Genomic DNA, 72,089 nt, shown 5'->3' on the forward strand with positions numbered 1-72,089 from the left:
TAACCCTAAGCATTTTATAAAATTTTAAACACTAAACCTTAAACCCCAAACCCTATACCCTATACCCTATACACTAAACCCTCAAGCCTAAGCATTGCATAACATTTTAAAATGCATTTTGTAACTTTTTTTAAGTATTTATTGAAGGCATTTATTAAAGAGTTATAAATCCTAAACCCTAAACACTAAGCATTTTATAACAATTTAAAAAGCGTTTTGTAGCTTTTTAAAGTGTTTATTAAGAGATTTTACTAAATTCTTACAAACCCTAAACCATTTAATAAAGAGTTAATAAAAGTTGCAAAACACTTTTTAAAATTCTATAAAATGCTTATGGTTTAGGGTTTGGCATTTAGGGTTTAGAGTTTAGCTTTTAGGATTTAGGGTTTATAACACTTTAGTAATTACTTTCGATAAACACTTAAATTAATCTTACATAACACTTTTTCAAATGTTATAAAATACTTAGGGTTTAGGGTTTAGGGTAGAGGTTTTAGGCTTTATGGTTTGCATTTTAGGGTTTAGAGTTTAGTTTTTATAACACTTTATTAAATGCTTTCAATAAACACTTAAATAAGACCTACAATTTTTTTAATATGTTATAAAATAATTACGGTTTAGGGTTTAGAGTTTGTGGTTTAGGATTTAGGATTTAGGATTTAGGATAGCACCTTTTTAAATGATTTTAATAAACATCTAAATAAAATCTAGAAAATGATTTTTAAAAAGTTATAAAATGATTTGGGTTTAGGGTTTATGGTTTAAGGTTGAGGGTTTAGGGTTTGGGGGTTGGTGTTTAAAGTGTTATAAAATGATTAGGTTTTATGGTTTATAACACTTTAGTAAATTCTTTTAATAAGCACTTTAAAAAAGCTACAAAATACTTGTTAAAATGTTATAGAATTCTTAGGGTTTAGCGTTTAGGGTTTGAAATGTTATAAAATGCTTAGGGTTTAGGGTGGAGGTTTTAATGTTTATAGCACTTTAGTAAATGATTTTAATAAAAACTTAAATAAAAATTACAGTACACTTTTTAAAATGTTTACAATTTAGGTTGGGGATTGGGGTTTAGGGTTTAGGGTTTAAGGTTTAGAACTCTTTATTAAATTATTTTAAATAAAAACTTATTTAAAAGTTACAAACATTTTTTAAAATGTTATAAAATTATTAGGGTTTAGGTTTTAGGGTTTATAACACTTTAGTAAATGGTTTTACTAAACACTAAAATAAAATCTACAAAACAGTTTTGTAAATGTTATAGAATTATTAGGGTTTAGGGTTTATAACTTATAGCAATTTAGTAAATGATTTTGATAAACACTTCAATGAAAGTTATAAAACTCTTTTTGAAATGTTATAAAATTCTTATGGTTTAGGGTTTATAGTTTAGGGTTTATTAACACTTTACTAAATTCTTTGAATAAACACTTAAATAAGTTACAAAACAATTTTTAAAATGTTATGAAATTCTGAGGGTTTAGGATTTAAGGATTGGCACTAGTTTTTAGGGTTTAGGATTTATGGCTTATAACACATTAGTATATTATTTTAATAAACACTTAAATAAAGGTTAAAAACACTTTTCAAAATTTTATAAAATGTTTAGGGTTTAGGGTTTACGTTTTGGGGTTTAGGGTTTAGGGTTTAGGGTTAAGGACTTATGGTTTGTGGTTGAGGGTTGAGGGTTTAGGGTTTAAGGTTTAGGGTTTAGGAATTAGGTTTTAGGGTTTGGGGTTTGTGGTTTAGTGTTTAATGTTTACAGTTTAGCGTTTATAAGACTTATGTAAATGCTTTTAATAAACACTTAAATAAAAGTGACAAAACACTTTCTAAAATGTTATAAAATGCTTATGGTTTAGGGTTTAGGGATTAGTGTTGAGGGTTTTGGGTTGAGGGTTTACGGATTAGGGTTGAGGATTTATAACATTAGTAAATTATTTTAATAAAAACTTAAATAAAATTTACAAAAGGTTTTTTAAAATGTTATAAAATGCTTCGTGTTTAGGGTTTATGGTGTAGGGTTTGAGGTTTGGGATTTAGGGTTTATGGTTTATAACACTTTAGTATATTCTTTTAATAAACACTTAAAATAAAATTTACAAAACCATTTTTAAAATGTTGTAAAATTGTTAGTATTTAGGGTTTAGGTTTTAGGGTTTGAGTTTTACGATTTAGGTTTAGGTTTTATTGTTTATGGTTTATAGCACTTTACTAAATTCATTTAATAAACACTTAAAAGGAAAGTTTCAAAATGTTTTTTAAAATGTTATAAGATGCTTATGGTTTAGTGTTTAGTGCTTAGGGCTTAGTGTTTAGTGTTTATGGTTTGGGGTTTAGGGTTTAGGTTTTAGGGTATAGGGTTTAGAGTTTAGGGTTTTGGGTTTAAGGTTTATAACACTTTAGTAAATTCTTTTAATAAACACTTAAATAAAAGTTACAAAACAGTTTTTCTAACGTTGTAAAATGCTTAGCGTTTAGGGTTTAGGGTTTATAACACACTAAATTGTTATAAACTCTAAACCCTTAGCCCTAACCCTAAGCATTTTATAAAATTTTAAACCCTAAAGCCTAAGCATTGCATAACATTTTGAAAAGCATTTTGTAAGTTTTTTTAAGTATTTATTGATGGAATTATTTGAAGTGTTATAAATCCTAAACCCTAAACATTAAGCAATTTATAACAATTTAAAAAGCATTTTGTAACTTTTTTTAAGTGTTTATTAAGAGAATTTACTAAAGTCTTACAAACCCTAAACCCTTTAATAAAGAGTTAATAAAATTTGAAAAACACTTTTTAAAATGGTATAAAATGCCTAGGGTTTAGGGTTTAGAGTTTAGCTTTTAGGATTTAGGTTATATAAAACTTTAGTAATTACTTTCAATAAACACTTAAATTAATCTTACATAACACTTTTAAAAATGCTATAAAATACTTAGGGTTTAGGCTTGATGGCTTGCATTTTAGGGTTTACAGTTTAGTTTTTATAACACTTTATTAAATGATTTCAATAAACACTTAAGTAAGAGTTACATTTTTGTTTAAGATGTTATAAAATACCTAGGGCTTAGGGTTTAGGGTTTGGGGTTTAGGATTTAGGATTTAGGATAACGCTTTTTCAAAACAATTTTAATAAACATTTAAATAAAAGCTAGAAAATAATTTTTAAAATGTTATAAAATTATTTGGGTTTAGGGTTTACGGTTTAGGGTTGAGGGTTTAGGGTTTAGGGGTCGGTGTTTACAATTTTATAAAATGATTAGGGTTTAGGGTTTATAACACTTTAGTAAATTCTTTTGATAAGCACTTTTAAAAAGCTACAAAATGCTTGTTAAAGGGTCATATGTTTAGGGTTAAAATGTTATAAAATTATTAGGGTTTATGGTGTAGGTTTTAATGTTTATAGTGCTTTAGTAAATGCTTTAGTAAATGCTAGGTTGGAAATGAACTTGTCAAGGTAATAGGTTGACATGAAACAGACTGTTGAATCAATTATCAGTAAATCTCATCCATCGAGAGGCACTAATGATTGAGATGGTCTTCCCCACAAATGTTACAAGGAAGATGGATTTTCTTCTTCTTATCTTTTGAGCCAACCCCAACATTATCTATGGTTTACAATGCTCCTTGTTCCTAACTCAAAGGTCTAGATTATTTATCTTTCATCTTACCTCATGATTACTAAGGGTTACTTGTCGATATGGAATGAATAGAGTTGACCTCATTGGTGGGAACAAGAGAATTATGAGTGTGAGTAGGAGGATTTCTAGCTAGTGTATCATAACATATACTCATTGATCCATTTGAAAGGTTCTCTCACCAATTCTTCAATAAGAGATGGACCCCACTACACCATAGGAATGGGTTCTTGCTGTATAATTCTCAGGATCATTTGATGAGGAAGAGAAATAGAAATGACCTCATATAAGTTACCTACCTGAGAATAGACCATCTCAAGCTTATGGGCATGGAATGATGGCTCACACCTCAATTTGGGCTCCTACCATGGAAAAATATTCAATAATCCTAGACATGAAAGACTTTATGAACCACTCATATAAGAATTCATATCCTCCTCCTCCACATCCGCCTCCACATCCTCATCCTCCTCCTCCACCACCTCCAACTCCTCCACATCCACATCCTCCACATTCACATATATCTCCAACACCTCCTACTGCAACTCCACCTCCACCACCGCAACCTCCACTCCCTCATCCACCTCCTCCTCCTCCTCCACCTCCACCTCCTCCACTTCCACAACCTCCTCCTCCACCTCTACTTCCTCCTTTCGTATCTATACCTCCACCTCCTCCTCTAACACCTCCACCTACACCTCAACCTCCTCCACCACCTTTTCCTCCCCCTTTGCTTCCTCGTCCACCTCTACCTCCTCCTCCACCACCACCACCTCCTCCTCCTCCACCTCCTCCACCTCCACAACCAACTCCTCTACTTCCACCTCAACCTCCACCTTCAACTCCTCCGCCTCTTTTTCCACCTACACCTCTACCTCCACTGCCTTCACCTCCCCTCACCTCGCCCTTCTCCTCCACCACCTTCACCTACACCTCCACCTCCTCACTGTACACCCCCTCCTCCTCCACCTCAAGCTTCACCTCCTCCTCCAACACCTCCACCTTCACCTCTCACTTCACCTCATCCCACACCTCCTCCCCATCCTCAACTTCATCCTCCGAGTCCTTCACCTACACCTCCTCTTCAACTTCCACCCCCTCTTCCTCCACCTCATCCTCCGAGCCCTTCACCTACACCTCCTCCTCAACTTCCACCTCCTCTTCCTCCACCTCATCCTCCGAGTCCTTCATCTACAACTCCTCCTCAACTTCCACCTCCTCTTCCTCCACCTCATCCACCTCCACCTCCACTAGCACCACCACCTCCTCCTCCTCCTCCTCCTCCAACTCTAGCTCCTCCACAACTTCCTCCTCCACCTCCACCAACACCTCCTCCACCACCTCCACATCCACCGCTTCCTCCTCCTCCTCCTCCTCCTCCTACACCTCATCCACATCATCTTCCTCGTCCTCCTCATCTTCCTCCTCCACCTCATCTTCCTCCACCTCCACCTCTGCCTCTTCCTCATCCTCCACCAAAACCACCACCACCTCCTTCTAAACCTCCTCCTCCACCTTCACCACCACCTCCACCTCCACCCCATCCTCCACAAGCTCCACCTCACCCCATCCTCCTCCTCCTCCTCCACCTCCTCCACCTCGAGCTCCTCCACCACCTCTACCTCCTCCTCCACCACCTACTCCACCAACACCAACACCACCACCTCCTCCTCTGCATCCACCTCCACCACCTCCCCCACCTCCTCCTCCTACTCCACCTCCACAACCACCACCACCACCTCCTCCATCTCTACCTCCTCCTCCAGCACCTCCTCCTCATACTCCACCACCACCACCACTTCCACCTCCTCCTCCTCCTCCACCTCTTCCTCTTCCTCCACCTCTTCCTCCACCTTCACCTCCTCACAAAACCCAAAAAAAACAAAATTGTATATCATTTCATTCTATTTATTTATAATACTGCATATCATATCATTATGTTGATTTACAATATTTATTGATTCATTCCTTAGAGTGATAATTTAGATATTAATATATACATGATAATATAAAAATAACATGTATAGAAATTTACAATATAAATTAGTAATTATGAGAACAACAATCTAATTAAAAAAATTGTAAAGATTATATAAATAGTATCAAAAACTATTGACAAAAATAACACCCAATTCAATATTTATTTTTATTATCCAAAACTATTCAAAATCAATAGATTAATAATATAAAATATTTTAAAAATAAGATAAACAAAAAGAAGAATTACAATAGACATAAATTCTCGTAAAATACACACACAACACAACAAAACTTCATAAAACCTCCACTGGCCATAAGTGTTATTATTGTCGTGATCCATCGTACTTAGTGGAGGTTACTGTCATGTTATGGTTTCTATTTTCCTCAAGGAAGCCCTTGCAACTTTAGCTAACAGTTTTCAGTTTACATATATAATATATTTTTTTCTTCAAGCACTAGTGTTATTGCATTTATATGCTGAAAATTTTGATCTTCCCGAAACTAATAATTTAGTTTCTTGATAATCACTCCAATTCTTGGAAATAAGAAATTAACCACATCAAGAAATTTTAAAACATATAAGAAGATCAAGTATTTGATGAAAACCTGTATGGATTCATGAAGCAATTTGACAGCTTCCATAGGATCTTCCTCTCCCGCAAACTTCATACACATCTTCAATAATTGCTTCGGAGAAATGGAGTAATGCAGGAATCCAAAATTTTTATTAGAAAAATCGATCCACACGATAACGTCCTCGGCAGATATGTTCAGATGCAGGTGGTCTCTCGCATATTTATTCCTCTTGCGAGCCGTTGTCATGGATCACCATGTGTCGCGCATGGTATTGCGCGAGTCCACAAATTGTACGTCTAGAAGTGAACAGGCTCCGAAGGTACACAACAACATTGTGGATCGAACACACGACCTTCATATATTCAGTCTGACCTTCTCCAACAAAGATACAGAGCAATGTGGATTGAACACACGACCTTCAAATTTTCAGTCTTACGCTCTCCCAACAAAGACACAGAGGCAACGGCATTGTGGATGGAACACACTACCCTCTTCCAACAGAGATACGGAGGCAACAACATTGTGGAGGGAACACAGTACCCTCTCCCAACAAAGATACAGAGGAAACAACATTGTGGATCAAGCACGCTACCTTCATATATTCTGTCTGACTTATTTTCTCTGAGCACATCTTGAAACAATTGGGAGAGATTGCTTCATACAAGAAATTTTAGTGGTAGTATGAGCTCTACACAAGCAATTGTAATGGCTCTGTGACTCTATGGTAGTAAAATATTTTCACAATCATTCTCTTCTTATCTTTGCTTTTCTCTCCACGGTTTTCACTTTGTTATAACGGCAAGCTCATTAGCTTTTGCGCTTTCTTGTCCTTAAATCTTTGCTTTTCTGAGTTTTTTGTTTTTTCTGTGCTTAAATCTTTTGTACTTGCTTTTTTGCTTTTTTTTTGTATTTTAGCTTTATTATAAACAGGGTCATCTGTTTTTGTTTTTTTTCTTATTTTTGCTTTTGTTTTTTTATTTTTTTATTTTATTTTGCTTTCTGATTTATTTTTCTTTTTTCTTAGAATATGTGTGGAGTTCTAAGCTTTTTCACTTCTCTTTGTTTTGTAGATAATTTTTTTTTTTTTTTTTTATTTTTTTAATAGTTGTTTTTGCCTTTATCATCTGTTTTTGCTTTTTTTCTTATTTTTTTATTTATTTTACTTTCTGATTTATTTTTCTTTTTTCTTAGAATATGTCTGGAGTTCTAAGCTTTTTCGCTTCTCTTTTTTTTGTTGATAATTTTTATGTTTTTATTTTTATTTTTTTAATAGTTTTTTTTGCCTTTATTTTTGTATGATAATATACTTTTTATTTATTTAATATATTTTATTTATTTTAAATGTAGATATATCACATAAATTTTACTTATTGATTAAATATTTTATTATTTGGTTTTTATTATGTTTTTTTTAAATTATTTTTAATTTCAATTAGTAAAATATTAAGAAAATAAATAGAATATATTTTTCAAATATATAAAAAAAACTACAACATACCATAGAAGTATTATTATTTTTTAACTAGCATATTAATAGGCGTCTCCTTAATTTTAATTTTTATACCAATGCGGGTCCCCTTATTGGAATTGGTTGTGTTAATCATTTTTTTAATTAACTATTTTGAGATTATGGTTTAAATTGAAATATACCAACATATCCTCATGGTCCCCACTACATCAACAAATGGAATTGTAAATATCTAAATAAGGTGTTTCAACCTTTTTTTTTAAATAGATTTTTACCAAATGATAATTAAGAATTTACCATGCCTATGAAAGTGCATCAAATCATTTATACCTTAATAGATAATTTTAGTTTTTGTATTAAATACAATGTACAATATACATATTGAATTGTGAGACAATATTTTTTTCTTATCACATAGATTGTATTGTGTGACTAGCCATGGTTGGCCATATCTCCAGGAGAATCAATAAAGGTAATGAAGGCATTTTCATTGAAGTAATTAATATCTTGTCAATTTTCTACATTATGAGGGTGGGACATGGACATATGGATGACCCATATGCATTTTCAATAGGAGCTTCTATTCTCTCTTTTTATTTCATTAATTTTTTTACGTGATTGCCCATTCTCTTAAGAATTCGAGAATATTCATGGGCTCGTGAGAATAACACTGTAATTTGGTGAAATACAAAATTTAATAAAAATTAAAGTTTAGACAAATTAAATTAATTAATTTAAACTATCAGAAAAAAATAAACCATATAAATGAAATCAAAACTTTAACCATTGATCAATATTTTAAAAAGTTCTTATAGTTTTCCAAAAAATGAAGAACATTTGTTATATGGCTTGAACTTGTGAATAATTAAGGTTATGTTATGCTTTAATTTAATTATCACACAACATTCACAATTAACCTCGGTTCATTTTTTCAATTGAATATGTAAATATTAATGAATGTTATATTTTTCAAACTCTATACAGATTTTATAAAATTTAGTTTATATTAAAAATATATATTTTATACTATTATTAATATGTATTTTTAATTACAAATAGAAATGCTAAAACCACATGTAACAATGGTCTTATGTTTTTTCCAAATGGTTCTTGTTGAATTTTTCTATGACAATTTAGCTAATGTACACTACAAATCTTTTTGAAAAATTGTAATGCAAAATAATAGCTCTCATAGTGCACGAAAGAGTTTGAAATCTAGGTTTTGAGTTTTAGATTGAGGTGAAGTTTCCTATGACAATTTAGCCAATGTACCCTACAACTCTTCTTGCAAAATTGTAATGTAATAGAATTTCAATGCAATCCACCTATTAAATAATAACTAACATAGTGCATGAATGAGTTTCAAATTGAGGTTTTGAGATTTAAATTAAAATTTAATTAAAAATAGCCAAATGAGTTTCAAATTTAGGTTTTTAGTTTTAAATTAAGATTTAATTAAAAATAACGAGGGTGCATACTTATATTATAAAGGTGGAAGTAAACAACTCTTTTTTGTGAGTGATTGAAGATCCATGCATCTTAAATTTCCTTTCATCATTTCCAATACGAAATATCATGAAAAGTACACACCCTTAGCTTTGATGATTGCCATCAATACAATCTCATTGAGTCTCACAACATGTGAAATTTCAATGAGCTTCAACTTTATTATTTATTTTTATTCTCCATATGTTAGTTTTATTAAAAAATATCTCATGTTCTTCTTAATTTCTACTCACTTAATTATTTTATATATCATCCATGATATAATTTAATGCTTGTGTTCACTAGTTTCTTCACATTTGTCCACAAGATGGATATTTGTTACCTTCAAGAATTTATAATCTTCTTGACTATGGAGCAATGGTTGTCCTACTAAGAGCTCTTATACTATCCTTCACTATTCTCTCTAGCTTCTCTTCACATACTCATGTCCCTTCCCCTTCAAGGGTTATTAAATTCCTAATGAATGAGAACTCCCAACCTTTCTTGTCTTACACATTAGTACTTCAAGCATTAAATAAGATAATTTAGTACCCTACCAAACATATGTGTGCCTCACCATTTTCTTCTTTGTATGTGTCTAAATTGATACATAATTATTTCAAATTATTTCATTGTTGTCCCTTTCCTCCTATTATTGATAGGATAACTAGCTCTAAAGATAAATATTGGAGCATATTTATGTCCCTTAGTGATACCTTTCTTCCGAGTTATCCCACCTATCCTAAGGTAAATCCTTCTTCTTTATTCCAAGTTAGAGATTCTATGAAAAAGATAGATGTGAAGGAAGACCTTACAATTCTCTGTACACACCATCATTGCTTCTACAACATCCACACCTTTCTCGACTAGATCATTCTCTTTTTCCTCATAGCACATGAGTGCTCACGAGGAAATATTCTTCACAGATTCTCAAGTCTTTATTCTGTAAATTCAGTCCTCACTCAAAGCCCTTTTAGAATTCCATGTGTTCATTCATGGGTTAGAGCTACATTCCATGATGTCTAAATTTTGAATCAACACCATGTTAAATCCTTTTTACCAAATTGTTATTTACCCCCTACACATATACATTCCAACCACACAATATCATTTATGCATTAACTCTAATGTTCGATCCCTACTCCTCCCCCTACTCCTCCACCTCCATCCCACTCATTCTTTCTCTCCTCCCCCTCTCGCTCCCTCCCTTCCCCCTCCAATTCCTCCCTCACCACCACCTCCTCCCACCCCTCCTTCACTTCCACATCTTCCCCCTCCTATAACACTACATCCCCTCCTCTTGTCCATCCTCCTCCTTCCCCAACAGTTCCAACTCTTAACACTCCTATTCCTCCCTCTCCTCCTCCTCCTCTGCCTCCCCCTCTTGGTAATCCTCCTCCTCACACCCCTCCCTGTTACCACCTCCTCCGAGCCCCCCAGCCTCCTCCTTCTGCTCCTGTCCCCCCGCCTTTCCCCCAGCCTCTTCCTACCCCGCCACCCCTAGCCTCCTCCTCCTCCTCCACCTTGCCTACCCATTCGTCCCTTCCATCCTCCTCCCTCCTCCCCTGCTGCCACCTCTATTGCCTCCTCTCGCCTCCACTTCTGCATCCCCCCTTTTGCCTCCTCCTCCTCCTCTACCCCCCCATGCCCCCAATCCTCCTCCTCCTCCTCCTGTCCCCCATCCCGCTCCCTATCCTCCTCCTCCTCCTCCTCTTGGCCCCCTCCCCACTCCCCAACCTCCTCCTCCTTCTCCTACCCCTTCCCTAGCCTCCTCCTCCTCATCCTCCTCTCGCCTCGCCCCCCTAGCTTTGTCCTGCCCCACATTCCCCCCCCAAACCTCCTCCTCCTCCTCTTGCCCCCCCTAGCTTCCTCCTGTGTCACATCCCTCCCAACCTCCTCCTCCTCCTCCTGCTCCCCTCCCACTTATCCTCTTCCTTGTCCTCCTCCCTTCCCCCGCACCACCCCCAAGCATCCTCCTCTTCCCTACCCCCAGCCTCCTCCTTCTCCTCCACCTTGCCAACCCATACCTCCATTGCATCCCCCTCCCTCCTCCCTTGCCTCCACCTCTGTTTCCTCCTTCCCCCACCACCGCCTTCTACTCCTGACGCCCTCACCCCCACCCTTGTCCTCCTCCTCCTCCTCCTCCTACCTCGACCCCCTCAGCCCCTTGCTACCCCTCTCCCCCAAGCCTCCTCTTATCCCCTACCCCCTACCCTCCTCTACCTTTCCCACCCACTCCTCCTTTACATCTCCCTCCCTCCTCACCTGCCTCCACCTCTATCCCTTCCTCCTCCTCTACCTTGCCCACGCACTCCTTCCTTACATCTCCCTCCCTCCTCACCCCCCTCCACCTCTATTCCCTCCTCCCCCCTCTCCCGCCTCCACCTTTGGCTCCCCCCTTTTGCCTCCTCCCCATTGCCCCAACTCCACCTTCTCATCTCTCCCCACCTCCTCCCCCTACTCATACCTCTCCCTCCCTCTCTCATCATCCCCATTCACCTCCTCCCCCGCTACCTCCTCCTCCTCATCATGCCACTCAACCTCTTCCAGCTCCTCTCCCACTAACCACCTCCTCCCCTTCTTCCTCCTCCCACCCCTCCTTTTCCTCCCTGTCTACCTATTCCACCTCCTCCCCCTCCGCATCCTCCCCTAACTCCTCGCCCCCTTTCCTCCCCCTTCTCCCCCTCCTCTTGCCTCTCCCCAACCTCCTCCGCTTACTCCTCAACCTCTGCCTATTTCTCCTCCTCCACGTCATCCCCTCCTCTTCCTCCTAAGAAAAACATAAAATGAAAAAATAATTAAATATAATTTCATTCTCTTTATTTATAGTACTAACAATATTATATGTAAATATTTTATATGTTTCGATTTAAGATCATTACATATGCTATTGGAGCTAGATTAAAACACTTAGAACCTATAGAAGCTTCACATTAACTATTGTGTTATTAGTTTTATTTTAATAAGATTATTTTCCTTAATAAATTAATTTGATTAATTGTTATCTCCTAAATGAAAGACCTATAAAATGAATCATGAAAAGAGGAAAAAAATAACAATATTTAATATTAATGATTAACTAAAATCACATGAATAAATTATATAGTCACCATTAATTTCCCTCGTCACAAATAAAATTCATACCCAATTACAAGGATTTTAATTTTACATCACTATAAATAACCTATATTTTTTTACAATAATGATCAATGTGAAATCAGAGATCAAATAATTTTTATTTTAAATCTTAAAAATAAAACAAATTAAATGACCTGGAATAGCTTTCCTATTATATTTTAGAAAAAAAACAAAAACAAAACAACACCATAGATAGCAAGTTGTGTTTTGTGTTTGAAAGATAAAATACAAACCCTAAGTCAACCAATTCCTTTTTTTTATCATAACAAATGGAGTAAAGAAATTTAAATCAAAATTTTAATGGGATGATCTTAATTAAAAAACAATTAGTTCTTCCATAAGTTTATGATCGACCAAAAAGAACGTAAACCTAACGCTGCCATGAGTATGACAAACGATGCCTATGCACTGTATTCTTCAGCCAGACCTGCCCGTTGCCAGCTACCGCGGTAGCAGTAGCAGGAATCTTTTGTATTTTGTCTTGCAAGTGTTTTCTCTGGTGCATGTCAATGTTTTTGTGGATGTGACTCTGTGTTAGTTCTTTTGATTCTTCCATATTTTTATGTAATTTTTTAAAATTAAGAAAATTCAACCACATATCACAAATCAATTAAAGAAAACAAAAATGTCATATGATAATTACTACAATTAAAAGAAAAATGCATGTCAAAAGCATTCTACTCATTTAAAGGCACCCATATATATTCATTTACAGATTCTCTAGCTCATGTATCTAAAAACGAAAGATCGATCGTTAAGAGCGGATCACAGTTTACCACATTCTCTATAACAAAAAAAATATAATTACTAAAATTAATTTTAATTGAAACTGAGTAAATATTTTTAAAAGTTTGAGTTTAAGTTGTTTAGCATGTAAAATTGAAGAATTTAGGGGAAATGAATCTTGCTCGAAATTGGATCCCCAAATTCTATGTAAAAAAATTCATTTCATCAATAATTTTAACTTTTCCCTAATTTAATGTCATATGCAACTCGAAGTAAAGATGAAGTCAAACTTAATATGTAAATTTACAATGTAAATACTTTTATTTTAATTTGTGTATTGCTAATTTATGCATTTGTAAAATCTAATTATATATTTACATTTTACTGTATTTAACTTTTTTGATTATAAGATTTACATATTTTGAAAACAAATTTTATGGAGAGTTAGCAGTTTTCTTCTTTAATCATGTAAGGAGTGAGATAATATATCTTATTTTGTTGTCTCATCTAAAAATATAATATATATATATTTTTGTTAAAATAGTTTGTGTGGTTTTAAAGAAATTTTTAATTTTTTTCTTCTAATTTTAGATATATTTTCTCCAAAATTATTTGGTTTTTTGATACAATATTTAATGAATCAAAGTGTATTAAAAAAATTATCTTAGAATTTGAGAATGAAAATTCATAATTAAAAGAATCCATTCTTTAGAGGAAACTAGTCTCCAAACTTTCATCTTTGTATTTTCCAAACAAATATAATTTTTTCTACACAATTATGCTATTTAGAATATTTTTCCTTTTCACTGGTACCACATATCGTGTCATGGACACATACAAAAAAATATATTTTCATGCTACCCATGTCGATTATAGAGTAGATTCATTGTTAATATGAGAATAACAATGGTCAAATAAACCTCTCAAGGGTTACATTGTCTCTACCCTTGGCTTGATTCATTTCACATCACATCCATATAGAAAGAATTCTTTCCACAATACTATCATACCAAATCATAAGAATTTTTATCATTTTACCAAACCCCTTTTAATAATAAAAAATGGATTGAAAATGCATGGCTTCTCTCTTTTGTGACACCACTCTACATTTTATTTCTCCCTATGTTGAAAACATTTAAACGATATGCTTCTCAACTACTCTAATCTATAGGGAATCTCCACAATACTTTCAATGTAGTTGATAGCTGAAAATTATTGCACTTCTAGTAGGTTATCCCATTATAACTTCTTACATAACATCTATAAATCATTTCATATAATGTAATAGGAAACAATGCAATTTAGTTGGCTTAAGAAAATATAATTGCCATATATGATCATAGTCATTTGTAGACATGATTTAGACAACATCAAGAAATGCTCATTTCTATTTGTTTTGCATCTCTAGCCACAAAATATATGGAAACACCTTAGATTTCATTGTTCGGGAATAGACACAAGGCACACATATGAATAATAAGAGTCTAGTTTATGCTAAAATACACTTCTATATGATTACTTCTTAAAATTTAGCCCAAGAATGATTTTATTGTACCTTAAAACAAATTTTGATTGTTTTGTCCTTTCATGACCACAATCACTTGTAGACATGATAATAATAAGAAGGCATTTGATATTATTTCTAGCTTTCCTATTTGATTTCAATTGTCATGTGCATTAAGGAAAACTTAGATAAGGACTCTGAATCACCTAGTTGTTGCTTGTGGTGATAAAACTGAGTTTTCATGTATTTCATTAAGGACCCTAAATCATCTAGTTGTTTCTTACCATAGTAAAATAAATTCAGTTATGTTTGAGGCTATTATCATGGAACTTTCACCACTTATCAAGTGTGTGCCCATTCAAAATTCAAATTGAACAATGCTTGTTTTTAGGCAAGATGTAATTGGTAACTCAAAGTTAATATGAAGTCAAACTTAATTATATCCATAAACATGTTTATTTTAAAATAGGGATTTCAAAATTTTAATTTAATTATTAATTATTATTATATTTATGGTAGGACCATTAGATTTTCTATGAATTTGTTTAGTAGTATACACAAATCAAGGACTAAGATTTATGTGCAACTTAGTTATGTTTTTTTTGTTATTTTCATTAAATTAATTAATTAACAAAATATGACATGAGAAATTTTCATATGAAATAAGTTATTATTTTTTTGACATGTGATATTGAGAAGCGATGACTCTCGCCCATGGTATTGTAACATAGTCTATTTATAGATTAAGAAACTCCATGATAAAACGAATATAAATATTCATCGTTTAAATCTTCTTCCATGCTTTCTCAAGTCAATATATGTTTAACTTATAATAATAATAATAATAATAATAGTAATAGTAATAATAATGATAATAATAGTAATACTAATGATAATAATAATAATATAGTTAATTTCATAATCTTAGAAATTTTAGCAATGTGAGATGTATTATGAAGTAACCTTTTTCATGTTTATTATGGATTCATAATTATTAATTAATATGAATTAGTCATAAGAAGTTGTTATTGCCACAACCCTAATGAACAAACGTCCCAACTTCTTCAAATTATGTGCACAAGTGCAACAATACAAAATTCCCAAGTTCGATGGGCTATCGTCACAAGTTCAAAAAATACTACATCGTAATTCCAAAGAATAGGGTATATTTTTTCTCTTTAAAAACCAGCATCATGTTGTCATAAATGTGACGATCTGAACATTCGAGGTTCGTTAAACTATGGTCACAAGTTCATTGAATGCTACATTCCAATTAAAATAAGTAGGGCATATCATCTTCAAAAGAACATAATGTTGTCACAAGTGTGACAATCTAGACGTCCCAAGTTCATGGGAGTGAGGTTACAAGCCCAGTGGGCCATACATCACACTTCTAACAAACATGGCATGATTTGTAAAAGAAAATTCCAAATAAAACATGGCCTTCACATTCTTGATAAGTTATATTTTTTTACTCTCTTCTGCCAAATTCACTTTCACTATTATGTAGAAGTGGTGATAAGGGACTTTCTTTATAAATTTACTTTTTTATGAAAACTAAAACTATTTTCATATGGGTATACTATATGTATATCAAATAACCTCTTAACATCATGGCTATTTTTGCTGGAAAAAAGTAGGAATTCCCCTTTTGTCTTACCATGCCTAGCCCTTGAAGCCTTCATCTTATCCCTCTTCTCCTCATCTTCTTCGAATGCTTTCTTCTATCATCTGCATATATTTTTACAGTTCTCTAAGTGATTCCTCGCCTCCTAAGAAAGGATGTCTTCGAATTATTTTTTTGCCATACTTCCATCCTTTCTGGGTAGACTTGGGTTTCTTGTTTCTTAGTCAAGTTCCTTCCTCTAATAGGAAAAAATGCCCTATTTTTTTATATTTAATGGCTTTTGGTTATTTTATGTGAAACGATTAACCATCAAGTTGATTGCATTTAGTTTCACACCAAAATCAATGGAGTTCCACCCTTGATATTATTTGAGTTATAATTTGTTGGGTTTGATATAACTTAATTGTTTTTTTCTATGTCATCCATGGACTCCAAAGATGCATGACCACTACATCCATATAATATTTGTAACATGAATATCCACCTGAAGGGATCCCTCCTGTCGGCTCAGCCATGGAGCTTGACCCGAAGGGTTTTGAGAGAATTGAACTTGTGACCGCTCATTAGAAAATGTCATTTCAATTGTGATATTATTGGTGTGATTATAGCTTGTAGCGTAACCTTGGATGCATCTAAGACAGCTTGGTAGCTTGGAGAGATGCCTTGAAAACCTACAATATTGTTGACTAAAAATTGTAGATGGCAAATGCTCTAGCTAGGATTTAGAATTATCTATATTGCCTTTTCTAAGGCACACTAGAAAGACATGTTGTGTAACATAGAAAGTCTAAGGCATTGTATTTTATCTTCATTTATGTTGTAATAATAACTCTACCTTTATTGTCTAAAATTGTGTGATGTATTTCTAAGGATTTCACGTACATTTTGATTTATAATAGACAAATTAGGTATTTGGGAATTGAGAGTGATGGGGGGATGGTTAAAGCCACCATATGAGCTTCCAAAATACATGGAATCTCAATATTCTTTGTATAAACAATGGTAAATCCACGATTTATAATATACAAATTAGGTATTTTAGAATTGAGACTGATGGGGGGGACGATTAAAGCCACTATATGAGCTTCCAAAATCACATGGAATATCAATATTCCTTGTATCAACCATGGTAAATACATTAGACCACATTCATTCATTTATTACATGGCTTGAACTTTTGAATAATTAATGTTATATTATGTTTTAATTTAATTATCACACAACATTCACAATTAACCTCGGTTGAATTTTTTTTTATTGAATATGTAAATATTAGTGAATGTTGTATTTTTCAAACTTTATACAGATTTTATAAAATTTAATTTAATATTAAAAATATATATTTTATATTATTAATAATATTAATGTATTTTTAATTACAAATACAAATATCAAAACTACATTAAAGTTGAAATAAAGTTTATAAAACTATTATTTATATTACTAATAAAATAAATTTAAAATAGTCTCAATAAAAGAAAGTTTAATATCTAAATATGAGTGAATGTTGTATTATTCAAATTTTATACAGATTTTATAAATTTTAAGTTAATATTAAAAATATATATTTATCCTATTATTAATATTAATGTATTTTTAATTACAAATGCAAATATTAAAACTACAATAAAGTTTATAAAACTATTATTTTTATTATTAATAAAATAAATTTAAAATAGTCTTAATAAAAGAAAGTTTAATATGCTTATGACCACAGGTAATAATGGTCTTATGTTCTTCCAAATGGTTCTTGTTGAAGTTTGTTATGAGAATTTAGCTACTGTACACTACAATTATTTTTGAAATTTTTTAATGTAATAGAATTGCAATGCAGTACAATTGTTAAAGAGTAGCTCACATAGTGCATGAATGAGTTTCAAATCTAGGCTTTGAGTTTTAGATTGAGGTGAAGTTTCCTATGAGAATTTACCCAATGTATGCTACAGATCTTCTTGCAAAATTGTAATCTAATAGAATTGCAATGAAATAAGCTTGATAAAGAATAACTAACATAATGTACTAATCAATTTCAAATTGAGGTTTTGAGATTTAAATTAAGGTTTTATTGAAATAGCCAAATCAGTTTCAAATTTACGTTTTGAGTTTTTTTATTAAGGTTTAATTGAAACTAACCAGGGTACATACTTACATTATAAAGTTGGTAGTAAACAACTCTTTGTTGTGAGTGATTGAAGATTTTTTATAAAGAAAGTTTGGTTTCTTTGAATATTACGATAATAATACAATATTAATAAATTTTATATTAAGAATACAAATATTAAAAACAATTAATTAAAATAATAAGTACTAGAAATCTTTACCTTTAAATAAAAATTAGCATATTTAAACATAACTCCACCCTATAACATTAACAAATATATTAAATAATAATCAATAAATCTATTATTAGTAAGATAAACTTTATAAAATAAGCTTAATATATATGTGCTATAAAATTAGATTTGTTATTAATATATTATTATCTATAAATACAAATATTACACATATATTAATATGTAAAAAAATTATACATTATTAGCAATATTAATAATATTAATAATAACTAAGCTATAATATTAACATTAATAAACTTAATTCATAGTATTATGTATTATAATTAATATTCATATATATTTACATTTTAGACATTAACAACAATAATAAAATATAATATCTACAATACAAACATTAACATTAATGTTATTAATAATAAGGTTAACATATTCTTAATAATTTTGTATAATAATTATTTATGTAATAATATTAGTGAATGTAATAATTTATATTTTGTTAACTAGGTGAGATTGTTAATGTGGCTAACATAATCATTAATGGTTAACTTTAATAAATCAATCTTATTAAACACTGACAAACTTGACAAACTTATTAAACAATAACAATTATAATAGGTCTTAATTAATCATTTATTAATGTATTAAGCCACATGTGTCTTGCAATGGAGTTGAACTTTTGAGGTCATAGTTATACCACACCCTAAAAATTATTTAGGTTTAAATTTTAGTTTTAATATAGTATGAGGTAGTTTTGATGTTTATGTCATCTAATAAAACCTTGTTTATATAACCTTGTATATATATTGTGTACTTTTGCAGCCATAGTTGTAACCCACCCTAAAATGGTTGCTATCTACATGTATTGTAGATATATTCTAGAATGATTGTTGGAGTTTGGGCGCATAACTGTAAGACTTAAATTTTCATTTGATGACATGTTTTAAATGACAATTTTTAACTTTTTAAATATAAAATTATGGTTTTATATAATATAATATGACAGTTTGTATATATTATACATATATATTTATTTTATGACAATATTTATTATATTATACATATATATGTTATTTTTATGACATCTTTAAATATTTATTCAACTATTTCATTATTTCCTTAGAAACCATGCATACTTACACAATTCGTTTTTCATCTGTTGATTCCCATCGATATATATGGTTACACAATGTGAAAATTCCAAGATTTATAAACATGCATTGATATAGGTTGCTTGAACCAATTCACCTTCATTAATTACATCTTCTATTCTATTTGTATATCTACCATCAATTTTTAATAGTGTGGTTGTCCAACTTTCATGATACTATAAAACCTTTATTTTTAAAGTTACACTATCTCCAATTTAACTCATGCACCTTTATCAGTTGTTAATGTGTGAGTTTTAGGATTAATCATTGGAACCTTCTATTTTGTAATCTTTATGCTCTACAAATATGGTGATACTTTGAATATATTTCAATTACATATGTATCCTTATATTTCATTTTGATCTTATTCGATTGTAGTAAATATATGGTTTTAATTGGAGTAATATATTAGTTGCAACCTATCAAGAAACTTAAACCATACTATTAACATTCTCCAAAAATGGTATTATCTAAATAATAATTACTTACCATTGAAATTTATTAATAATATTTTTGACACTATAAAAAATTCACTAAAATGTATTAAAACATCAACTAACCAATACATGTATATTCACTAATTTAACTACTCCTATTAATGTATTATAATACATGTAAAATTATCATTAATATAGTTTTAAGTGCTACAATTAAGATTTAAAAATGCTTAAGGAAATAGGAAGTAGGTTAATGACCCAAGCCCATGAGTCATCTGACACCTTGTAGACCACTAACGGGTCATTCCAGATGGAGTAGTTTTCCTTGAATAACAGTAACAACCAAAAATGAATAGCTTCACTAATAATGATAGACTTTTATAGTGTTGGAAAAAAATCATTATTGTACAAATTATATATTTATTGATTACTAGTTGTTCTTATATTACATTGGATTAAAATTATAATATTTTTAACGCACATATATTTAAATATTATATTAATTATGTGTTTAAGATAATTATTATTTTTACGTGTAGTCTAACTTATAGACGAAATAGCTTTTATCATTACCATTATTTTAATTAATTTCAATTTAAACCAAATTCTAGTAGCTATTTTAAAAACTTGAGTTCTAGTTGTTTAATTTGTAGAATTTCAGTCCCCAAGGTTTCTTCGGGGGCTCAATTAATTTATGAATCCAAAGATGTATTTTAGACAATAAAAAATAATCTTTCTTGAGATTGTATCCCAGAATGAAAAATACTATTTTGTCTATAAATTAGACCTTATTTATATATTAAATATTTTCTAACTCATAGATTTTATCATATTGCTTTGGAACTTTCCTATTCAATATTCTTACATTGCTCAATAATTTTTATTACTAGTTTTATATGGATAACTAATTCAAGTGTTAATGATATTTTATGTTATCACATTAAATACTTACCTCTAACACTTGAAGCTTTCTACTCAATCTTGTCAACAAAATATTTGGTATTATATTTTCTGAAACGATTATGAAGGATAAATATGCACAAAATGAGTTGAATTTGGCTTGTAGCTAGGAATTTTTTCGCTAATATAAGGTTGAACCTCTTTACCTAGCACTCATAATTGTGCACACATATGGTACATAATTGTTAATAGAAATTTGAAAACAATATTTGAAATCAATTTAAATTAGATAAATATTTAGTAAGATATTTTATATTAGTATTTATTAGTTTTAAGCTAATATTTTATGGATAACTATTATAAATGTGAACATTCAAACTAACACATTGAATACTTATCTAAGACAAGTGGAGCTTTTAACTCAACTGAACTCTTATGTGTTAGCCTAAATGTTTTATCATGGCAATCACAATGTTGTAGAAAATTTTTAATGGAAATTTCAAAATAAAATTTGGCGGGCATTTAATGAAGATTTGGGAACATGCTATTCATCCCAACAAATAGTAGATTGTCATCTTCGCTTGACTCACTCCAATTAAAAATTAATGCATAGATTTCAAATTACCTCAATGATTCAGGGAGTAGTCATGTGGACTTGGGAAGATGCATTAACCTCGAGTATTTGGGTTTATCACACAATATTATCCTTGTTTGACTCCTACTCTTAGACATTGTCTCTCAGCTTTCAAGACATAAACATCTAGATCTCTCCACAAATAACTTAAGAGTTTAGTCCCTGCCACTTTCACCCAACTACCATAGTTGCAAGTATTAAAAATTTTCTCCAATTTTCTAATGCTAAAATTCCATCCATTTTAGGGAATCTTCTGAACCTTTTACAATTTAACTTAACCAACAATTTCCTCATGGAGTCATGCCTTTTGAGCTAGGAAATCTGAAGAACCTATAACATCTATGACTCGTGGGTTGCAACCTCATTGGAAAAATTCCTTGGATGTTGTTGTGTCGGGTAATGTTTTTTCTTCCTACAATCGCTTCTATCATTTAATAGATTCTAATGAAATATGTGTCAAAATATGTTTACTCCAAATTTATAGAGCGACACTATAAAATAAATGCTTACCATTTTTATGATACATGGGACATCGATATATGTCTCCATTACCTCCTCATCATGATAAGAATAACATTTATTCTATTATCTCTTTCTTGGTTTATTCTCTTTTGAATGTGGTAATTTCTATTTTTGGCTATTATTCTCAGTTGATTTCTTCCACTACTCTAATTCTCTTTTCATGTAAGACAAAAATACTTTCCACAATTGAAATTTGAGACATACATTTAAAAATTGAATGCTAAACAAATAATATAAGAAAAATCCTCAACACGGGTACTTCAGTGCATCTGACATATCTTTCTATATACATTGAAAGTATTATTGGAATTTAGCCATCCTCCTTGCGAAGATAATTCTAACTTCTACTCAGAAACATGAGAAAACTAATGATAGTCGCAATGGGTACCTTCTGGAAGGAATCGATTTTGGTATTTTCATAAAATCTAATCAACATTGAAATACAGATAATTAAATTAAGAAAAACATATCTATACTTTGCTAATTTAAGTGCATCCAGGGATAAACCTGAAAAAATCATATTGTTTTATAAAATCTGAGAAATATACAATTAAATTTGTGAAAAAATAAGCATAATAGTTGAAATGGGCTTGACACACGAAAATTAAGGCCCCAAGTGATCTACAAAATATATGCCATTATCATATTATCTAAGGGAGAATTATGAGTACTCATCAATAATGTTTTATAAAATCTGAGAAATATACAATTAAGTTTGTGAAGAATAAGCATAATAGCTGAAATGTGCTTGACACACCAACATTAAGGCCCCAAGTGATCTACAAAATATATACCATTATGATATTATCTAATGGGAGAATTATGAGTGTTCATCAATATCATTGCATAGACTAACTTCCATAAAGTGCTCTTTCGGTCAATGTCAATAGTCAAAATATCATCTACATAATACTCAACATTTTTTGTATTCCCTTCTAATGGAATTTAATTTGAAGGAGCTACACTTGATTCACCTCTACCTTGACTATGTTATGCCACTTTAAGTATATATAGGTTATAGTTAATGTGCTAAGTATTATAGTTGATATGTGTTGTGACTTTTTAGGAGTCACAATGTCTTTATCGTGACATTGTACTAGGGGGGAATAATTTCTAGAATTCATTGTGTTAAAGATCAATGTGCACTATGGTTTACCAAATTTTAGGGTTTGTATGTTAAGGATTATAATGTAATCAATGCCATTTTTTGTTAACGACAATAGTTGTTAGAGGTGGCATTGTGGAAGATTTGGTTTACCTAATTTTAGAGATTGTATGTTAAGGATTATAAAGTAATCAATGTCATTTTCTCTTAATGGTAATAGTAGTTAGAGATGGAATTGTGGCAGAGTTTGTAATTCTCTAAGAGTACTAGTGGTGACTATAAAATAGGGGTTATATGGGTTATGGGACATCTCAGTTTTTTGGAATTCATAATGCCTTTTGGTTAAGGGACACATATTGTATTAAACAATTAGTGGATGTTAATATATAGGGCAATAAATATGAATATCTAATAATGAATTTATTATAATTAGAGAATTCAAAGATATATATATATATATATATATATATATATATTTATATAATATATATATATATTTATTTATTTTAAAATCAAAATATTATTTGGAAGCTCATTGGATGCTTCCATATTATTTCCCTCATTGTAATCATACAACTAATGGACCTTACAAAAATAAGCCCTCAAAAATTTAGTAACTAGGGCTAAGGTTTTGCAACACTCTTAAAAATATTGAAAAAAACTAATCTATCCATAAATTTGAGATAAATAATTTATTTGTATAATGTATCATTCAAAATTTTAGAATCTAAGATTATTTAGAAAAAAACTATAAATTAATTGTCTTTTTATTATTAATTAAAAATACTATTAATCCATATGATTTTTATTTCTTAGAGTATAGTATTATTAATTCTTATATGGGATTTTGTTGTTATGGAACCTACCATTTTGAAAATTTTACTATATAGCAAAAAAAACAATAATTATAATTACCCTCATTGCTCGTTCATAATTCTACGAATTCCTTGTCATTATTCAAGACATCATCGAGATGTTGTGTAGATAAAAGTTTTAGAGGGCGTCCACTATAGATTCACCCTTTGAATTGATGCGTTAACTTTGTGCATTTTCATGTAAGCAATTCACATTTTTCTTTTTTAATTTCACCAATAACTTTGTAAGGTTTCTTTAAATTTTTTTGTAAGATTTTTTATTTTTAAATTTAACTGTGTTTGTTTCTTCTATGACATTGGAGAATGGAGTTAGGGATCTTCCCTCTAAATTTTGTATTTCAAAAATTTAATAAATTTAAGTAATATTTTTTAATTCAACCATTGGAGTTTGCTTAAATGTTACACAAATATTAAAGAATGCAAATTATTTTCTTGTTTCTAAATATAGTCGTTATCATTTTGCTTTTCTGAACTTTCAAAACTATAATTAATATTTTCTAAATTTAAGGCTATTATGTTTTTACTTTTAACTTTCACAAATGTGATACAATTGCAGAATAAAAAAGTAATTTCCAAACTAAAATGTCCACAACTATATTTAGAAAGCTTGTACGGTTAGTATGTCATACAAGAGTTTAAAAAACAGTCCGAAGCAAACTCATTATGTGAACATCACATGAGAGAGCCATAAATAATGAAAAGCGATTTGAAACATTATTTAGCCTCCTTTCAAAGCCGTGCGGACTGGTTCTCAATATACCAACGCGATTTTTAAATTTGAAACATACCCAATCTTCTCAACAAAAAAATTTATGCGAAGTAGTGGGCACCCGTAATTTGTTATGATCTCTGACAATAAAGCGGCATATTCGCTGCGTTTGTTTTATTTCAAGTTCGTTATATTCTATGACAAAAGCATCGTTTGTCAGCGTATTATACGCCGGTATTTGCGTTTGTTTTATGTAAAGTTAGTTATATTCTCTGACAAAAGCATCAAGTTCGTTATATTCTCTGACAAAAGCATCGTTTGCCAGCGTATAACACGCCGGTATTTACGGGCGCGTGTTAGAACATAACCAGAAACCAACCTACAACACTCGGCAACGTATAATGCTCGGCGTCGATAAAACCTTCAAAAGGGCGTGGGAACTACATATACCCAGCAGCCCGGAGAATATAGTCGTCAAAGGAAGGAGGGAAATTCTTATCATTTTCCAGTATTTTTCTCCTCATCTATCTATATTCAGATTGGCAAGTCTGTGTGTTTAGATGTGTGGTTGGTTTCAATCTTCTATATTCAGATTGGCAAGTCTGCGTTCAGATTGGCAAGTCTGCGTGGTTAGATGTGTGTTTGGCAAGTCTGCGTTCAGATTGGCAAGTCTGCGTGGTTAGATGTGTGTTTGGTTTCCGTGTGAGTGAGTGAGTAAGTCTGTTGTTTGAGTATGTCGATTTGTGTGTGACAGTCATGCCATGTTTATGTTTATGTATGTGATTTATGCATGGATAGGAATTATATTTATTATAGTATGGTTTTAAGCTTTGATTGGGTATCAAATTTAATTGAAAATGTTACAGGTTTAACAACTTGTTTGTTGCATATTTAATTACGTGTTCATTTATGGGTAATGTTGATTTTTCAATGAATTCACCGGACTTCAATATAATGCAAACGCTTCAACATCCTTCTCCAGAAAAATTCAAGGTAATTGCGTGTGCCTGTGGAATTTCAGCAACCCAATTAAAAAAATCTCTATATCAAGAAAAGGTGCGTTCTCTCGTTATTTTCTGTACTGATTTAAATAATTATTTACCTCACAGTTAGTTCATATTTATGAGTCATATACTGATTTCTTTTCCGCCATAGTAAATCATGATGGTTTATGTTTAGTGGCAGAGATGGCTTCGAATTCGTCGAACTCACCGTGCGCTGCCTTCAAACTCAGAGTGTGTATTTGTGTCGTATTTTCCTCCGGAAAAACCTAAAAAATTTGCCAATATTCACAAGATCTTCGTAGTAAGCAACGTGGCCAAAGTACCCAACGATTTGGAGCCCAATCAACGGGAGGACGCGGTGAATTCTCTGACATATGAAGCCGAAGATCGCTTGAAAGATCCCGTTTATCGGTGCGTTGGAGCGATCTCCACGCTGCAGAGATAGGTGCAACAGCTACAAAAGGAACTGGCGGCTGCCCACGCGGATCTCCTTCAGTACACCTCTGCAGCGGAGCGTGTTCTTAATCCACATAGTCCAGGCTCGACGATGCCACCTTATTCCAGAGTTGACATGATTCATGCGGAAGGTAGGGAACAACAACGGAAAAATTTAATGGAATTCCCTAATTCTAGAGAAGAGTTACAGCTGATCAGCTTCTGGAATTGGCTTTGAGAATCATGCGTATGGACTGTATTCTTCAGCCAGGCCTGCCAGAGACGGCAGTAGCGTACAGCCATGACAGGTATTTATTTTATATTATATTCGTATTTATGATTTATTCTTTGGTTTTGACCAAGAGGATCAGCCAGAAGGGATGCATGGATCATATTTGATACCGCCATGACAGTTATTTATTTTATATTCATATTTATGATTTATGTTTTCATAAATGTTAATGTTTTTAAATTTTAATGTTTTGTTATTGCTCGCTCCATTTCATTAATCTCCTTTTGCTGTTTAATTCTTCTTATTTTTAGTTTATTTTTTTCTTCGTGCTCTGTTCTTGGTGCTAAAGACTTTCGATTTTATTGGCCTGTTCTGTTTGATGGCAATGTTCTTCGTCATAAAACGCAGAAAACATCGTTAGTTCTGTTTGAAAACGGGGTTAGTTTTTTTGTCCTAAAGTCTACATCGTTAGTTCTGTTTGAAAACGGGGTTAGTTTTTTTGTCCTAAAGCCTCATAACATCTAATAGCTTTTCCAAGTCACAGTTTACAAAATATGAACTAATGTCTAAATGTCAGTGTGTGAAATTCTGTGAACCTTCAAATCTATATCATTCCTTATTTTACATTTTAAGTTGTTTTTTAACTCTTTCAACATTGCGTTTTCTTTTGAATTGATGAATCCTGCTACCACTTTTAGAAGCTTTTGGACTCTTCCACATATCTTGACTATATTTTTCAACTTGTTAAGAGGTAGTTTCTTCTCACTATTGTCATCCATAGGGTAGAATTCTCTTTTTACTCCACTTATCAATAGGTAGAATTCTCCTTTTATTCCACTTATCTTCAACCTCAATTTACTTATTTTAAATTATTTTTTATATTTAAGTATTTCAAATTTTTATATAAACAATTTTTTAATTTTTTTTTTAATATTTGATTTTCTTATTTTAAATATTTAATTTATTCAATAAATATTTATATTAAATTATTAAATATATAACAAATAAAACTAATATAATATACTTAAAGTTATTGTTCTATATCCTATGGTATTTGATTTATATCATTTATATCTATATCGTTATTAGTGAATGCGTTTTTCACTTAATTATTGTACTTGAATTGTTTAGTTATATTTATGTTTGTATAATTATTTATTGATTTGAAATTATATAGGAATATTTTTGTAAATTGAATGTTTTGATTTATAATTTATTATTTATAATGTGAAAAGATATCTTTGTACTATTTTATTATATGTAATTATTTATTTTTAGGAAAATGGATGATATAAAAGAATTTATTCATGAGTAGATTTTTATTTTTATTTTTATAAGATATGTGAAATGGATGTGTTTGTTTATTTAAATGTGAAAATAGGCTTAATTTTTTTTTAATGTACCCATAAATTGTATTATTTTATAACATGATATATTTCTTAGATGACATGACATTGATATTTATGTATAGACATTGTTTTTTATTTAAAATGATATGTATATGTTGGTGTATTTTATGTGTTTTTTTAAATGAAAGCAATTTTTGTTTATTTATGTGATATGATGGTTGTTTTTTTGCTACTTAGGTAATATGATTGCATTGAAAGATAATATGATGTTGACAATTTTGTGCACGTTTAATGTGTATATATTTTAGTATTATTTGTTTTATTGTTTGTTAGATGATATAATGATTGTGTCTCTTAGACAATATGCCTATAATTGATTTCTCATTCATAAGTTGTTTTTTTTCTGCTACATGATGTGGATTGTATTTGTTAAATGATATGATTACGATAATGATGATTATGCTTTTGTTTGTTAAATGACATGCTTTAGCTTGTTTGATGATATGATGGTGATATTGAGAGAGAGAGATAATGAGAGCGAGGGGATGGGAAGAGAGGGATGGGGAAGGGTGATAAGAGAGAGTTGGGGGAGGGAGGAGGATGGGGAGTGGGAGAGTGGGAGACATGGAGTGAGAGGGTCAGAGCGAGAGAGATAGATGTGAGGGTAGAGGGGGAGAAGGAGTGGGAGAAGAATGAGAGAGGTAGAGAGGGGAAGAGGGGGAAGGAGAGGAGGAGAGGGCAAGAGAAGGAAGGGGGAGAGAGAGAGAGAGGAAGATAGTGGGAGAGGGAGAGGGAGAAAGTGTGAGAGAGTAGTTGAGGGGGAGGGAGAGGACGAGAGGCAGAGAGAGGCTGTGGGCTAGAGGGAGAGGGAAAGGGAGGTAGATAGTGGAAGAGAAGAGAGAGAGAGAGATAGAAGGAGTGAGAAGAAGAGAAAGAGGGAGATAGAGGGAGAGGGGGAGATAGAGGGAGGGAGAAGATAGAGGGAGGGAGAAGATAGTGGGGGGGGGGGGAGAGAGATATAGGTGTGGGAGAGAGGAGGATAGGGAGAGGAAGTGAGGGAGAGAGAGAGAGAGGGGTCGGAGAGAGGACGATAGGGAGAGGGACAAAGGGAGAGAGAGAGAGAGAGAGAGAGGTTTCAGAGAGAGGAGGATAGGGAGATGGAATGGGGGAGAGAGAGATATATATGTGGGGGAGAGAGTACGATAGGGAGAGGGAGTGGGGTAGAGGGGTAGGGAGAGTGAAAGAGAGAGATAGATAGGTGGGGTGAGAGATGGAGATAGGGAGAGGGGGAGACAATGCGAGAGTGGGAGAGAGCGGGATAACGCAATGGGGAGAGGGAGAGAGTCAAGGAGGAGAGAGGGAGAGGGGGGAGAGATTGGGATAGGAGGATGGGGATGGGGAAGATATTGGGAAAGGGGGAGAGGGAGAGAGAGAGGGACATGGAGGCAGACGGGGAGGAGGAGGGGTTATGAGAGGGGGAGGGGAGAGGGGAAGGAGAAGGGGGGGGGGGGGGGGGGGGGGCGGAGATATTGGGACAGAGGAGGGAGGGGAGGAGAGAGAGAGGGGTAGACAGGGAGAGAGAGACTCTGGCAGAGGGAGAGAGAGAAGGAGGGAGCGAGAGGGAAAGGGAGAGAGGGAGATAAAGGAAAGAAGGGAGAGGGAGAAAGAAGAGAGGAAGATGTAGAGGGGGTGAGATAGGGAGGGAGTGAGAAGTGAGAAAGAGATAGGCGGGAGAATGGTGGGGGGGGATGGGAAGTGGACAGTGAGGGACCAGGGGGATATGGGGAAAAGAGAGAGATAGGTGTGGGGAGAGAGGGGGAGAAGGAGAGGGAGAGCCTGAGAGAGGGGAAAGGGGAGAGGAAGAGAGAGACAAAGATAGGGGGAGAGAGAGAGAGAGAGAGAGAGAGAGAGAGAGAGAGAGAGGGGGGGGGGAGTGGGAGAGAAAGGGGGAGAGAGGAAGGGTGAGAGGAAAGAGAGAAGGAGATGAGTAGAGGGGGACAGAGAGAAAGAGGGGGAAGAGGGAGAGGGAGAAGGAGGGAGAGTGATAGAGAGAGAGGAGGAAAGGGAGGGAGATGAAGAGTGAGCATGCGAAGGGGAGGGGAGAGGGAGAGGAAGAGAGGGTAGGAGGGTTGTGGGGGTGAGAGAGAGAGAGAGAGAGAGTAGGAGGGGGAGGGAGAGACGTAGCGATAGGGAGACAGTGAGAGAGAGAGAGGGAGGGAGGAAGGGAGACAAAGAAAGAAGAGAGGGGAGGAAGTGGGGGTAAGAGAGGGGGGAAGTGGGATGAGAGAGGGAGTTGGGGGGAAGGATATGGGGAGGGAGAGAGAGTGAGAGAGAGATCATAGGGTTAGGGAGAGAGAGATATTAGGGTAGAGAGAGTGGGAGAGGGAGAGGGTGAGGGCATTGGGGAGGGGAAGAGAGCAAGAAAGGGGGGGCAAAGAGGGAGAAAGAGAGGGAGAGGTAGGGAGAGTTAGGGGAGGGGGCATGGAGAACAGGAGAGATAAAGTGATAAAGAGTGTGTGGGAGAGAGGGGGAGTGGGGTGAGAAGGGATGGGCGGAGAGATATGGCGAGCGGGAGTGCCCGGGAGTTGGGGAAGGGGATATGGTGGGAGAGGGGGAGAGGGAGGGGGAGAGGGAGAGGGAGGGAGGGGAGGGAGGGAGAGAAAGGGAGATGAAGGGAAAGAGAGGAGGGGGGAGGGAGGGAGGAAGAGAGAGGAGGGGGGAGGGAGGAAGAGTGGGAGGGGGGAGGGAGGAGAGAGTGAGAGAGAGGGAGTGAGTGAGACGGACAAAGAGAGAGGGAGAGGGGGGAGAAGAGGGGGGGAGAGTGTGAGAGAGGGAGGTAGAGAGGGGTGAGGGAGAGAGAGAGGGAGAGAAAGAGGTGCAGGGAGGGGGAAGAGAGAGAACTAGAGAGAGGTAGGGGAAAGGTGGGATAGATGAGGTGAAAGAGAGAGAGGGAGAGAGATAATGGGGGAGAGAGAGGCAAAGAGGGAGAAGGGGAATGAGAGTGAGAGGGGCAGAGAGAGGGAGAGGGGGAGGTAAGAGGGAGAGGTAGAGAGAGAGAGAGAGGAGGAGGAGAGGGAGAGATAGAGAGAGAGAGAGGGATAGAGAGAGAGGGGAGAGGTAGAAGGGGAGAGAGGGGGAGGAGTAGAGAGATAGAAAAATAGGGGAGATAGTCGGAGAGAGAGGTAGGAGGAGGAGTCAAAGTGGGAGGGTATGAGAGTGGGAGAGGGGAAGGGGGAGAGAGAGAGAGAGAGAGAGAGAGGAGGAGGAGAGGAGGATGAGAGAGAGAGAGAGGGAGGGATAGAGGAGGATAGGGAGAGGGGGATGAAGAGGGGTAAAGAGAGAGATATGTGGGCTAAGAGAAGGGGAAATGGAGAGGGGGATTGGGAGGAGGAGGGGGAGGGAGTAAGAAAGAGGAAGGGAGAGAGAGAGGGGGGAGGGGTAGAGATAGCAAGACAGAGCACTGGAGAGGGGGAGGGCGAATGGAAGAGAATTGGAGGGGGAAGGGAGGGAGATGAGGATAGGGCGAGAGAGGGGGAGGGGGAGAGGGACATGAAGAAGAAGAGAGAGATAGTGGGGGAGAGTGGAGAGAGGGAGTGGTAGGAGAGGGAGAGTGAGCGAGGGAGGAGAGAGGGAGAGGAGGAGAGAGGGAGCAAGAGATAGGGGGAGGGAGGAAGAGAGATATGGAGGGAAGGAGAGGGGAAAGAGAGGGAGGGAGGGAAGGAGGAATAGTGGCTGGGGGGAGATGGAGAGGAGAAGAGATAGGGAGAGAAGCAGGGTGAGAGAGAGAGACTGATAGAGAGAGAGAGAGAGAGAGAGAGAGAGAGAGAGAAGAAGGGAGGAAGGGAGACAAAGAAAGAAGAGAGGGGGAGGAAGTGGGGGTAAGAGAGGGGGAAGTGGGATGAGAGAGGGAGTTGGGGGGAAGGATATGGGGAGGGAGAGAGAGTGAGAGAGAGATCATAGGGTAGAGAGAGAGAGAGATTAGGGTAGAGAGAGTGGGAGAGGGAGAGGGTGAGGGCATTGGGGAGGGGAAGAGAGCAAGAAAGGGGGGGGGGGCAAAGAGGAGAAAGAGAGGGAGAGTTAGGGGAGGGGGCAGGGAGAGCATGAGAGATAAAGTGATAAAGAGTGTGTGGGAGAGATGGGGAGTGGGGTGAGAAGGGATGGGCGGAGAGATATGGCGAGCGGGAGTGCCGGGAGTTGGGGAAGGGGATATGGTGAGAGAGGGGGAGAGGGAGGGGGGAGGGGAGAGAAAGGGAGATGAAGGGAAAGAGAGGGAGGGGGGAGGAAGAGAGGAGGGGGAGGGAGGAAAGAGAGGAGGGGGGAGGGAGGAAAGAGAGGGAGGGGGGGAGGGAGGAAAGAGAGTGAGAGGGAGGGAGTGAGTGAGACGGACAAAGAGAGAGGGAGAGGGGGGAGAAGAGGGGGGGAGGAGAGTGTGAGAGAGAGGAGTGAGAGGGGGAGAGAGAGGGTGAGGGAGAGAGAGAGGGAGAGAAAGAGGTGCAGGGAGGGGGAAGAGAGAGAACTAGAGAGAGGTAGGGGAAAGGTGGGATAGATGAGGTGAAAGAGAGAGAGGGAGAGAGATAATGGGGGAGAGAGAGGCAAAGAGGGAGAAGGGGAATGAGAGTGAGAGGGGCAGAGAGAGGGAGAGGGGGAGGCAGAGAGGGAGAGGTAGAGAGAGAGAGAGAGAGAGAGAGAGAGAGAGGAGAGAGAGAGAGGAGGAGAGGGAGAGAGAGAGAGAGGAGGATAGAGAGAGGGGAGAGGTAGAAGGGGAGAGAGGGGGAGGAGTAGAGAGATAGAAAAACAGGGGAGATAGTCGGAGAGTAGGAGGAGGAGTGAGAGTGGGAGGATATGAGAGTGGGAGAGGGGAAGGGGAGAGAGAGAGGAGAGAGAGAGAGAGAGAGAGAGAGAGAGGAGGATGAGAGAGAGAGAGAGAGGGAGGGATAGAGGAGGATAGGGAGAGGGGGATGAAGAGGGGTAAAGAGAGAGATATGTGGGCTAAGAGAAGGAGAAATGGAGAGGGGGATTGGAGAGGGGAGGGGGAGGAGTAGAAAGAGGAAGGGAGAGAGAGAGAGAGAGGGGGGAGGGTAGAGATAGCAAGACAGAGCACTGGAGAGGGGGAGGGCGAATGGAAGAGAATTGGAGAGGGGAAGGGAGGGAGATGAGGATAGGGCGAGAGAGGGGGAGGGGGGGGGAGAGGGACATGAAGAAGAAGAGGGAGATAGTGGGGGAGAGAGGGCGGTAGGGGAGGGAGAGGTGAGCGAGGGAGAGAGGGAGAGGGAGAGAGGGAGCAAGAGAGAGGGGGAGGGAGGAAGAGAGATATGGAGGGAAGGAGAGGGAGAAAGAGAGGGAGGGAGGGAAGGAGGAATAGTGGCTGAGGGGCATGGAGAGGAGAAGAGATAGGGAGAGAAGCAGGGTGAGAGAGAGAGACTGATAGAGAGAGAGAGAGAGAGAGGAGAGAGAGAGAGAGAGAGAGAGAGAGAGAGAGGATATAGGTATGCGAGAGAGATAATGAGAGCGAGATAGACAAAGAGAGAGAGGTAGAGAAGAGAGAGAGAGAGAGGCAGGGGAGGGAGATGGAAAGTGGGAGAGAGTGCAAGAGGAGGATCGGTCTATGTTGGGAAAGGGGGCCTATGAGAGGGAGAGGGAGAGGGAAATGGAGAGAATGGGAGAGAGGATGAAGGGAGGACAGGGAGAGAGAGGGAGAGATTGAGAGTGAGAGGGAGAGAGAGAGAGAGAGGGAGAGGGAGAGAAAAGAGGGAAAGAAAGAGTGGGAGAGAGAGGGAGGGAAGGGGGAAGAAACTGGGATACTAGGAGAGGGAGAGGGGGAGTAGGAGCAAGAGAGAGAGAGAGGGAGAGAGAGAGAGAGAGAGAGAGGATATAACATCATAATATCATGGAAAATAATCGACATGGCATTATAAGAATACAACATCATTATCCTTACATTTAAAATTTATAGTAATAAATACAAAATAAAATAAAATATCAAGTTTTACATCCAATGCAACACTTTCCCTAAACCATAATACCACCATGGAATGTTGAAGTGCATTGCTTAAGTGCTAATTCTGATATGCATTTTCTTGTATATTTCTAATTTCATGACCAACAAGAGGCTATTCCATACTCAAAAGAAGATCCCTCATCTATTATCTTTCTTTTCTAGTATATGAAACATAAATTAAGCCATAGTAACATATAAACCCTAAACCCTGAACCATAAGCAATTTATAACACTTTGAACCGTGATCCCTAAGCCCTAAATCCTAAATGCCTAATCCTGAACCTTAAACCCTAAACCCTAAGAATTTTATAACATTTTAAAAAGTGTTTTGTAACTTTTATTTAAGTGTTTATTAAAAGCATTTAATAAAGTGTTTAAACCCTAAACCCTAAAACCCAAACCCTAAACCCTAAACCTTACGCATTTTATAACATTTAAAAAAGAGCTTTGTAACTTTTATTTAAACGTTTCTTCAAAGAATTTACCAAAGTGTTATGAACCCTAAAACCTAAGCATATTATAAAATTTTGAAAATAGCTTTTTAAAATTGATTTAAGTGTTTATAAAAATAATTTAGTAAAGTGTTATAAAATTAAAAACCTAAACCCTACACCCTAAACACTCAACCCCAAACCATAAACCATAAACCTAAACCCTAAGTATTTTATAACATTTTAAAAAACATTGTGTAACCTTTATTTTAGTGTTTATTAAAATAATTTACTAAACCATAAACCCTAAACACTAAAGCCCAAACACCAAACAATAAACAGTAAACCCTAAACCCCAAACCCTAAATCCTTATAGAACCTAAACCCTAAATACTAAACCACAAAACCTAAACCCTAAATCATAAACCATAAACCTTCAACCCTAAACCCTAAACCTTAAACCCTAAAATCCAAACCCTAAACCCTAATCCCTAAACCCTAAGAATTTTATAACATTTTAAAAAGTGTTTTGTAATTTTTATTTAAGTGTTTATCAAAAGCATTTAATAAAGTTTTATAAAGCCTAAACCATAAACTCTAAACCACAAACCCTAAACATTAAACTCTAAGCCTCAAACCCTAAACCCTAAAATCTAAACTCTAAACCCTAAACCCTAAACCTTAAGAATTTTATAACATTTTAAAGGTAATTTTGTAACTTTTATTTAAGTGTTTATTAAAATAATTTACTACGGTGTTTTAAACCCTAATCCCTAAACCCTAAACTATAAACCCGAAATCCTAAACTATAAACCATAATACCCAAACCTTAAGCATTTTATAACATTTTAAAAACATTTTTGTAATTTTATTTAAGTGTTTATTAAGATCATTTACTAAAGTGTTATAATCCTGAAACTCTAAACTCTAAACCCTAAAACCTAAACCCTAAACCCTAAGAATTTTGTAGCGTTTCAAAAAGTGTTTTGTAACTTTTAACTAAGTGTTTATTTAAAAAATTTACTAAAGTGTTTTAAACCCTAAATCCTAAGTGCTAAACCCAAAACCATAAACCATAAACCATAAACCCTAAGTATTTTATAACATTTTTAAAAGCGTTTTGCAATTTTTATTTAATTTTTTATTAAAAGAATTTACTAAAGTGTTATAAACACTAAATGCTAAGCATTTCACAACATTTTAAAAATCATTTTCTAACTTTTATTCAAGTGTTTATTAAGAGAATTTACTAAAGAAAAAAAACCCTAAACCCTAAACTCGAAACTGTAAATCCTAAACACTAAACCATAAAAACGAAGCTTTTTATAACATTTTAAAAAGCATTTTGTAAATTTTATTCAAGTGTTTATTAAAAGAATTTACCAAAGTGTTATAAACCCTAAAATCTAAACCCTAAACCCAAAACCCCAAACCCTAAAGCCTAAACCCTAAGCATTTTATAACCTTTTAAAAAGTGTTTCGTAAATTTTATTTTAGTGTTTATTAAAATATTTTACTAAAGTGTTATAAACCCTAAACCAGAAACCCTAAACCTTAAACCCTAAACCCTAAACCCAAAACCCTAACCGCTAAACCCTAAACCCTAATCCGGAAGCATTTTATAACATTTTAAAAAGTGTTTTGTAACTTTCTTTTATATTTTTATTAAAATAAATTACTAAAGTGTTATAAAACCTAAACCCTATACCAAAAACCCTAAATCATAAACCCTAAGCATTTTAAAAACATTTTTAAAAGTGTTTTGTAGCTTTTATTGAAGTGTTTATTAAAAGCATTTACTAAAGTGTTATAGAACATAAACACTAAACCATAAACCCTAAACTCCAAACCCTAAACCTTAAACCATAAACCCTAATCATTTTATAAAATCTTATGAAGTGTTTTCTAAATTTTACTTAAGTGTTTATTAAAAGGAATTACAAAAGTGTTATAAACCCGAAACCCTAAAACGTAAGGATTTTATAACATTTTAAAAAGTGTTTTGTAAATTTTATTTATGTGTTTATTAAAACCATTTATGACAGTGTTATAAACCCTAAACCCTAAATTGTAAACCATAAACCCCAAACCCTAAACACTAAACCATAAACCCTAAACCATAACCATTTTACAACATTTTGAAAACTATCTTGAAACTTTTATTTAAGCGTTTATTAAAAGAATTTCTTAAAGCATTAGAAACCATCGTCCCTAAACCCTAAACTCCACACCCCAAATCCTAAATCGTAAATCCTAAACCCTAAGAATTTTATAACATTTTAAACCCAAAAGCATTTTGTAACTTTTTGTTAAGTGTTTATTAAAAGAATTTACTAATGTGTTATAAACCCTAAACCCTAAAAATTTTATTACATTTTAGCAAGTGTTTTGTAACTTTTTAAGACCCTAAACATTATAGCCTAAGGCTTTTATAACATTTTAGGCCCTAAACGTAAGCATTTTATAACATTTTAATAAGCCTTTTGTAACTCTTTTTAAGTGTTTATTAAAACCATTTACTAAAGGGTTGTAAACCCTAAGCCCTAAGAATTCTATAACATTTTAACAAGTGTTTGGTAGCTTTTTAAAAGTGTTTATTAAAAGTATTTACTAAACTATCCCCAAACACTAAAACCTAAGCATTTATAAAATTTTATCAAGTATTTTGTAACTTTTTTTTTTTTTTTTTATTAAAAGCATTTAATAAATTTTTATAAGCTCTAAACTCTAAATCTGAAACCATAAGTCCCAATCCCTAAACACTATACCCTAAACCCTAAACCATAAGCATTTCATAACATTTTAAAATGCACTTTGTAAAATTTTAAACACTAAGAATTTTTGAACATCTGAAAAAATGTTTTGTAACTTTTTAAAGATTTTACGAAAAGAATTTACTAAATTATTATAAAGCCTAAACAGTAAACCCTATGAAGTTTATAACATTTTAAACCCTAAACCCTAAGAATTTAATAAAATTTTAAACCCCAAATTGTAAACCATAAACCCTAAACTCTAAATCCTAACTATTTTATAAAATTTTAACAAACATTTTGTTACTTTTTTTAAGTGTTTATTAAAAGAATATACTGAACTGTTATAAACCCTAAAGTATAAACCCTAAACCCTGAGTATTTATAACATTTTAAAGCCTAAACCCTCAACCCTAAGCATTTTACAACATTTCAACAAATTTTTTCTAACTTTCTTTTATGTGCCTATTAAAAGGATTTAATAAAGTGGTATAAACCCTAAACCCTAAACCCTAAGCATTTTGCAACATTTCAACAGACATCTTGTAACTTTTATCTATGTGTTTATTAAAGCATTTACTAAAATCTTATAAACCCTAAACCCTAAACAATGAACACTAATCATTTCATAGCCCTTTGAAAAGTGTTTTGTAACTTTTATTTAAGTGTTTATTAAACAAATTTAGTAAAGTGTTATAAAACCTAAACCTTAAAAGCTAAACCCTAATCCCTAAACCCTAAACTCGGAACCCTAAATCATAAACATTATAAAATAAACCCTAGACCCAAATTTAGTAAATTGTTATAAAACCTAAACCTTAAACACTAAACCCTAAACTCAGAACCCTAAACCATAAACACTAAATCCCAAACCCTAAACCGTAAACCCTAAGAATTTTATCACATTTTAAAAACGTGTATTGTAACATTTATTTAAGTGTTTAGTAAAATAATTTACTAAAGTGTTATAAACCTTAAACTAAACCTAAAACCCTAAAACCTGAAACCCCAAACCCTAAAACGTAACCATTTTATAACATCTTAAAGAGTGTTATGTAAATTTTATTTAAGTGTTTATTAAAAGAATTTACTAAAGTGTTATAAACCATAAGTAGTAAACCATAAACCCTATACACTAAACCCTAAACACTAAGCATTTTATATCATTTTAAAAATTGTTTATGAAAAGCATATACTAAAGTGTTATAAACCTTAAACTGTAAACCCTAAACCCTAAATCCCAAACCATAAACCCCAAACCGTAAACCCTAAAAATTAAATTTTTATAACATTTTAAAAATCATTCTCCAACTTTTATTTAAGTTTTATTAAAAGAATTTACTTAATTATTATCAACGCTAAACCCTGATCCCCAAATTTTGAACCGTATAGGCTAATGCTTAAAGCCTAAAGCCTAAACCATAAAAGCAATTACTAATGTCTTATAAACCCTAAACCCTAAAAGCATTTACAAAGGTCTTATAAACCCTAAATCCCAAAACCTAAACCCTAAAACCTATATCCTAAGAGATTTATAGAATTTTACAAAAAAGTTTGTAACTTTTACTTAAGAGTTTCTTAAAATCATTTTCTAAAGCGCTGTAAACCCTAAACCCTAAACCCAAACACTTAAACCTAAGGAATTTATAACATTTTTTTTTATAAATTTGATTTAAGTATATTAAGACCATGTATTAAATTGTTATAAACCGTACACCCTAAACCCTAAACCCCAAACCCTAAACCATAAACCATAAACCACAAACCCTAAGCATTTTATAAAATTTTAAAAACTATTTCTTAACTTCTATTTAAGCGTTTCATAAAAGAATTTATTAAATAATTATAAACCATAAACACTAAACCCTAAACCCCACAGCCCAAACCCTAAACCCTAAGAATTTTATAACATTTTAAACCCCCAACCGTAAACCCTAAACCCTAAACCCTAAGCATTTTGTAGCATTTTAATGAGCATTTTCTAACTTTTTTTAAGTGTTTTCTAAAAGAATTCACTACAGTGTTATAAACCCTAAGCATTTTATTACATTTTAACAAACGATTTGAAACTTTTTAAAACCCTAAACCCTAAACCCTAAGAATTTTGTAAAATTTAAAACCCTTAACCCTAAACCCTAAGAATTCTATAATATTTTAATAAGTGTTTTGTAATATTGTTTTAAGTGTTTATTAAAACCATTTACTCAACTGTTATAAAATCTAAACCCTAAACCCCAAAACCTCAATGCTAAACCTGAAACCCTAATCCTTAAGTATTTTATAACATTTTAAAAAGTGTTTTGTAATTTTTTAACTGTTTATTAAAAGCACTTACTTAAGTGTTATAAACCCTAAACTCTAAATCCTACACCATCAACCCTAAACCCAAAACACCAAACCATAAACCCTAGGAATTTTAAAAACATTTTGAGAAGTGTTTTGTAACATTGATTTAACTATTTATTAAAAGAATGCACTAAAGTGTTATAAAGTGTTATTAAAAGAATTTACTAAAGTTTTATAAAACCTAAACCCTAAACACTAAACACTAAAACCTAAGGATTTTATAACATTTTAAAAATGTTCCGTAACTCTTATTTAAGTGATTATGAAAACCATTTACTAAAGTTTTATAAACCCTAAACCCTAAGTGCTAAACCCTAAACCCTAACTCTAAAACCTAACCATTTTATAAAATTTTAGAAGTATTGCTTAACATTTATTTAAGATTTTATTAAAATAATTTATTAAAGCATTATAAATCATAAAAACTAAACCCTAAGAATTTTATAACATTTTAAACCCACAAGCATTTTGTAACTTTTGTTTTAGTGTTTATTAAAAGAATTTACTAAATTTTTATAAAACCTAAACCCTAAGTATTTTATTACATTTTAACACGCATTTTGTAGCTTTTTAAAACCCTAAACACTAAACCCTAAGCATTTTATAACATTTTAATAAGCCTTTTGTAACATTTTTAAGGGTTTATTAAAACCATTTACTAAGTTTTGTAAACCCTAAAACCTAAGAATTATAAAACATTTTAACAAGCATTTTGTAACTTTTATTAAATTTATATTGAAAGCATCAACTAAATTGTCCCTAAACCCTAAACCCTAAGAATTTTATAACATTTTAACAGGTGTTTTGTGACCTTTTGTTTAAGTTTTTATGAAAAGAATTTACTAAATTGTTATGAACTCTAAACCCTAATCCATAAAACCTAAACAATTTATAAATTCTTAAACCCTAAACCTTAAACCCCAAACCCTATATTCTATACACTAAACCCTAAAGCTTAAGCATTTCATAACAATCTAAAATGTGATTTGTAATTTTTTTTAAGTGTTTATTAAAGGCATTTATTGAGGTGTCACAAATCATAAGCCCTAAACACTAAGCATTTTATAACATTTTAAAGAGCGTTTTGTAACCTTTTTTTAAGTGTTATTAAAAGAATTTACTAAAGTCTTAGAAACCCTAAACCCTATGTATTTTATAGCATTTTATACCCTAAAACCTAAGCATTTAATGACATTTTAACAAGATTTATGTAAAAATAAATTATGTGTTTATTCACATAATTTACTAAAATTTTATCAACCCTAAACCCTACACTCTAATCCGTCAGTATTTTATAACATTTTAACAAGAGTTCCACTACTTTTTTTAAATGTTTATTAAGAGAATTTACAAAGTGTTATAAACCCTGAACCCTAAACCCTAAGTATTTTTTACCATTTTAATGTATAAACCCTAAACCCTAAGTATTCTATAACATTTTAACAAGCGTTTCGTAACTTCTTTTTAAGTTCCTTTTAAAAGAATTAACTAAAGTGGTATAAATCCCAAACCCTAAACTCTAAAACCTAACCCTAAACATTACACATTTTATAACATTTTCAAAAATGTTTTGCAACTTTTTTTAAGTGTTTATCTAAAGCATTTACTAAAGTATTTTAAACCCTAAACCCTGAGTATTTTATAACACTTTAACAAGCGGTTTGTAAATTTTATTTAAGTGTTTATTAAAAGCATTTACTAAAGTGTTATAAACCTCTAAACCCTAAACCCTAAACATCAAACCCACGACACTAAACCCTAAACATTAATCATTTTATAACCTTTTAAAAAGTGTTTTGTAAATTTTATGTAAGTGTTTATTAAAATAATTTAATAAATTCTTATAAAACCTAAACCCTAAACCCTAAACCCTATGTATTTTATAACGTTTTAAAGAGTATTTACTAAAGTGTTATGAACCCTAAAGTGTAAAACCACAAACCCTAAGTATTTTATAAAATGTTTAAATTTGTCTGTAACTTTTATTGAAGTCTTTATTAAAAGAATTTAATAAAGTATTATAAACCCTAAATAATATGCCCTAAATCCTGAACCATAAACGCTAAGAATTTTATAACATTTTTAAAAGCATTTTGTAATCCTTATTTAAGTGTTTATTAAAAGGATTTTCTAATGTTTTATAAACCATAAAGCATAAACCCTAACCATTCTACAACATTTTAAAAAGGGTTTTGTAACTTTTATTTAGGTGTTTATTAAAATCATTTACTAACACATTTTAAACCCTAGACACTAAACCCTAAGAATTTCGTAACATTTTAACAACAATTTTGTAACTTTTTTTAAGTTTTTATTAAAATCATTTAATAAAGTCTTATAAACCTAAACCCTAAACTCTAAACCCTAATGAACAAAAGTCCCAACTTCTTCAAATTATGTGCACAAGTGCAACAATACAAAATTCCCAAGTTCGATGGGCTATCGTCACAGTTTCAAAAAATACTACATCGTAATTCCAAAGAATAGGGTATATTTTTTCTCTTTAAAAACCAACATCATGTTGTCATAAATGTGACGATATGAACATTCGAGGTTCGTTAAACTATGGTCACAAGTTCATTGAATGCTACATTCCAATTAAAATAAGTAGGGCATATCATCTTCAAAAGAACATAATGTTGTCACAAGTGTGACAATCTAGACGTCCCAAGTTCATGGGAGTGAGGTTACAAGCCCAGTGGGCCATACATCACACTTCTAACAAACATGGCATGATTTGTAAAAGAAAATTCCAAATAAAACATGGCCTTCACATTCTTGATAAGTTATATTTTTTTACTCTCTTCTGCCAAATTCACTTTCACTATTATGTAGAAGTGGTGATAAGGGACTTTTTTTTATAAATTTACTTTTTTATGAAAACTAAAACTATTTTCATATGGGTATACTATATGTATATCAAATAACCTCTTAACATCATGGCTATTTTTGCTGGAAAAAAGTAGGAATTCCCCTTTTGTCTTACCATGCCTAGCCCTTGAAGCCTTCATCTTATCCCTCTTCTCCTCATCTTCTTTGAATGCTTTCTTCTATCATCTGCATATATTTTTACAGTTCTCTAAGTGATTCCTCGCCTCCTAAGAAAGGATGTCTTCGAATTATTTTTTTGCCATACTTCCATCCTTTCTGGGTAGACTTGGGTTTCTTGTTTCTTAGTCAAGTTCCTTCCTCTAATAGGAAAAAATGCCCTATTTTTTTTATATTTAATGGCTTTTGGTTATTTTATGTGAAACTATTAACCATCAAGTTGATTGCATTTAGTTTCACACCAAAATCAATGGAGTTCCACCCTTGATATTATTTGAGTTATAATTTGTTGGGTTTGATATAACTTAATTGCTTTTTTTCTATGTCATCCATGGACTCCAAATATGAATGACCACTACATCCATATAATATTTGTAACATGAATATCCACCTGAAGGGATCCCTCCAGTCGGCTCAGCCATGGAGCTTGACCCGAAGGGTTTTGAGAGAATTGAACTTGTGACCGCTCATTAGAAATTGTCGTTTCAATTGTGATATTATTGGTGTGATTATAGCTTGTAGCGTAACCTTGGATGCATCTAAGACAGCTTGGTAGCTTGGAGAGATGCCTTGAAAACCTACAATATTGTTGACTAAAAATTGTAGATGGCAAATGCTCTAGCAAGGATTTAGAATTATCTATATTGCCTTTTCTAAGGCACACTAGAAAGACATGTTGTGTAACATAGAAAGTCTAAGGCATTGTATTTTATCTTCATTTATGTTGTAATAATAACTCTACCTTTATTGTCTAAAATTGTGTGATGTATTTCTAAGGATTTCACGTACATTTTGATTTATAATAGACAAATTAGGTATTTGGGAATTGAGAGTGATGGGGGGATGGTTAAAGCCACCATATGAGCTTCCAAAATACATGGAATCTCAATATTCTTTGTATAACAATGGTAAATCCACGATTTATAATATACAAATTAGGTATTTTAGAATTGAGACTGATGGGGGGGACGATTAAAGCCACAATATGAGCTTCCAAAATCAAATGGAATATCAATATTCCTTGTATCAACCATGGTAAATACATTAGACCACATTCATTCATTTATTACATGGCTTGAACTTTTGAATAATTAATGTTATATTATGTTTTAATTTAATTATCACACAACATTCACAATTAACCTCGGTTGAATTTTTTTTTATTGAATATGTAAATATTATTGAATGTTGTATTTTTCAAACTTTATACAGATTTTATAAAATTTAATTTAATATTAAAAATCTATATTTTATATTATTAATAATATTAATGTATTTTTAATTACAAATACAAATATCAAAACTACATTAAAGTTGAAATAAAGTTTGTAAAACTATTATTTATATTACTAATAAAATAAATTTAAAATAGTCTCAATAAAAGAAAGTTTAATATCTAAATATGAGTGAATGTTGTATTATTCAAATTTTATACAGATTTTATAAATTTTAGGTTAATATTAAAAATATATATTTTATCCTATTATTAATATTAATGTATTTTTACTTACAAATGCAAATATTAAAACTACAATAAAGTTTATAAAACTATTATTTTTATTATTAATAAAATAAATTTGAAATAGTCTTAATAAAAGAAAGTTTAATATGCTTATGACCACAGGTAATAATGGTCTTATGTTCTTCCAAATGGTTCTTGTTGAAGTTTGTTATGAGAATTTAGCTACTGTACACTACAATTATTTTTGAAATTTTTTAATGTAATAGAATTCCAATGCAGTACAATTGTTAAAGAGTAGCTCACATAGTGCATGAATGAGTTTCAAATCTAGGCTTTGAGTTTTAGATTGAGGTGAAGTTTCCTATGAGAATTTACCCAATGTATGCTACAGATCTTCTTGCAAAATTGTAATCTAATAGAATTGCAATGAAATACGCTTGATAAAGAATAACAAACATAATGTACTAATCAATTTCAAATTGAGGTTTTGAGATTTAAATTAAGGTTTTATTAAAATAGCCAAATCAGTTTCAAATTTACGTTTTGAGTTTTTTATTAAGGTTTAATTGAAACTAACCAGGGTACATACTTACATTATAAAGCTCGTAGTAAACAACTCTTTGTTGTGAGTGATTGAAGATTTTTTATAAAGAAAGTTTGGTTTCTTTGAATATTACGATAATAATACAATATTAATAAATTTTATATTAAGAATACTAATATTAAAAACAATTAATTAAAATAATAAGTACTAGAAATCTTTACCTTTAAATAAAAATTAGCATATTTAAACATAACTCCACCCTATAACATTAACAAATATATTAAATAATAATCAATAAATCTATTATTAGTAAGATAAACTTTATAAAATAAGCTTAATAAATATGTGCTATAAAAATAGATTTGTTATTAATATATTATTATCTATAAATACAAATATTACACATATATTAATATGCAAAAAAAATTATACATTATTAGCAATATTAATAATATTAATAATAACTAAGCTATAATATTAACATTAATAAACTTAATTCATAGTATTTATGTATTATAATTAATATTCATAAATAATGTTCATAACAATTGCATTTTAGACATTAACAACAATAATAAAATATAATATCTACAATACAAACATTAACATTAATGTTATTAATAATAAGGTTAACATATTCTTAATAATTTTGTATAATAATTATTTATGTAATAATATTAGTGAATGTAATAATTGATATTTTGTTAACTAGGTGAGATTGTTAATGTGGCTAACATAATCATTAATGGTTAACTTTAATAAATCAATCTTATTAAACACTGACAAACTTATTAAACAATAACAATTATAATAGGTCTTAATTAATCTTTTATTAATGTATTAAGCCACATGTGTCTTGCAATGGAGTTGAACTTTTGAGGCCATAGTTATACCACACCCTAAAAATTATTTAGGTTTAAATTTTAGTTTTAATATAGTATGAGATAGTTTTGATGTTTATGCCATCTAATAAAACCTTGTTTATATAACCTTGTATATATATTGTGTACTTTTGCAGCCATAGTTGTAACCCACCCTAAAATGGTTGCTATCTACATGTATTGTAGATATATTCTAGAACGATTGTTGGAGTTTTGGAGGCATAACTGTAAGACTTAAATTTTCATTTGACGACATGTTTTAAATGACAATTTTTAACTTTTAAATATAAAATTATGTGTTTTAATATAATATAGTATGACAGTTTGTATATATTATACATATATATTTATTTTATGACAATCTTTATATATTATACATATATATTTATTTTATGACAATCTTTATATATTATTCAACTATTTCATTATTTCCTTTGCAACCATGGCATACTTACACAATTCGTTTATCATCTGTTGAATCCCATCGATATATATGGTATACAAAAGTGAAAATCCAAGATTTTATAAACATGCATTGAACTAGGTTGCTTGAACCAATTACCCCTTCATTAATTACATCTTCTATTATTTGTATATCATACCATCAATTTTAATAGTGTGGTTTCAACTTTCATGATACTATAAAACCTTATTTTTAAGTTACACTATCTCCAATTTAAGCTCATGCACCCTATTTCATTTACTCATTTTATTTCACGTTTTTTATCAGTTGTTAATGTTTAGGCATACATATTTTATATATATCTATTAATAGATATGCAATGACTTTATTCTAACAAACACAACATTTTATGAATCCGAATCAATGTTAAATCAATTTAAATGCACCACATAATAAATTTTATGACTTGTTTCCTTCACTATTCAATATCCCATAATATCCTTTCTAGCTTATGTTTAGAAAAATACTAACTGAATTAGGAAACTTATAGTAATAGGATGGCTACTTTTGGTAGTAGGCTTCACCATGTACTCATAATAGGTTTATATAGATCTATAACTTCCTCCTCTTTCAATTGTTTCAACATCTAGTTAAAACATGATATAAAGTACTCACCTTTATCTATTGTGCTAAATATTTCTTTCTTTGGAGAAGTTTGGTTTAGGGTTTTTAGGTTCATACATTAATATATTTTATTAGCTCATTATCAAATTTGATGTATCTACATGCTCCCTTAATAGTTTTTTAATTATATCAATACACATCATAATCAAGTGAAAAGAAATCACTCTCCATTCCTTACTATTATGATGTTTTATGGATGATTTACGTTTTTTATTACATTAGTTCTCTCTTTCTAATGCCAATGATCAAATCTATGGTTGATTCATTAATGGTGAACTAAGAACTTTCGTTAAAATATGTACAAAAATAACCCTTAAGTCCCACAATATGGTGTTCATTTTAATATGGGGACCCAAAATGATATACATCAGGAAAAAAATATAATACAAATAATACTAATAAGAAAATGTGTTTGGGAAAATATCATTATAATATTTTCGGCATGTATTTTTTGATACAAAGTTATGTTATTATAAGGGTGAAACCTTGGTGATGGAAATATTTTATATGTTTCGATTTAAGATCATTACATATTCTATTGGAGCTAGATTAAAACACTTAGAACCTATAGAAGCTTCACATTAACTATTGTGTTATTAGTTTTATTTTAATAAGATTATTTTCCTTAATAAATTAATTTGATTAATTGTTATCTCCTACATGAAAGACCTATAAAATGAATCATGAAAAGAGGGAAAAAATAACAATATTTAATATTAATGATTAACTAAAATCACATGAATAAATTATATAGTCACCATTAATTTCCCTCGTCACAAATAAAATTCATACCCAATTACAAGGATTTTAATTTTACATCACTATAAATAACCTATATTTTTTTACAATAATGATCAATGTGAAATCAGAGATCAAATAATTTTTATTTTAAATCTTAAAAATAAAACAAATTAAATGACCTGGAATAGCTTTCCTATTATATTTTAGAAAAAAAAACAAAAACAAAACAACACCATAGATAGCAAGTTGTGTTTTGTGTTTGAAAGATAAAATACAAACCCTAAGTCAACCAATTCCTTTTTTTTATCATAACAAATGAAGTAAAGAAATTTAAATCAAAATTTTAATGGGATGATCTTAATTAAAAAACAATTAGTTCTTCCATAAGTTTATGATCGACCAAAAAGAACGTAAACCTAACGCTGCCATGAGTATGACAAACGATGCCTATGCACTGTATTCTTCAGCCAAACCTGCCCGTTGCCAGCTACCGTGGTAGCAGTAGCAGGAATCTTTTGTATTTTTTCTTGCAAGTGTTTTCTCTGTTGCATGTCAATGTTTTTGTGGACGTGACTCTGTGTTAGTTCTTTTGATTCTTCCATATTTTTATGTAATTTTTTAAAATTAAGAAAATTGAACCACATATCACAAATCAATTAAAGAAAACAAAAATGTCATATGATAATTACTACAATTAAAAGAAAAATGCATGTCAAAAGCATTCTACTCATTTAAAGGCACCCATATATATTCATTTACAGATTCTCTAGCTCATGTATCTAAAAACGAAAGATCGATCGTTAAGAGCGGATCACAGTTTACCACATTCTCTATAACAAAAAAAATATAATTACTAAAATTAATTTTAATTGAAACTGAGTTAATATTTTTAAAAGTTTGAGTTTAAGTTGTTTAGCATGTAAAATTGAAGAGTTTATGGGAAATGAATCTTGCTCGAAATTGGATCCCCAAATTCTATGTAAAAAATTTCATTTCATCAATAATTTTAACTTTTCCCTAATTTAATGTCATATGCAACTCGAAGTAAAGATGAAGTCAAACTTAATATGTAAATTTACAATGTAAATACATTTATTTTAATTTGTGTATTGCTAATTTATGCATTTGTAAAATCTAATTATATATTTACATTTTACTGTATTTAACTTTTTTGATTATAAGATTTACATATTTTGAAAACAAATTTTATGGAGAGTTAGCAGTTTTCTTCTTTAATCATGTAAGGAGTGAGATAATATATCTTATTTTGTTGTCTCATCTAAAAAATATAATATATATATTTTTTTGTTAAAATAGTTTGTGTGGTTTTAAAGAAATTTTTAATTTTTTTCTTCTAATTTTAGATATATTTTGTCCAAAATTATTTGGTTTTTTGATACAATATTTAATGAATCAAAGTGTATTAAAAAAATTATCTTAGAATTTGAGAATGAAAATTCATAATTAAAAGAATCCATTCTTTAGAGGAAACTAGTCTCCAAACTTTCATCTTTGTATTTTCCAAACAACTATAATTTTTTCTACACAATTATGCTATTTAGAATATTTTTCCTTTTCACTGGTACCACATATCGTGTCATGGACACATACAAAAAAATATATTTTCATGCTACCCATGTCGATTATAGAGTAGATTCATTGTTAATATGAGAATAACAATGGTCAAATAAACCTCTCAAGGGTTACATTGTCTCTACCCTTGGCTTGATTCATTTCACATCACATCCATATAGAAAGAATTCTTTCCACAATACTATCATACCAAATCATAAGAATTTTTATCATTTTACCAAACCCTTTTTAATAATAAAAAATGGATTGAAAATGCATGGCTTCTCTCTTTTGTGACACCACTCTACATTTTATTTCTCCCTATGTTGAAAACATTTAAACGATATGCTTCTCAACTACTCTAATCTATAGGGAATCTCCACAATACTTTCAATGTAGCTGATAGCTGAAAATTATTGCACTTCTAGTAGGTTATCCCATTATAACTTCTTACATAACATCTATAAATCATTTCATATAATGTAATAGGAAACAATGCAATTTAGTTGGCTTAAGAAAATATAATTGCCATATATGATCATAGTCATTTGTAGACATGATTTAGACAACATCAAGAAATGCTCATTTCTATTTGTTTTGCATCTCTAGCCACAAAATATATGGAAACACCTTAGATTTCATTGTTCGGGAATAGACACAAGGCACACATATGAATAATTAGAGTCTAGTTTATGCTAAAATACACTTCTATATGATTACTTCTTAAAATTTAGCCCAAGAATGATTTTATTGTACCTTAAAACAAATTTTGATTGTTTTGTCCTTTCATGACCACAATCACTTGTAGACATGATAATAATAAGAAGGCATTTGATATTATTTCTAGCTTTCCTATTTGATTTCAATTGTCATGTGCATTAAGGAAAACTTAGATAAGGACTCTGAATCACCTAGTTGTTGCTTGTGGTGATAAAACTGAGTTTTCATGTATTTCATTAAGGACCCTAAATCATCTAGTTGTTTCTTACCATAGTAAAATAAATTCAGTTATGTTTGAGGCTATTATCATGGAACTTTCACCACTTATCAAGTGTGTGCCCATTCAAAATTCAAATTGAACAATGCTTGTTTTTAGGCAAGATGTAATTGGTAACTCAAAGTTAATATGAAGTCAAACTTAATTATATCCATAAACATGTTTATTTTAAAATAGGGATTTCAAAATTTTAATTTAATTATTAATTATTATTATATTTATGGTAGGACCATTAGATTTTCTATGAATTTGTTTAGTAGTATACACAAATCAAGGACTAAGATTTATGTGCAACTTAGTTATGTTTTTTTTGTTATTTTCATTAAATTAATTAATTAACAAAATATGACATGAGAAATTTTCATATGAAATAAGTTATTATTTTTTTCACATGTGATATTGAGAAGCGATGACTCTCGCCCATGGTATTGTAACATAGTCTATTTATAGATTAAGAAACTCCATGATAAAACGAATATAAATATTCATCGTTTAAATCTTCTTCCATGCTTTCTCAAGTCAATATATGTTTAACTTATAATAATAATAATAATAATAATAGTAATAGTAATAATAATGATAATAATAGTAATACTAATGATAATAATAATAATATAGTTAATTTCATAATCTTAGAAATTTTAGCAATGTGAGATGTATTATGAAGTAACCTTTTTCATGTTTATTATGGATTCATAATTATTAATTAATATGAATTAGTCATAAGAAGTTGTTATTGCCACAACCCTAATGAACAAACGTCCCAACTTCTTCAAATTATGTGCACAAGTGCAACAATACAAAATTCCCAAGTTCGATGGGCTATCGTCACAAGTTCAAAAAATACTACATCGTAATTCCAAAGAATAGGGTATATTTTTTCTCTTTAAAAACCAGCATCATGTTGTCATAAATGTGACGATCTGAACATTCGAGGTTCGTTAAACTATGGTCACAAGTTCATTGAATGCTACATTCCAATTAAAATAAGTAGGGCATATCATCTTCAAAAGAACATAATGTTGTCACAAGTGTGACAATCTAGACGTCCCAAGTTCATGGGAGTGAGGTTACAAGCCCAGTGGGCCATACATCACACTTCTAACAAACATGGCATGATTTGTAAAAGAAAATTCCAAATAAAACATGGCCTTCACATTCTTGATAAGTTATATTTTTTTACTCTCTTCTGCCAAATTCACTTTCACTATTATGTAGAAGTGGTGATAAGGGACTTTCTTTATAAATTTACTTTTTTATGAAAACTAAAACTATTTTCATATGGGTATACTATATGTATATCAAATAACCTCTTAACATCATGGCTATTTTTGCTGGAAAAAAGTAGGAATTCCCCTTTTGTCTTACCATGCCTAGCCCTTGAAGCCTTCATCTTATCCCTCTTCTCCTCATCTTCTTCTAATGCTTTCTTCTATCATCTGGATATATTTTTACAGTTCTCTAAGTGATTCCTCGCCTCCTAAGAAAGGATGTCTTCGAATTATTTTTTTGCCATACTTCCATCCTTTCTGGGTAGACTTGGGTTTCTTGTTTCTTAGTCAAGTTCCTTCCTCTAATAGGAAAAAATGCCCTATTTTTTTGATATTTAATGGCTTTTTGTTATTTTATGTGAAACGATTAACCATCAAGTTGATTGCATTTAGTTTCACACCAAAATCAATGGAGTTCCACCCTTGATATTATTTGAGTTATAATTTGTTGGGTTTGATATAACTTAATTGTTTTTTTTCTATGTCATCCATGGACTCCAAAGATGCATGACCACTACATCCATATAATATTTGTAACATGAATATCCACCTGAAGGGATCCCTCCTGTCGGCTTAGCCATGGAGCTTGACCCGAAGGGTTTTGAGAGAATTGAACTTGTGACCGCTCATTAGAAAATGTCATTTCAATTGTGATATTATTGGTGTGATTATAGCTTGTAGCGTAACCTTGGATGCATCTAAGACAGCTTGGTAGCTTGGAGAGATGCCTTGAAAACCTACAATATTGTTGACTAAAAATTGTAGATGGAAAATGCTCTAGCTAGGATTTAGAATTATCTATATTGCCTTTTCTAAGGCACACTAGAAAGACATGTTGTGTAACATAGAAAGTCTAAGGCATTGTATTTTATCTTCATTTATGTTATAATAATAACTCTACCTTTATTGTCTAAAATTGTGTGATGTATTTCTAAGGATTTCACGTACATAATAGACAAATTAGGTATTTCGGAATTGAGAGTGATGGGGGGATGGTTAAAGCCACCATATGAGCTTCCAAAATACATGGAATCTCAATATTCTTTGTATAAACAATGGTAAATCCACGATTTATAATATACAAATTAGGTATTTTAGAATTGAGACTGATGGGGGGGACGATTAAAGCCACTATATGAGCTTCCAAAATCACATGGAATATCAATATTCCTTGTATCAACCATGGTAAATATATTAGACCACATTCATTCATTTATTACATGGCTTGAACTTTTGAATAATTAATGTTATATTATGTTTTAATTTAATTATCACACAACATTCACAATTAACCTCGGTTGAATTTTTTTTTATTGAATATGTAAATATTAGTGAATGTTGTATTTTTCAAACTTTATACAGATTTTATAAAATTTAATTTAATATTAAAAATATATATTTTATATTATTAAAAATATTAATGTATTTTTAATTACAAATAAAAATATCAAAACTACATTAAAGTTGAAATAAAGTTTATAAAACTATTATTTATATTACTAATAAAATAAATTTAAAATAGTCTCAATAAAAGAAAGTTTAATATCTAAATATGAGTGAATGTTGTATTATTCAAATTTTATACAGATTTTATAAATTTTAAGTTAATATTAAAAATATATATTTTATCCTATTATTAATATTAATGTATTTTTAATTACAAATGCAAATATTAAAACTACAATAAAGTTTATAAAACTATTATTTTTATTATTAATAAAATAAATTTAAAATAGTCTTAATAAAAGAAAGTTTAATATGCTTATGACCACAGGTAATAATGGTCTTATGTTCTTCCAAATGGTTCTTGTTGAAGTTTTTTATGAGAATTTAGCTACTGTACACTACAATTATTTTTGAAATTTTTTAATGTAATAGAATTGCAATGCAGTACAATTGTTAAAGAGTAGCTCACATAGTGCATGAATGAGTTTCAAATCTAGGCTTTGAGTTTTACATTGAGGTGAAGTTTCCTATGAGAATTTACCCAATGTATGCTACAGATCTTCTTGCAAAATTGTAATCTAATAGAATTGCGATGAAATACGCTTGATAAAGAATAACAAACATAATGTACTAATCAATTTCAAATTGAGGTTTTGAGATTTAAATTAAGGTTTTATTGAAATAGCCAAATCAGTTTCAAGTTTACGTTTTGAGTTTTTTATTAAGGTTTAATTGAAACTAACCAGGGTACATACTTACATTATAAAGTTGGTAGTAAACAACTCTTTGTTGTGAGTGATTGAAGATTTTTTATAAAGAAAGTTTGGTTTCAAGTTTCCCTTTAAATAAAAATTAGCATATTTAAACATAACTCCACCCTATAACATTAACAAATATATTAAATAATAATCAATAAATCTATTATTAGTAAGATAATCTTTATAAAATAAGCTTAATATATATGTGCTATAAAATTAGATTTGTTATTAATATATTATTATCTATAAATACAAATATTACACATATATTAATATGTAAAAAAATTATACATTATTAGCAATATTAATAATATTAATAATAACTAAGCTATAATATTAACATTAATAAACTTAATTCATAGTATTTATGTATTATAATTAATATTCATAAATAATGTTCATAATAATTACATTTTAGACATTAACAACAATAATAAAATATAATATCTACAATACAAACATTAACATTAATGTTATTAATAATAAGGTTAACATATTCTTAATAATTTTGTATAATAATTATTTATGTAATAATATTAGTGAATGTAATAATTTATATTTTGTTAACTAGGTGAGATTGTTAATGTGGCTAACATAATCATTAATGGTTAACTTTAATAAATCAATCTTATTAAACACTGACAAACTTATTAAACAATAACAATTATAATAGGTCTTAATTAATCATTTATTAATGTATTAAGCCACATGTGTCTTGCAATGGAGTTGAACTTTTGAGGCCATAGTTATACCACACCCTAAAAATTATTTAGGTTTAAATTTTAGTTTTAATATAGTATGAGATAGTTTTGATGTCTATGTCATCTAATAAAACCTTGTTTATATAACCTTGTATATATATTGTGTACTTTTGCAGCCATAGTTGTAACCCACCCTAAAATGGTTGCTATCTACATGTATTGTAGATATATTCTAGAATGATTGTTGGAGTTTTGGAGGCATAACTGTAAGACTTAAATTTTCATTTGATGACATGTTTTAAATGACAATTTTTAACTTTTAAATATAAAATTATGTGTTTTAATATAATATAATATGACAGTTTGTATATATTATACATATATATTTATTTTATGACAATCTTTATATATTATACATATATATTTATTTTATGACAATCTTTATATATTATTCAACTATTTCATTATTTCCTTTGCAACCATGGCATACTTACACAATTCGTTTATCATCTGTTGAATCCCATCGATATATATGGTATACAAAAGTGAAAATCCAAGATTTTATAAACATGCATTGAACTAGGTTACTTGAACCAATTACCCCTTCATTAATTACATCTTCTATTATTTGTATATCATACCATCAATTTTAATAGTGTGGTTTCAACTTTCATGATACTATAAAACATTATTTTTAAGTTACACTATCTCCAATTTAAGCTCATGCACCCTATTTCATTTACTCATTTTATTTCACATTTTTTATCAGTTGTTAATGTTTAGGCATACATATTTTATATATATCTTTTAATAGATATGCAATGACTTTATTCTAAGAAACACAACATTTTATAAATCAATGGCACATAGTTTTAGGATTAATCATGGAACCTTCTATTTTGTAATCTTTATGCTCTACAAATACTTGGTGATACTTTGAATATATTCTCAATTACATATGTATCCTTATATTTCATTTTGATCTTATTCGATTGTAGTAAATATATGGTTTTAATTGGAGTAATATATTAGTTGCAAACCTATCAAGAAACTTAAACCATACTATTAACATTCTCCAAAAATGGTATTATCTAAATAATAATTACTTACCATTGAAATTTATTAGATAAATATTTTTGACACTATAAAAAATTCACTAAAATGTATTAAAACATCAACTAACCAATACATGTATATTCACTAATTTAACTACTCCTATTAATGTATTATAATACATGTAAAATTATCATTAATATTCAAAGAAACCAAACTTTCTTTATAAAAAATCTTCAATCACTCACAACAAAGAGTTGTTTACTACGAGCTTTATAATGTAAGTATGTACCCTGGTTAGTTTCAATTAAACCTTAATAAAAAACTCAAAACGTAAATTTGAAACTGATTTGGCTATTTTAATAAAACCTTAATTTAAATCTCAAAACCTCAATTTGAAATTGATTAGTACATTATATATTTTGAAAATGAACACCATATTTTGGGTCCCCTCTCCTCCTAAACCCTAAACCTTACGCATTTTATAACATTTAAAAAAGAGCTTTGTAACTTTTATTTAAACGTTTCTTCAAAGAATTTACCAAAGTGTTATGAACCCTAAAACCTAAGCATATTATAAAATTTTGAAAATAGCTTTTTAAAATTGATTTAAGTGTTTATAAAAATAATTTAGTAAAGTGTTATAAAATTAAAAACCTAAACCCTACACCCTAAACACTCAACCCCAAACCATAAACCATAAACCTAAACCCTAAGTGTTTTATAACATTTTAAAAAACATTGTGTAACCTTTATTTTAGTGTTTATTAAAATAATTTACTAAACCATAAACCCTAAACACTAAAGCCCAAACACCAAACAATAAACAGTAAACCCTAAACCCCAAACCCTAAATCCTTATAGAACCTAAACCCTAAATACTAAACCACAAAACCTAAACCCTAAATCATAAACCATAAACCTTCAACCCTAAACCCTAAACCTTAAACCCTAAAATCCAAACCCTAAACCCTAATCCCTAAACCCTAAGAATTTTATAACATTTTAAAAAGTGTTCTGTAATTTTTATTTAAGTGTTTATCAAAAGCATTAAATAAAGTTTTATAAAGCCTAAACCATAAACTCTAAACCACAAACCCTAAACATTAAACTCTAAGCCTCAAACCCTAAACCCTAAAATCTAAACTCTAAACCCTAAACCCTAAACCTTAAGAATTTTATAACATTTTAAAGGTAATTTTGTAACTTTTATTTAAGTGTTTATTAAAATAATTTACTACGGTGTTTTAAAGCCTAATCCCTAAACCCTAAACTATAAACCCGAAATCCTAAACTATAAACCATAATACCCAAACCTTAAGCATTTTATAACATTTTAAAAACATTTTTGTAATTTTATTTAAGTGTTTATTAAGATCATTTACTAAAGTGTTATAATCCTGAAACTCTAAACTCTAAACCCTAAAACCTAAACCCTAAACCCTAAGAATTTTGTAGCGTTTCAAAAAGTGTTTTGTAACTTTTAACTAAGTGTTTATTTAAAAAATTTACTAAAGTGTTTTAAACCCTAAATCCTAAGTGCTAAACCCAAAACCATAAACCATAAACCATAAACCCTAAGTATTTTATAACATTTTTAAAAGCGTTTTGCAATTTTTATTTAATTTTTTATTAAAAGAATTTACTAAAGTGTTATAAACACTAAATGCTAAGCATTTCACAACATTTTAAAAATCATTTTCTAACTTTTATTCAAGTGTTTATTAAGAGAATTTACTAAAGAAAAAAAACCCTAAACCCTAAACTCGAAACTGTAAATCCTAAACACTAAACCATAAAAACGAAGCTTTTTATAACATTTTAAAAAGCATTTTGTAAATTTTATTCAAGTGTTTATTAAAAGAATTTACCAAAGTGTTATAAACCCTAAAATCTAAACCCTAAACCCAAAACCCCAAACCCTAAAGCCTAAACCCTAAGCATTTTATAACCTTTTAAAAAGTGTTTCGTAAATTTTATTTTAGTGTTTATTAAAATATTTTACTAAAGTGTTATAAACCCTAAACCAGAAACCCTAAACCTTAAACCCTAAACCCTAAACCCAAAACCCTAACCGCTAAACCCTAAACCCTAATCCGGAAGCATTTTATAACATTTTAAAAAGTGTTTTGTAACTTTCTTTTATATTTTTATTAAAATAAATTACTAAAGTGTTATAAAACCTAAACCCTATACCAAAAACCCTAAATCATAAACCCTAAGCATTTTAAAAACATTTTTAAAGGTGTTTTGTAGCTTTTATTGAAGTGTTTATTAAAAGCATTTACTAAAGTGTTATAGAACATAAACACTAAACCATAAACCCTAAACTCCAAACCCTAAACCTTAAACCATAAACCCTAATCATTTTATAAAATTTTATGAAGTGTTTTGTAACTTTTACTTAAGTGTTTATTAAAATAAATTACTAAAGTGTTATAAGCCCGAAACCCTAAAACGTAATGATTTTATAACATTTTAAAAAGTGTTTTGTGAATTTTATTTATGTGTTTATTAAAACCATTTATGAAAGTGTTATAAAACCTAAACCCTAAACGGTAAACCGTAAACCCCAATCCCTAAACACTAAACCATAAAACCTAAACCCTAACCATTTTACAACAGTTTAAAAACTATTTTGTAACATTTATTTAAGCATTTATTAAAAGAATTTGTTAATGCATTACAAACCATCGACCCTAAACCCTAAACTCCACACCCCAAATCCTAAATCGTAAATCCTAGACCCTAAGAATTTTATAACATTTTAAAAGCAAAAGCATTTTGTAACTTTTTGTTAAGTGTTTATTAAAAGAATTTACTAATGTGTTATAAACCCTAAACCCTAAAAATTTTATTACATTTTAGCAAGTGTTTTGTAACTTTTTAAGACCCTAAACATTATAGCCTAAGGCTTTTATAACATTTTAGGCCCTAAACGTAAGCATTTTATAACATTTTAATAAGCCTTTTGTAACTCTTTTTAAGTGTTTATTAAAACCATTTACTAAAGGGTTGTAAACCCTAAGCCCTAAGAATTCTATAACATTTTAACAAGTGTTTGGTAGCTTTTTAAAAGTGTTTATTAAAAGTATTTACTAAACTATCCCCAAACACTAAAACCTAAGCATTTATAAAATTTTATCAAGTATTTTGTAACTTTTTTTTTAATTTTTTATTAAAAGCATTTAATAAATTTTTATAAGCTCTAAACTCTAAATCTGAAACCATAAGTCCCAATCCCTAAACACTATACCCTAAACCCTAAACCATAAGCATTTCATAACATTTTAAAATGCACTTTGTAAAATTTTAAACACTAAGAATTTTTGAACATCTGAAAAAATGTTTTGTAACTTTTTAAAGATTTTACGAAAAGAATTTACTAAATTATTATAAAGCCTAAACAGTAAACCATATGAAGTTTATAACATTTTAAAGCCTAAACCCTAAGAATTTAATAAAATTTTAAACCCCAAATTGTAAACCATAAACCCTAAACTCTAAATCCTAACTATTTTATAAAATTTTAACAAACATTTTGTTACTTTTTTTAAGTGTTTATTAAAAGAATATACTGAACTGTTATAAACCCTAAAGTATAAACCCTAAACCCTGAGTATTTATAACATTTTAAAGCCTAAACCCTCAACCCTAAGCATTTTACAACATTTCAACAAATTTTTTCTAACTTTCTTTTATGTGCCTATTAAAAGGATTTAATAAAGTGGTATAAACCCTAAACCCTAAACCCTAAGCATTTTGCAACATTTCAACAGACATCTTGTAACTTTTATCTATGTGTTTATTAAAGCATTTACTAAAATCTTATAAACCCTAAACCCTAAACAATGAACACTAATCATTTCATAGCCCTTTGAAAAGTGTTTTGTAACTTTTATTTAAGTGTTTATTAAACAAATTTAGTAAAGTGTTATAAAACCTAAACCTTAAAAGCTAAACCCTAATCCCTAAACCCTAAACTCGGAACCCTAAATCATAAACATTATAAAATAAACCCTAGACCCAAATTTAGTAAATTGTTATAAAACCTAAACCTTAAACACTAAACCCTAAACTCAGAACCCTAAACCATAAACACTAAATCCCAAACCCTAAACCGTAAACCCTAAGAATTTTATCACATTTTAAAAACGTGTATTGTAACATTTATTTAAGTGTTTAGTAAAATAATTTACTAAAGTGTTATAAACCTTAAACTAAACCTAAAACCCTAAAACCTGAAACCCCAAACCCTAAAACGTAACCATTTTATAACATCTTAAAGAGTGTTATGTAAATTTTATTTAAGTGTTTATTAAAAGAATTTACTAAAGTGTTATAAACCATAAGTAGTAAACCATAAACCCTATACACTAAACCCTAAACACTAAGCATTTTATATCATTTTAAAAATTGTTTATGAAAAGCATATACTAAAGTGTTATAAACCTTAAACTGTAAACCCTAAACCCTAAATCCCAAACCATAAACCCCAAACCGTAAACCCTAAAAATTAAATTTTTATAACATTTTAAAAATCATTCTCCAACTTTTATTTAAGTTTTATTAAAAGAATTTACTTAATTATTATCAACGCTAAACCCTGATCCCCAAATTTTGAACCGTATAGGCTAATGCTTAAAGCCTAAAGCCTAAACCATAAAAGCAATTACTAATGTCTTATAAACCCTAAACCCTAAAAGCATTTACAAAGGTCTTATAAACCCTAAATCCCAAAACCTAAACCCTAAACCTATATCCTAAGAGATTTATAGAATTTTACAAAAAAGTTTGTAACTTTTACTTAAGAGTTTCTTAAAATCATTTTCTAAAGCGCTGTAAACCCTAAACCCTAAACCCAAACACTTAAACCTAAGGAATTTATAACATTTTTTTTATAAATTTGATTTAAGTATATTAAGACCAAGTATTAAAGTGTTATAAACCGTACACCCTAAACCCTAAACCCCAAACCCTAAACCATAAACCATAAACCACAAACCCTAAGCATTTTATAAAATTTTAAAAACTATTTCTTAACTTTTATTTAAGCGTTTCATAAAAGAATTTATTAAATAATTATAAACCATAAACACTAAACCCTAAACCCCACAGCCCAAACCCTAAACCCTAAGAATTTTATAACATTTTAAACCCCCAACCGTAAACCCTAAACCCTAAGCATTTTGTAGCATTTTAATGAGCATTTTCTAACTTTTTTTAAGTGTTTTCTAAAAGAATTCACTACAGTGTTATAAACCCTAAGCATTTTATTACATTTTAACAAACGATTTGAAACTTTTTAAAACCCTAAACCCTAAGAATTTTGTAAAATTTAAAACCCTTAACCCTAAACCCTAAGAATTCTATAATATTTTAATAAGTGTTTTGTAATATTGTTTTAAGTGTTTATTAAAACCATTTACTCAACTGTTATAAAATCTAAACCCTAAACCCCAAAACCTCAATGCTAAACCTGAAACCCTAATCCTTAAGTATTTTATAACATTTTAAAAAGTGTTTATTTAGAGCATTTACTAAAGTGTTATAATCTCGGAACTCTAAACTTTAAGCCCTAAAACCTAAACCGTAAACCCTAAGAATTTTATAGCACTTCAAAAAGTGTTTTGTGACCTTTTGTTTATGTTTTTATGAAAATCATACTAGATTGTTATGAACTCTAAACCCTGATCCATAAACCCTAATCATTTTATAAATTTTTAAACCCTAAACCTCAAACCCTATACTCTATACACTAAACCCTAAAGACTAAGCATTTAATAACAATCTAAAAGGTGTTTTGTAACTTTTTTTAAGTGTTAATTAAAGGCATTTATTGAAGTGTTATAAATCCTAAGCCCTAAACACTAAGCATTTTATAACACTTTAAAGAGCGTTTTGTAACTTTTTTTAAGTGCTTATTAAAAGAATTTACTAAAGTCTTACGAACCCTAAACCCTATGCATTTTATAACATTTTATACCCTAACCCTATGCATTTAATGACATTTTAACAAGATATATGTACATTTTTTTATGTGTTTATTAAAAGAATTTACTAAAATGTTATCAACCCTAAACTCTACACTCTAATCTCTTAGTATTTTATAACATTTTAACAAGCATTTTGCGACTTTTTTCAAGTGTTTATTAAAAGAATTTACAGAGTGTTATAAACCATAAACCCTAAGTATTATATAACATTTTAACAAGTGTTTTGTAACTTTTTTTTAAGTTCCTTTTAAAAGAATTAACTAAAGTGGTATAAATTCCAAACCCTAAACTCTAAAACCTAACCCTAAACATTACACATTTTATAAAATTTTTAAAAATATTTTGCGACTTTTTTAAAGTGTTTATCTAAAGCATTTACTAAAGTATTTTAAACCCTAAACCCTAAGTATTTTATAACACTTTAACAAGCGGTTCGTAAATTTTATTTAAGTGTTTATTAAAAGCATTTACTAAAGTGTTCGAAACCTCTAAACCCTAAACCCTAAATGATAAACCCTAAACTTCAAACCCACAACACTAAATCCTAAACATTTAGAATTTTATAACCTTTTAAAAAGTGTTCTGTAACTTTTATGTAAGTGGTTATCAAAAGAATTTAATAAAGTGTTATAAAACCTAAACCCTAAAACCTAAACGCTAAACCCTATAACCTGAGCCCTAAATCCTAAAGAGTGTTTTGTAACCTTTATCTATGTGTTTATTAAAACCATTTGCTAAAGTGTTATAAACTCTAAACTGTAAAACCATAAACCCTAAGTATTTTATAACATGTTAAAATTTGTTAGTAACTTTTATTGAAGTGTTTATTAAAAGAATTTACTAAAGTATTATAAACCCTAAATAATATGCCCTAAACCTTGACCCATAAACCCTAGTAATTTAATAACATTTTTAAAAGTGTATTCTAATTTCTATTTAAGTGTTTATTAAAAGGATTTTCTAATGTTTTATAAACTATAAAACATAAACCCTAACCATTCTACAACATTTTAAAAAGGGTTTTGTAACTTTTATTTAAGTGTTTATTAAAATCATTTACTAAAGTGTTATAAACCCTAAACCCCAAACCCTAAACCTTAAACCCTAAGCCCTAAGCCCTAAACCCAAAACCCTAGCTGCTAAACCGTAAACCCTGATTTGGAAGCATTTTATGACATTTTAAAAAGCATTTTGTAACTTTTTTTTAAATGTCTATTAAAAGAAATTACTAAAGTGTTTTAAAACCTAAACCCTATACCAAAAACCCTAAATCATAAACCCTAAGCATATTAAAAACATTTTAAAAAGTGTTTTGTAGCTTTTATTGAAATGTTTATTAAAAGCATTTACTAAAGTGTTATAGAACATAAACACTAAACCATAAACCCTGAACTCCAGACCCTAAACCCTAAACCATAAACCCTAATCATTTTATAGAATTTTATGAAGTGTTTTTTAACTTTTACTTAAGTGTTTATCAAAAGAAATTACTAAAGTGTTATAAACTTGAAACCCTAAACATGAAACCCTAAAACATAAGGATTTTATAACATTTTAAAAATTGTTTTTTAAATTTTATTCATGTCTTTATTAAAACCATTTACGAAAGTGTTATAAACCCTAAACCCTAAACCCCAAACCCTTAACACTAAACCATCAACCCTAAACCCTAACCTTTTACAACGTTTTAAAAACTATTTTTTAACTTTTATTTAAGCATTTATTAAAAGAATCTCTTAGATCATTAGAAGCCATCGACCCTATACCCTAAACTCCACACCCCAAATCCTAAATCATAAATCCTAAACACTAAAATTTTATAACATTTTAAACCCAAAAGCATTTTGTAACTTTTCGTTAAGTGTTTATTAAAAGAATTTACTAATGTGTTATAAACCCTAAACCCTAAAAATTTATTACATTTTAACAAGTGTTTTGTAGCTTTTTAAAACCCTATACATTATAGGCTAAGACTTTTATAACATTTTAAACCCTAAACGTAAGCATTTTATAACATTTTAATAAGCCTTTTGTAACTCTTTTTAAGTGTTTGTTAAAACCATTTACTAAAGGGTTGTAAACCCTAAGCCCTAACAATTCTATAACATTTTAACAAGCATTTGGTAACCTCTTTATAGTGTTTATTAAAAGTATTTACTAAACTGTCCCCAAACACTAAAACCTAAGCATTTATAACATTTTATCAAGTGTTTTGTAACCTTTTTCTAATTTTTTATTAAAAGCATTTAATAAATTTTTATAAGATCTAAACCCTAAATCTGAAACCATAAGTCCCAATCCCTAAACACTATACCCTAAACCCTAAACCGTAGGAATTTCATAACATTTTAAAACGCATTTTGTAAAATTTTAAACACTAAGAATTTTTGAACATCTAAAAAAATGTTTTGTAACTTTTTTAAGTGTTCACGAAAATAATTCACTAAATTCTTATAAAACCTAAAAAATAAACCCTATGCATTTTATAACATTTTAAACCCTAAACCCTAAACCCTAAACCCTAAGAATTAAATAAAATTGTAAACCCCAAACCGTAAACCATAAACCCTAAACTCTAAATCCTAACTATTTTATAAAATTTTAACAAACATTTCATTACTTTTTTAAAGTGTTTATTAAAAGAATTTACTGAACTGTTATAAACCCTAAACTATAAACCCTAAACCTTGAGTATTTATAACATTTTAAAGCCCAAACCCTAAACCCTAAGCATTTTTCAACATTTTAACAAGTGTTTTGTAACTTTCTTCTATGTGACCATTAAAAGGATTTACTAAAGTGGTATAAACCCTAAACCCTAAACCCTAAGCATTTTGTAGCATTTTAACGGACGTGTTGTAACTTTTATTTACATGTATATTAAAGCATTTACTAAAATGTTATAAACCCTAAACCCTAGACACTGAACTCTAATCATTTTATAGCCTTTTGAAAAGTGTTTTGTAACTTTTGTTTAAGTGTTTATTAAACAAATTTAGTAAAGTGTTATAAAACCTAAACCTTAAAAGCTAAACCGTAAACCCTGAACCTTTAACCTGGAACCCTAAACCATAAACATTATAAAATAAACCCTACACCCAAATTTAGTAAAGTGTTATAAAACCTAAACCTTAAATGCTAAACCCAAAACCCTAAACCCTAAACGTGGAACCCTAAACCCTAAACCATAAGAATTTTATAACATTTTAAAAAGATGTATTGTAACATTTATTTAAGTTTTTACTAAAATAATTACTAAAGTGTTATAAACCTTAAACCCTAAACCTAAAACCCTAAAACCTAAAATCCCAAACCCTAAAACCTATCCATTTTATAACATCTTAAAGAGTGTTATGTAACTTTTATTTAAGTGTTTATTAAAATAATTTACTGAAGTGTTATAAACCATAAGCCATAAATTGTAAACCCTATACACTAAACTCTAAACACTAAGCATTTTATATCATTTTAAAAAGTGTTTTGTAACTTTTATTTAAGTGTTTATTGAAAGCATTTACTAAAGTGTTATAGACCTTAAACTGTAATTCGTAAACCCTAATAATTTTATGACATTTTAAAAATAGTTTTGTAACTTTTATTTATTTTTATTAAAATCATTTTCCAAAGCGTTAGAAAACCTAAACCCTAAACCCTAAATCCCAAATCGTAAACCCTAAAAACTAAATTTTTATAACATTTTAAAAAGAATTCTCCAACTTTTATTTAAGTTTTATTAAAAGAATTTAGTTAATTGTTATCAACACTAAAACCTAATCCCCAAATTCTGAACCGTATAGGCTAATGCTTAAAGCCTAAACCCTAAACCCTAAAAGCATTTACAAAGGTCTTATAACCCTAAATCCCAAAACATAAACCCTTAAATCTCAATCCCAAGAGATTTATAGAATTTAACAAATTTTTTTGTAACTTTTTCTTAAGAGTTTCTTAAAGTCATTGTCTAAAGTGTTGTAAACCCTAAACCCTAAACCCAAACCCTTGAACCTAAGGATTTTATAACATTTTAAATTTTTTTATCAATTTTATTTAAGTATATTAAGACCATGTATTAAAGTGTTATAAACCCTACACGATAAACCCTAAACCCCAAACCCTAAACCATAAACCATAAACCACAAACCTAAGCATTTTATAACATTTTTGATTTAGTCATCGGAGATTCCACAGTAAGAAAATTGTTCTGCAGAACAATTTTCTTACTGTGGAATCTCCGATGACTAAATCAAAAATATTGTACCACAGAGGTCTCAAATCCAGAATTTTATAACATTTTAAAAACTATTTCTTAACTTTTATTTAAGCATTTCATAAAAGAATTTATTAAATATTTATAAACCAGAAATCCTAAACCCTAAAACCCACATCCCAGACCCTAAACCCTTAACCGTAAACCATAAGAATTTTATAACATTTTAAGCCCCCAACCCTAAACCCTAAGCATTTTGTAGCATTTTAATAAGCATTTTGTAACTTTTTCTAAGTGTTTTCTAAAAGAATTTGCTAAAGTGTTATAAACCCTAAGCATTTTATTACATTTTAACAAAAAATTTACAACTTTTTAAAAACCTAAACCCTAAACCCTAAGAATTTCGTAACATTTTAAACCCATAACCTTAAACCCTAAGTATTCTATAATATTTTAATAAGTGTTTTGTAATATTTTTTTAAGTGTTTATTAAAACCATTTACTCAAGTGTTATAAAATCTAAAACCTAAACCCTAATAATTTTATAACATTTTAGCAAGCGTTTTGTAAATTTTTCTAATGTGTTTATTAAAATTATTTACTTGACTTTCCCTAAACCCTAAACGCTAAGTATTTTATAACATTTTAACAAGAGTTTTGTTTCTTTTTTTAAAGTATTTATTAAAACAATTTACTCAAGTGTTATAAACCATCAGCCCTAAACTCTAAATGCTAAGCATTTTATAACATTTTAAACCCTAAACCCTATACCCTAAACCCTAAACCCTGAACCTTAAACCCTAAACCCGAAAGCCTCAATGCTAACCCCTAAACCCTAATCCATAAATATTTTATAACATTTTAAAAAGTGTTTTGTAATTTTTGAAGTGTTTATTAAAAGCACTTACTCAAGTGTTATAAACCCTAAACTCTAAATCCTAAACCATCAACCCTAAACCCAAAACACCAAACCATAAGCCCTAGGAATTTTAAAAACATTTTGAGAAGTGTTTTGTAACTTTGATTTAATTGTTTATTAAAAGAATTCACTAAAGTGTTATAAAATCTAAACCCTAAGCCCTAAACCCTAAACCCCAAACCCTAAACCCTAATAATTTTATAACATTTTATAAAGTGTTTTGTAACTTTTACTTAAGTGTTTATTAGAATAATTTACTAAAATGTTATAAAACCTAAACACTAAACCATAAAACGTAAGGATTTTATAACAATTTAAAAAACGTTCTGTAACTTTTTTTTAAGTGATTATTAAAACCATTTACTAAAGTTTTATAAACCCTAAACCCTAAACGCTAAACCCTAAACCCTAAGCTCTAAACCCTTACCATTTTACAAAGTTTTAGAAATTTTTTTAACTTTTATTTAAGTTTTTGTTAAAATAATTTATTAAAGCATTATAAACCATAAACACTAAACCCTAAACTCCATACCCCAAACCCTAAACCCTAAGAATTTTATAACATTTTAAACCCACAAGAATTTTGTAACTTTTGTTTTAGTGTTTATTAAAGAATTTACTAAAGTTTTATAAACCCTAAGCCCTAAGTATTTTATTACATTTTAACACACGTTTCGTAGCTTTTTAAAACCCTAAACCCTAAACATTTTATAACATTTTAATAAGCCTTGTGTAACATTCTAAAGGGTTTATTAAAACCATTTACTAAAGTGTTTTAAACCCTAAAACCGAAGAATTATATAACATTTTAATAACCATTTTGTAACTTTTATTGAAGTTTTATTGAAAGCATTAACTAAATTGTCCCTAAACCATAATCCCTAAGAATTTTATAACATTTTAGCAAGTGTTTTGTGACCTTTTGTTTAATTTTTTATGAAAATAATTTACTAAATTGTTATAAACTCTAAACCCTAATCCATAAACCCTAATCATTTGATAAATTTTTAAACCCTAAACCCTAAACCCTAAACCCAAAACCATATACTCTATACACTAAACCCTAAAGACTAAGCATTTCATAACAATCTAAAAAGTGTTTTGTAACTTTTTTTAAGTGTTTATTGAAGGCATTTATTGAAGTGTTATAAATCCTAAGCCCTAAACACTAAGCATTCTATTACATTTTAGAAAGCGTTTTGTAACTTTTTTTAAGTGTTTATTACAACAATTTACTAAAGTCTTACAAACCCTAAACCCTATCCATTTTATAACCTTTTATACCCTAAACCCTAAGCATTTAATGACATTTTAACAAGATTTATGTAACTTTTCTTTATGTTTTTATTAAAGCATTTACTAAAATGTTATCAATGCTAAACCCTACACTCTAATCCCTCAGTATTTTATGACATTATAACAACCATTGCGCTACTTTTTTTAATTGTTTATTAAAAGAATTTATAGAGTGTTATAAACCATAAACCCTAAACCCGAAACCCTAAGTATTTTTTACCATTTTAATGCATAAACCCTAAACCCTAAGTATTCTATAACATTTAACAAGTGTTTTGTAACTTTTTTTTAAGTTCCTTTTAAAAGAATTAACTAAAGTGGTATAAATGCCAAACCCTAAACCCTAAACACTAAACCTAAACATTACACATTTTATCACATTTCAAAAAAGTTTTGTGACATGTTTTAAGTGTTTATCTAAAGCATTTACTAAAGTATTTTAAACCCTAAACCCTAAGTATTTTATAACACTTTAACAAGCGGTTTGTAAATTTTATTTAAGTGTTTATGAAAAGCATTTGCTGAAGTGTTATAAACCTCTAAACCCTAAACCCTAAAATTCAAACCCACAACACTAAACCCTAAACATTAGGCATTTTATAACCTTTTAAAAAGTGTTTTATACCTTTTATGTAAGTGTTTATTAACAGAATTTAATGAAGTGTTATAAAACCTAAACCCTAAAACCGAAACCCTAAACCCTAAATCCTAAAACCTAAATCCTATGTATTTTATAATGTTTTAAAGAGTCTTTTTTAACCTTTATCTATGTGTTTATTAAAACCATTTACTAACGTGTTATAAACCCTAAACCCTAAAACCATAAACCCTAGGTATTCTACAACATGTTAAAATTTGTTTGTAACTTTTATTGAAGTGTTTATTAAAAGAATTTGCTAAAGTATTATAAACCCTAACAATATGCCCTAAACCCTGAACCATAAACATTATACCATAAACCCTAAGAATTTTATAACATTCTTAAAAGAGGTTTGTAATTTTTATTTAAGTGTTTATTAAAAGGATTTTCTAATGTTTTATACAGCATAAAACATAAACCCTAACCATTCTACAACATTTTAAAAAGGGTTTGTAACTTTTATTTAAGTGTTTATTAAAATCATTTACTAACTCATTTTAAACCATAGACGCTAAACCCTAAGAATTTCATAACATTTTAACAAGAGTTTTGTAACTTTTTTAATGTTTTTATTAAAATCATTTAATAAAGTCTTATAAACACTAAACCCTAAACTATAAACCCTAATAATTTTATAAAAATTGAAGACCTAAAGCATAAACCCTACATGCTAAACCCTAAGCATTTTATAACATTTTAAAAAGAGTTTTGTAACTTGTTTTCAAGTTTTTATTAAAAGCATTTACAACAATGTTTTAAACCATAGACCCTAAACCCTAAATGCCAAAAAGTAAGCATTTTATCACATTTTAAAAATAATTTTGTAAGTTTTTTAAGCATTTATTGAAAGAATTTTCTCAAGTCTTATGAACACTAAATCCTATGTATTTTATAAGTTTTTAAACCCTAAAACCTAAGCATTTAGTGAAATTTTAACAAGATTTTTGTAACCTTTTTTTAGGTTTTTATAAAAATAATTTACTAAATTGTTATAAATACTAAGCCCTAAACCCTAAACCCTAAGAATTTTATAACATTTTAAACCCCGAACATGAAAACCTAAACTGTAAACCCTAAGTATTTTATAACATTTTACCAACTCTTTTGTTACCTTTTTCTAATTGTTTATTAAAAGAATTTACTGATGATTTATAAACCCTAAACCCTAAACATTTTATAACATTTCGAAGCCTAAACCCTAAATATTAAGAATTTTATAACATTTTAACAAGCGTTTTGTAACTTTTTTTAAGTTCCTATTAAATGTATTTACTAAAGTATTATAAATCCCAAATGCTAAACACTAAATCCTAAACGGAAGCATTTTATAAAATTTTAAAAAGCATTTTGTAACTTTTTTTAAGTGTTTATTAAAAGAATTTGCTAAAGTGTTATAAACCCTAAATGCTAAACCATAAACCCTAAGAATTCTAAAACATTTTACCAAGCATTTTGTAACTTTTATTTCAATGTTATTAAAAGAATTTATTAAAGTGTTACAAAACATAAATCCTAAACCCTAAATTATAAATCCTAAAACACAAACTCCAAACCCCAAATCCTAAACCATAAAACCTAAACATTTTATAACAATTTAAAAAGCGTTTTTGTAACCTTTTTTTTTAAGTGCTCATTAAAAGCACCTACTAATGTGTTATAAACACTAAGTTGTAAACCATAAAACCCAAACCCTAAATCATAAACCCTAAATCCTCAAAACTAAACCCCAAACCCTAAGCGCTAAACCCTAAGAATTTTATAGCATTCTAAAAAGTGTTTTGTAACTTTTATTTAATTGTTTATTAAAAGAATTTAATAAAGTGTTATAAACTCTAAACCCTAAACCCTAAGCATTTTTATTTTAACAAGTGTTTTTAACTTTTTTTTAAAGTTCCCATTAAAATAATTTACTAATGTTTATAAAAGCTAAACCCTAAACCCTAACCTAAGGATTTTTAACATTTTAAAAAATGTTCCATTAAGTGATCATTAAGACCATTTACTAAAGTTTTATAAACACTAAACCCTAAATGCTAAACCCTAAACCCTAAGCTCTAAACCCTAACCATTTTACAACATTTTAAAAATAGTTTTTAACTTTTATTTAAGTTTTTATCAAAATAATTTATTAAAGCATTATAAACCATAAACACTAAACCCTAAACTCCACACCCCAAACCCTAAACCCTAAGAATTTTATAAAATTTTAAACCCACAAGCATTTTGTAACTTTTGTTTTAGTGTTTATTAAAATAATTTACTAAATTTTTATAAAGCCTAAACCCTAAGTATTTTATTACATTTTAACATGCGTTTTGTAGCTTTTTATAACACTAAACCCTAAACACTGAACCCTAAGAATTTTATAACATTTTAATAAGCCTTTTGTAACTTTTTTAAGGGTTTATTAAAACCATTTAATAAATTGTTGTAAACCCTAAAACCTAATAATTATATAACATTTTAACAAGAAATTTGTAACTTTTATTAAAGTTTTATTGAAAGCATTAACTAAATTGTCCCTAAACCCTAAACCCTAAGAATTTTAGAACATTTTAACAACTCTTTTGTGACCTTTTGTTTAAGTTTTTATGAAAAGAATTTACTAAATTGTTATAAACTCTAAACCCTAATCCATAAACCCTAATAATTTTATAAATTTTTAAACGCTAAACCCTAAACCCTAAACTCTAAACCCAAAACCCTATAATTTATACACTAAACCCTAAAGATTAAGCATCTCATAAAAATCTAAAACGTGTTTGGTAACTTTTTTTAAGTGTTTGTTAAAGGCATTTATTGAAGTGTTATAAATCCTAAGCCCTAAACACTAAGCATTTTATAACATTTTAAAGAGAATTTTGTAACTTTTTTATAGTGCTTATTAAAATAATTTACTTAAGTCTTACAAACGCTAAACCATATGCATTTTACAACATTTTATACCCTAAACCCTAAGCATTTAATGAAATTTTAACAAGATTTATGTAACTTGTTTTATGTGTTTATTAAAAGCAATTACAAAAATGTTATCAACTCTAAACCCTACACTCTAATCCCTCAGTATTTTATAACATTTTAACAAGCGTTCCACTACTTTTTTTAAGAGTTTATTGAAAGAATTTACAGAGTGTTATATACCCTAAACCCTAAACCCTAAGTATTTTTTACCATTTTAATGCATAAAGCCTAAACCCTAAGTATTCTATAACTTTCTAACAAGTGTTTTGTAACTTGTTTTTAAGTTCCTTTAAAAAGAATTAACTAAAGTGGTATAAATCCCAAACCCTAAAACCATAAAACCTAACCCTGAACATTACACATTTCATAACATTTTCAAAAACGTTTTGTGACTTTTTTTAAGTGTTTATCTAAAGCATTTACTAAATTATTTTAAACCCTAAACCCTAAGTATTTTATAATACTTTAACAAGCGGTTTGTAAATTTTATTTAAGTGTTTATTAAAAGCATTTACTAAAGTACTATAAATCTCTAAACCCTAAACCTTAAATTCTAAACCCTAAACTTCAAATCCACAACACTAAAACATAAGCATTAAGAATTTTATAACCTTTTAAAAAGTGTTATGTAACTTTTATGTAAGTGTTTATTAAAAGAATTTACTAAAGTATTATAAACCCTAAATAATATGCCCTAAACCCTGAACCATAAACCCTATACCATAAACGCTAAGAATTTTATAACATTTTTAAAATCGTTTTGTAATTCTTATTTAGGTGTTTATTAAAATGACTTTCTTGTGTTTTATAAAGCATAAAACATAAAACCTGACCATTCTACAACATTTTAAAAGGGGTTTCGTAACTTTTATTTAAGTGTTTATAAAAATCATTTACTAACGCATTTTAAACCCTAGACCCTAAACACTAAGAATTTCATAACATTTTAACAAGAGTTTTCTAAATTTTTTTAAGTTTTTATTAAAATCATTTAATAAAGTCTTATAAACCGTAAACCCTAAACTCTAAACCCTAATCATTTTATAAAATTTTAAGACCTAAACCATAAACCCTAAACGCTAAACCATGAGCATTTTATAACATTTTAAAAAGAGTTTTGTAACTTGTATTCAAGTGTTTATTAAAAGCATTTACAACAGTGTTTTAAACCATAGACCCTAAACCCTAAACCCTAAATGC

General features: G+C 30.4%; 1 pseudogene; it reads left to right on the forward strand.

Annotated features, from left to right (window-relative positions):
• The first annotated feature begins 25,951 nt into the window (after nucleotides 1–25,951).
• On the forward strand, nucleotides 25,952–26,441 carry LOC149178049 (protein LATERAL ORGAN BOUNDARIES pseudogene; annotated as a pseudogene).
• The last annotated feature ends 45,648 nt before the right edge of the window (nucleotides 26,442–72,089 follow it).

Source organism: Pinus tabuliformis, chromosome 4_1 (assembly GCF_031772625.1).
Source record: "Pinus tabuliformis cultivar Carrire ecotype Pingquan chromosome 4_1, CPIR1, whole genome shotgun sequence".
Lineage (NCBI taxonomy): Eukaryota > Viridiplantae > Streptophyta > Pinopsida > Pinales > Pinaceae > Pinus > Pinus tabuliformis.